General features: G+C 37.4%; 1 protein-coding gene across 1 annotated transcript in view; it reads right to left on the bottom strand.

The window, feature by feature from the left end:
• Positions 1 to 71,274: 71,274 nt before the first annotated feature.
• The window catches only part of AREG (amphiregulin), a 9,347-nt gene continuing 8,532 nt past the window's right edge, over positions 71,275 to 72,089 (bottom strand). The window contains exon 6 of the mRNA XM_059066332.2: positions 71,275 to 71,528. The gene's annotated coding sequence lies outside the window, so the exon portion shown is untranslated. The remainder of the gene's footprint in view (positions 71,529 to 72,089) is intronic.

The following is a 72,089-nucleotide window of genomic DNA, read 5'->3' as shown; positions in this document are numbered from 1 at the left end:
ATGCCTAGTCCCTTTTGCCCTCGGGAGGTGCGCAGGCATCCAGTGCTGGAGTCTAGGATGGCTGTGCTAGCTTCTTGTGTTGAGGAGACACATAGAGGCTTGGGGGACCAAGAAGGTGCCGTCTAAGGTGCTCTCTGACTGAACACGCCGCAGTGCCATTTCCTCGCTGCTACTCCCAGCCGGTTGGAGCAGGACACCTTGAGAAGTAGGTGAAATGGTCCCTCCTAGAGGTTCCAATGTGAACTGGGCATAAGCTTCTGCTTTTTTCAAACTACCCCTTCTTGTACATGAAGTTTCTATCACCTCACTACTCACTCTCATGTCGGGGTGAAGCCCAGGGCACTGCAGGCAGCATCTTCATCCCTGTTATTATACTCAGTTTCATAGAGTGAAATATTGAGCTAAGGCCCTCAGTCTCTGGAGTTGGTCTGACTTGGTTTGACACGTGACTCATCCATTTACCAGCTGTGTGACCTTGGGCAAAGCTATTTCTACACCTTAGTTTACACATCATAAACTTCTGAATCTTATTGATACTGAAAGAAGAGTTATTTTCTCGGAACTGCCTCACAACTAGGGGCATTCTGAGGTCACTAAACAAAGTCAGTCATAAGCAGCACTTTGAGCCTATGATAACCTCCTCTCTATATAAAGACTTCTACAAACTAGGAAAACTGAACTCAATGATATTAGAGATGATGAAACAGCAGCTGTCCCATGAAGAAATTATTGAAAGGAATATAGACAAAAATATTTGGAAAATGTATTATTAGATGTGTATCAGGTAGTTAATGAACAGGAATATCATGTTCTCTTTCTAAATAATAGTCACTTTCGTAAATAAATGTACATTTGTAATTTTGTATTCTTTTTCTTAAGGAGGCCTCCAAAGTTTCATCCCCCTCTACAAATCTGAATTTTGTCACTGAAATGCCCTTAATGTTTTATAAAAATAAAAAACCCATGTAAGAATTTTATGCAAAATACATGCAGTTTTTTCCTACAAGTTCAGGGAGTCCATCTGTTCTCTTAAAGCTCATCCACTGACCTCCCATTAAGACCTCTGATTTTAAGGAAGAATCAGCTAAGTTTGGTATTGTATACAAAACAGTTGTAAAGGAATACGATACAATTGCTGTTCTGAATTTCCTCACAGGCACCTCAGCTTTACTTCCCTTCTTCCCTCCTTATTTCCCCCAGGTTCTCATAAGCCTATGGCTTTTCTGCAGCCCAAGGTAGTAGGTAAAACTTTGGAAGGCTGATGGCCTGGCACAGGTGAAGAGAGGTTTAAGTGTTCTTACCTGTGAGCTCTCTCTAAAACAAACATTCCTCAGGAGAAAATTCACACTTATGAGGGGTAAAGAGAGAGGAGAATTTTTTTTCTGTTGCCAACTATTTCAAATAAGTCATTGGCTTCCCACATGCTCCCATAGCAACTTGTGTTTATACCTACCTCACCACACCATGCTAATGTGATCTGATGATTTGTCTTTCTCCCAGACTATGAGGTTTTAGTAAATAGAGATTATATTATTTATCATTGTGATTCAAGTTTGGGAATATAGTAAGTCATTAATAAATGATTATTGAGTGAATGAATGAAGAGAATGAAAATAACTAGGTTTTGTTAGCTACTTTTTATACCTGTTGAATAGAACCCATAGAACCAAAATTTCTTTCCCAAACATAATAACCACAAAGCATCCTACAGTTATGTTACTAAGAACTTTTATTCCCTTTTTAGCCTAAACACATATAGCTAGTAGCTATATGTATATATAGCTACTATACATATATAGCTAAACACATATATAAACACATATAGCTAGTAGCGAAATCTGAGGTGATATCTGTGAATAGGAAAAATCTTTGAGGTTGCAACGGAAAGATTTGTGCTACATATGGATTTCTTTCTACATTCTTTTCAATATTGCTGGTTCGTGGCCTCTGGGTGCATTGAGAATTTTAACAATTAAAACATATCTGGTTCCACCCGGAGATGGCGCACTGGATGACATACAGCAGAATGCACATGTTATTTTTGTAACAAAAATATCAAATGGAAATTAAAACTCTGCTTCTAAAGCAAGATCATCCTGGGCTGCTGCTCGGTTGACTTTCATAGCCAGATTAAATACTGCCCTTAGGACTGAATGTTGTGCTTCTCCTTGCCTTGCCACCGTAAGAGCTTGCAGCGCTAGAGCTACTTTAAGGGTTAGAAATTTCTACAATGAATTTAGTAGATGAGTCGAGATGAGTTCCCAGAAAGAGCCCTAGATGTGGAGGTGATCAGAGTCCAGGTCTTTATCAGATGATATCTTTTCACACTTTGTCCTCACTGGAACGTTTGAAGTTAGTGAATGCCAGTTCAGAGTGATTTAAAAGCCCTGGTTCTTGAGTTCATTGGTTCTCTTTTATAAGATTGCTTTGAATTCACATAAGAAGTGTGTGTGTGTGTGTGTGTGTGTGTGTGTGTGTGTGTGTGTGTGTGTGTTGCCTAACGGTTAAAGGCCTTTACTTTGGAGCTACAGTTGCACAAGTTATTTAATCTCTTTGGACTTCAGTGTCTTCCAGGGTAAAATGGAAATAATAATAGAAACTCACTACCTCATAGATGTGTTGTAAGGATCAAATGAGTTAATGTATACAGAGCACTTGGAACATTGTCTGGTATGTAAGTGCTATAGAAGGGTTAGCTATTTTTAGTATATTGCATCAATATAGCATTCCACTCTTCATACATGATACATATTGTTGGGTTGTATTATTATACTGGGCAATGAAGGGAAAATGTCTAAGTGGAAAGGGCACTGTCTGACTTATTCCCTGAAATATTTTAAGTTTTGTAATGAAGTGAAGGAAATTTTGAAGCAGAAACTCCTCTGTGGAGTTTCAGGGACTGGTGAGCACATATGCTGTTGATCTGCCCAATCATCTGGTGTCGACTGAAAGTGCATGAGCAAACTCGGGGATAGCTATTAAGGGCAGTATATGCAACTCCAGTATAAGCAACAAAAGGTAAATTTTCCTAAGTATTCCGTAGTTCTAGGGGTTCACCAGTAAGAACAGTACTCCAGTCTTTAGCTGGGACCCTGAAGGTATAACGTCAGGGTTTCAGTCAATGAAACAAATGGTGTAATTTAAATAGTCTCCTTGCAGAACTGCTCACACCAAGCTCACCAAGTCCACTTACCTTTCCCTGAGTTCATCTTACTGGACTCATCCACACAGTTGACTTGAAACCCTCTCGCCTCTTGACTTCCATAATGCCATGCTCTCCCGGGTTTCTTTTTACTTCCCTAGTCCACTAATCTCAGTGCCCTTTGCTGACTGCCTTCCTCCTCGTCTCTAGATGCCATAACTCCTTGGGGCTTTGTCCTAGGTTCTCTTCTCTCTCCCTATTCTTCTCCCCTAATGATTCAATGTGTTTTTATGGTTTTAAACACTATCTAGAGAATAATAAATGTCATAGTTATATGTTGAGCTTAGACCTTTACTCTGACCACAAGAATCATTGTATTCTACTTCCTAACTGACATTTCCGGTTCCATGTTTCTAACATAACATGTGCAGAAATAAACTTTTGATCTTTCCCCCATTTATTCCTTCTCCTGTCATTCTCATCTTAATAAAGGGCAACAGAAGCCTGGAAATTTACCTTGATTATCTCTTCTCTGTTAGATTCTATTTTCAAAATCTCTCTAGAATACACATTTCTCTCCATTCCACTGACACCAGCATAACTCAAGGCACCTTACCTGTTATCTAGAAGACCCCTTATTTTATCTTAAATTACCTCCTTACTTTGTGTCTTTCCTCTGTCTAACACCTTCTCCACATAGGAACTTGAAAAATCTTTCTAAACCTGCACCAAAGCACAGATAAAGAGCCAAATGTAGGGATGTTATGAGAATAACGCCAAGTGACAAAAGGGCAGAGCTTTTCACACACAGCTCTCTCTCCTTTCTGGTTTCCACAGGCCTGCTGCCCCATTACTATATACTTTAGTGCAAAATGGTGGCCGCACTCATAAATATGTTTTATTGACTTTCAGAGTGTTATTATTTTCACTTTTCTCAGTGGTACCAGCCTTTGTGTTTCGCTCCACTCCAATCCCAGTCAACATGCTTAGAAAGTTTGTTCTCAACATTAACTACCTGTCTGACACTGAGGTCTCTTAGTTCCCCGGCATTTTCCACTCAGAGATCTCAAAACCCACTTCATGTCAGTCACCTGCTCACATCCTCATAATGCTGACTTCAACATCATTCAACACTGCTCCACCCGTAAGTTTCAACATGAGGTTCCTCTCTCTGATCGCAGTCTTCTTCTCACTCCTCTGCCAGTTCCTGAGAACGACGGTACCACTCTTGAGCCTCATCAAGTCTCTAAATCATCAGCCTCCTCCTCATCTGCAATTTCATCGCTCCCTTTCTGGAAACAACTGGCCTTATGAAGCCAAGATTTCATTTCAAGAAGAAAGCCACTTCTCATCCCTCTGACATAGCCCAAACATACCTGGAAAAATCTTAAAGCAGTAGGGTAGGGTCCAAAACAAAATCATGCAGTCATCTCAGTTGTCCCTGTGAAGCTGAGCATTTCTTTCTTTCATCCGTTTTTGATGTTCTATTGAAGTAATCATAATAGGTGTTTTAAACATTTTTCATTAGTTAAAATTTTATTACTTAAAATAACTTAAAATTTATGGCTTAAAATTTCATCCCATCACACTCTGAATAGAGTGGCTTTTCAACATTTTTGCTGAAATAAATCAAAATAAGTCATGCTAGAAAACTTACTTTCTCTTTATACATATTCAACTTCTTTCTCTCCTCACCCCACCTCACACACACATAACAGGATAAAAAGTAAATATACAGTTTGGAATTCTTTAGAAGGGTCAATGACATACAGTCCAAATTTTTATTTTCCTTTAGATTACTATCTGCAAAGACATGCTTTTTTAGTTCTCTTATTACAAGTAATCACATTTGATATATTAGGCCTTTATCTCCATCTTTACAAAGAAAAGGTTGACATATTTAATTAACATATTTCTGAAGCTAGCCAGCAAGAAAGCTGTCAAAGCCAAAACTGCTTTTCTGATCAGACTGATGCCTAATGCACACAAAATCCAGTAAAAACACCAGCCTTCTAAGTTATAATAATTTGTCAGATCTAATTTCTATAGAACTTTCAACACAGCTTTAAATAATTTGGATAAATTTCCTTCCTGTTGTGACATTAGGATATTTTTTTAATGTTTAAATTTTGTGTACAGTGTCTTCACCACCAAGACAATAATATATAATTAAACATTGACACAATAAATTCTACAGAAAAACCATAGCTGAAATTCATTTCATAATTACCTTACATTAGAACTAAGTACCTTACATAGTATCAATTCCCTTAATCCTATGACAAGCCAATTAGAAGTGCACTATTATTATCTCCATTTTACAGCTGAAAAACTTAGGTTAGGTTAGTTAACCAAGTTTACACAGCTTGAGCTCACATTTAACCATGAAATTTTTCTTTTGTTTTATACTGCAGGTTCTTATTAGTCATCAATTTTATATTCATCAGTGTATACATGTCAATCCCAATCGCCCAATTCATCACACCACCACCACCACCACCCCACCGCAGTTTTCCCCACTTGGTGCCCAGACATTTGTTCTCTACATCTGTGTCTCTATTTCTGCCCTGCAAACCGGTTCATCTGTACCATTTTTCTAGGTTCCACATACATGTGTTAATATATGATATTTGCTTTTCTCTTTCTTACTTACTTCACTCTGTATGACAGTCTCTAGTTCCATCCATATCTCAAAAAATGACTCAATTTCGTTCCTTTTTAGGGCTGAGTAATATTCCATTGTCTATATGTACCACATCTTCTTTATCCATTCGTCTGTCAATGGGCATTTAGGTTGCTTCCATGACTGGCTATTGTAAATTGTGCTGCAATGAACATTGGGATGCATGTGTCTTAACCATGAAATTTTATATCTAATCTTGTTCAGCATCATAATATTAAATATATCATAGGATCCTACACATACATCAGTATGAAATCCTAATATTGAAAAGCAAGCATATAGTAACAGCATCAACTTAATATCCATTGGTCAAACTCAGCTGATTGTTCAAAAATGGGACTGGTAAATAGGATTTAAATATCTGTATTCACAAAGCCAATCTAAATAATTGAACACATACATAGGTCAACAATTATGTCAGTCTAAACAACGATTGACATTTGTATCTGCTCAGTTTATCAGAAACTTTTGGTTTCTAACTGAGACTGAGCTGTTAGCTATTAATATTTTTGCTTGGTTATTAAGATTATATATTTTAACATGTGTATTTATATCTAGTACCTTGTCCATGGAACTAGTAATTTAGTTTAAAATTTTGAATTCATATAGTGCAAATGGATTTTAGTTACCAAAGTTGTAGTAGGATTTCCACTGCAATTCTTTTCTCTTTACTGCTCATGATTTGGTGTGCTGAGCTTGAAGACTGAAACTTTCAGTTCAAGGCCTAACTTTACTATTTACAACTACTAGTTGTTTGACCTTAGGCAAACAACTGAAGTTCTGTGAGTTTCACTTTTCTCATTTGCAAAGTGAAGATAACAATATCTTCCCTGCCAACTGCACAAGACAGGTAGGAGGGTCAGGTGAGATAACATGTATGAAAGTGCTTCTGATACTGTGCAGTACAATTTGAAGTGTTAGTCACCTACCATCTGATTGCTCATACAAAGGCAATAAATTTCTCCCCAAGAAACAATGGTATAAAATTTAGGACTGTGTTAACTTTCTTTAAATAAGGTAACAATAAAACAAAACCCCTCTACATATTAAAAAGAACAGTAATTTCTACTTCTGATTTTAATTATACCACTTTGGAGGCATGAATTTGCTTTTACCAATTGTCTTGGCAGACTAGAATTAGTTCAGTACTAAAAGGAAGTTCAGGGCACATGATTGAAGCTTTCTTTCAGAGATTCTTTTATCTACAGCATAGATATAAAAGAGACATAAGGAAAATATATTTCTCGGTCCATAAAAGAATACGTTCTTCTGCCCATTTTTGGATTGGGTTGTTTGCTTTTTTGTTATTGAGCTGCATGAGTTGCTTATAAATTTTGGATATTAATCCTTTGAAAGTTGCTTCATTTGCAAATATTTTCTCCCATTCTGAGGGTTGTCTTTTGGTCTTGTTTATGGTATCCTTTGCTGTGCAAAAGATTTTAAGTTTCATTAGGTCCCATTTGTTTATTTTTGTTTTTATTTCCATTTCTCTAGGAGGTGGGTCAAAACGGATCTTGCTGTGGCCATCATCAAAAACTCTAGAAACAATAAATGCTGGAGAGGGTGTGGAGAAAAGAGAACACTCTTGCACTGCTGGTGGGAATGTAAATTGATACAGCCACTATGGAGAACAGTATGGAGGTTCCTTAAAAAACTACAAATAGAACTACCATACAACCCAGCAATCCCACTACTGGGCATATACCCTGAGAAAACCATAATTCAAAACGAGTCATGTACCACAATCTTCATTGCAGCTCTATTTACAATAGCCAGGACATGGAAGCAACCTAAGTGTCCATCAACAGATGAATGGATAAAGAAGATGTGGCACATATATACAATGGAATATTACTCAGCCATAAAAAGAAATGAAACTGAGTTATTTGTAATGAGGTAGATAGACCTGGAGTCTGTCATACAGAGTGAAGTAAGTCAGAAGGAGAAAAACAAATACCGTATGCTAACATATATATATGGAATCTAAGAAAAAAAAAATCATGAAGAGATTAGTGGTAGGACGGGAATAAAACACAGACCTACTAGAGCATGGACCTGAGGATATGGGGAGGGGGAAGGGTAGGCTGTGATGAAGTGAGAGAGTGGCATGGACATATATACACTACCATATGTAAAATAGATAGCTAGTGGGAAGCAGCTGCATAGCACAGGGAGATCAGCTCTGTGCTTTGTGACCACCTAGAGGGGTGGGATAGGGAGGGTGGGAGGGAGGGAGACACAAGAGGGAAGAGATATGGGAACATATGTATATGTATAACTGATTCACTTTGCTGTAAAGCAGAAACTAACACACCATTGTAAAACAGTTATACTCCAATAAAGATGTTGAAAAAAAAGAATATGTTCTTTTGTTATTGCTAATGCTATGTAAACTTAAGCCATCTACATATTTAGATGTCTTCTTGGCAAGTTTTTATTTTTGAAAGGAAGTCTTACTGGAATTCACATATTCTTGTTAAGCCATGTGAGTTGTTTCACCTTCTGAGTTCAGCTACTTCCAGGAACAAGACATGGGGTGTCATATTCTCATTCTTTTGAAACTCATCACAGTAAAGAAGTCAGTTGTTGTGGTAAATAAAAAACATGAGTAAAGTAGCAATGAATGACACACATAAAATATAGCTTCTGTATCACTTACTTTTTACCAGAGAACTTAGTATTCTCCTTGTCACAATAACCTTCCTAGCAATAAAACTGGGAATTATAGCCAAAAAAACAGACTGATGTTACTCCATGAATATGTGGAATAAAAGTGAACACAGGGCTTCCCTGGTGGCGCAGTGGTTGAGAGTCCGCCTGCCGATGCAGGGGACGCGGGTTCGTGCCCCGGTCCGGGAGGATCCCACGTGCCGCGGAGCGGCTGGGCCCGTGGGCCGTGGCCGCTGGGCCTGCGCGTCCGGAGCCTGTGCTCCGCGGCGGGAGAGGCCACAGCAGTGAGAGGCCCGCGTTACCGGAAAAAAAAAAAAAAAAAAAAAAAAAAAAGTGAACACAGACTTAAGAAATAAGATAGTTGGACAAATGTCAACATATCTTATTTAGTAGCTTTTGTATTTGTGGTAATAAAAAAAAGAAATGTTTCTATTCTGGGTGAGAATTATCACATGATTTTGTTTAAAGGTTAAGGAAGAAAGAGATCTGTATTCAAGAAAGTGGGCTAGACACTGTCGCAGATTCAGTAGTGTTTATAATAGCCTCAGGTTTTATGAACTTAAAATCTAATAAGTAGATCAATGCCATCAATACCCAGAACAGTAAAAACAAACTGAAAGTGTTAAGAGCCAGAAGAGGCTAAAACAACATGATATGGAAATTCATGTCACGAGAAAGTGCTTTGAAATTGTAAAATGCTACACAGATGGACACTATCATAATAGGTCAGAATATGGAGAAACTGAGGGAAGATTTTGATGATTTGTTCCTGTAAACATTCCCCTTCCCCCATATTTACCTTGCTTAATAAAATAGGATAGGAATCAATTACCTAATACAGTGTCTTGCAAACTTTATATGCTCAGTAAATATTTGTTGAATAAATGAATGCTTAACAATCTTTTTCTCAATGATATTTAAAGGAATACTTGGTAAGAATTATTCTAGTTGGAAACAGAAAAACACTACTTAAATTATTCTTAATTAATAATTAGAATAATAATGCTATTTTAGAATCTGTTTTAATCAAATGTATTTCATGACATTTTTTTCAGATGAAAGAGCCCATTCATAGATTACTTGTGTGAAATTTGGGTGCTTATATGCTTTTTTATATAAAAGTATAAAATGTATTGATTTGGGAACCAGAACTTCCACAGGAGAATCCTTGTTCTGACACTCACTGACTTTAGGAAAGTTACTGTCTTCAACCTGAGGTTTCTGATTTGTAGAATCATAGACTAGAACAGATGAGGTTTAGAGCTCTTCCAGCTTTAACATATTCATGCCTCAACACAGGAGATATTATGGAAGACATTTAAACTGTATAAAATACACATAAGTTACAGTGGGTTATCACCAAGTTCTAAAATGATATTACTATATTTTTGGATAGATAAATTGTGCTTAACTCTATAAGAGTGGGAAAACTTTAAAAACATATTAAGATGTCATAATGCAGGTAAAAGAACTAGCTCTGCACCTGCCCCCTCCCCTCACCACACATACACTTGGGGAATATTTGGGAAGTAATAAGTTCTACATAGTTAAGGCTAACTTAGTGGCACCATTATAAGTGAAATGGAGTGATTCTGGATAGCCAAAGAAGAAATGTTCAGTTATTCAAGGATAAACCCATCTTACCATTCTGCTTAGACTTTGTTTCATGAGGGACAAAAGCAGCTTGGTCCATCACTTGCTGAAACAGTACATACCAGCAATTTTATTAATAATAAATTTAAGGGAATTAATGACACATCAAATGTGTTACACACTAATCATACGACTATAATCAAAATGGTCTTTTGAGCAATATGTTCGTGAAGGTGATTGAATAAACCTTTCTAAAGACAGGAAGTCTCAATGATCTCAAAGCAGTTAAGATAGCAAGACAATGTACTATTTATGAAGCATCTGCATGTGTGTGACTCTGTGCTAGGCTGTTGAATACATTTACCCATATTAAACCTGGTCAGAAACTAGGCAGCCTTGCTCTCATTTTAAAAATAAATAGTTTCAGAAAAGCAAGCTGCTTACCATTGAAGAGCTCACTGGATTTGAATTCAAGTTTCTGAAACCTCAAAGTTCAATGCTCTAACAATCACTCTACAACGTCCAACATTGTGGAAAGTGTCACAAGACTCTCAGAATGTCTGGTCCTTAGGTAACCTATGCTGTATGTTTTATATTATAGGATTCTATACAAAATGAGAACTTTAAAAGTCTTGTAGTGTTAACAAAGAATGGATTCCCCAATATGGACTGAAATCGTTTCAGGGTGACTTATTTGTAAGTAAATTCATGAAGCACTGCTCCATTTTGTTTTGTTTTGTTTTGTCGGTTCCAAAGAACTTCTAGCAGTGGAGAGGGTGGTTGCATCAGCATTGCTTTCATCTGTAAACTGGTACAAGTAACACGTAATAAGGCCTCCTTTCTTCTGCCTTTTTGGTTATACTTCTCACTGCCAAAAGATGGCAGTGTGATAGAGACTGACAGCCTTTCTGAGTGAGCTGACCAGCAGGCTGAGTCGTTGGCTGTGGTCCTAAAGGGCCGACCTAACCCTGCAAAAATCTCAGGCTTCCGAAGGATATCTGAAGTGGAAACTCTGCGCTCCCCAGGAGAAATGCACCTGCCTGTTGGGTTTGTTACCTGCCTTTGTTCAGGAGACAAGAGCTCCAGAAAGTGTATGTTCTATTCCAGTGAACAAACAAATTTGAGCCACAAATGAAAAAAGATATTATTTAAATGCCAGAAATAAAAATATTTCTGAATTCAAATTCCAAATGTCAATGCTATGCTCAGTCCATCTGATGATCCCTCATGGAGAACTACTGCCTCCCCTCACTGATAGGCCAAAGTATGTCTCCTAAAAACTAGTTTCTTCTATGGGAAGTTAAAATGGATATACTTGTCTTCCTCATTAGCTTTAAAAAAAAAATTATTTACAGCAAAGCCATCACTAGTAAGGCTGAGCTTTGGCATGGGTGTAGAGGAAGTGAGGCTGTCCTTGGTACCTTCTTCCTACCCTTAGATCTTCCTTCTCCTCTTGGGGCTGCTGTTGTCAGGGGCATAGACCGAATCAGGTGCTGGCTGTCCACCAGTGTGCCCTCCTCTGAAGGCTGCCTCAGGCTCTAACTCATTCTTTTCTGCCCTCCAATAAGACTGTTCTTCAAGAGCTGTCTCCTTGTTGGAAAGACTCTAATCAATGATTTTCAAATGACTATTAAAGCACACTGTATTGCTGGTCATTTATTCGTTATCCATCACTCACAAATGGAGCCCCTGCAATGAATCAGTCACTACTACATATGGGGGTTACCTACACAGAGGCCATGACTTCACGGTCAAAGCTGGAGAGACAGAAAATTAACAGTTAACAATAATCATGCTTCAGTTCGATAAATTCTGAGGCAGAGTAAAGAAGGCAGTTTACTATGGCAATGCATAGCAGGTTTTGGACTGTAACAGTATCCTTTTCATCTTTGTATCTTTAGTTCATAGTGTAATGCCTGGCCCACGGTAGACATACAACAGATACTTCGGCCTAAGCTTTTATTGATGAGACATTGAGACAAGCTGATGGGGATGATATTTTCGGATCTCTCACTGTTCCCATCATATCACCACGTTGGAAAAGAGAAATCTCTGCCTACCATGAACTGCCTCTGCCTATGACAGTAAAACTGAAACAGAAATTGTGCTTTTACTTTGTTTTTAAAAATTCTTTTTACTTTATTTTTTTTATCAAAGTATAGTTGACTTACAATGTTGTGTTAGCTTCAAGTGTACAGCAAAGTGATTCAGTTATACATACATATATATCTTTTTTTAGATACGTCTCCCTTATAGGTTATTACAAAATATTGAGTATAGTTCCCTGTGCTATACAGTAGATCCTTGTTGGTTATCTATTTTATATACAGTAGTATGTATATGTTAATCCCAAACTCCTAATTTATCCCTCCCCCCCACTTCTCCTTTGGTAACCACTTTTGATTCTTCTTAACATTGGTTTTGAATTGGAGAAGGAAGAAAGACTTGTTAGACAATGAGACAGTAAAATGGAGATTGGAGTAAGTTCCTAAAGCTCAGCTCTGCTCTTACTACAAAAAAGCCACTGGGGCATGGGAGGTGCCATATAGCATTGGGCACTGCCCCTAGCAATGAAGAGACCTCATTTGTTTGACTTGGCTAATAAATGTGACTCAGGCATGCACATCAGCAAAAGTTCATTTCCTTAAAAATTGGTTATGCTTTTGTCTGATGTATTCCCCGCAGAGGTTTTAATTTACCTCCAAGGCATCTCCTAAGTAGTGTAAACACTTTTCCTAAGTGTTTAAGAGAATGTTCTGTCTTTATGGATAAATGAATCAATATTGTGATGATTTACTTTACATATTTTTAACTGCTTTACGGTAACCAGGCCAAAACACTGTCAGTTTCCTGGGTGATCTATAAATGACCTGTGATACAGTTCACAGCACCTTTCTTGACTTCTCTAGAGCTGATTTCTCCTAAGGATAAAATAAGTATATCAGCAAGATTCTCTCTCCTCCTTACTGTTTTAATTGAGGCACATCAGGTACATCAGGAAACAGCTCACTGCAAGCAAAGAGGAAAATCACCCAAGGGATGGATCCTTCACTGTTGTGACTTCACGCCTGGAAACTGAGGATGAGCCAGTTGATCCAGCACAGTGGGGTGTGTGTCTGTTGAAGTTCCCAGGGAACAATGGCTTTCACTGTGCAGGCTGCCATGTGGGAAACAGATTTATGTTTTCCTTTGTGTCATTTTGGGGGATAAAATATGGTTGCTCTTTTCTTTGTCCCAATGCCACAGAGGCAGCAGGGAACTCTAGCTTCCTGGTCCCAAATACAAGCCTGTTATTTCCAGAAACTATGATATCCAATGACCTGTTTGAGGTTCTGTTATTGTGATAGTGGCCTTTTTACCTCCAAGGGCAGGAGGAGCAGGTTTTCTTGTAGAAGAAGAGGTAGATTTCAGGAAGTTCCCAGACAGTCCTTTGCCACCTCTCCTTGGGAGGGAGGAGAAACGATATAAGGCAAAGGCGGATGGGATGACACCTTCACAAGCAGGGTACCCACCCTGGGGATGTGAAAGATCAATGTGAGTTCGAAGGCTATGCAAACTTGTCTGCCCCAGTCAGAGGCACATACATAATAAAACCTTCCACCTTTAACTTACCATTTTACATAGAATTTTCTCATAACCTAGTCTTTTAACACCATGGAAATTTTGAGACAAAAAAAGAAGAATTTTTATTAAATTTAATTTGCACGTGTATTAAATTGCCAAGGTTAGCCAGACATGGGAAGAACAGCTACCTCTCTTTTAACTTCTGATTTCAAATCTTCTGTTCTATCAATTCAATAAATGTACTCATCTTTGTCAGATGATGAGACCCAACTTCTGACCTGTTTATGAAATTGAGAGAATTTGGTAAATAACAATAGAAGATAAATTTGATTTACAACATAAGGGTATGGGGGATATTTGGTCAAACAATTAATTTTTAAGGGTTTCTAGACATTACCTCGTAAGCTTGTCACTATGTATTAGTAGGCACAGTTTTAATGAAAAAATAAAAGACACCCAGACATAACTGGTAGTAAAACAATTGATGTATCTCTTAGATTTTATGTAACTGTGAGTACTGCAAAAACATAACATGAAAAGCATACGTCTTTTTCAAATTCAAGTCCAATCTATTTATGCTTATAGATGTAATGGAGCTTACTAGCTATTGAGGATAAGTGGAAAGATAATGGGTTATATAGTTCTCATTGTCTAATCAAAGGAAGCTGATCGACCTCAACATGAGAAATTTTGTTTGCCTTGGCATTAAATCTCTAATGACGTATATTTCCCATTTATGATCATGGCTTCCCAGCCATAAACACACATAGCCCCTAGATTCTCCTTTTTTTACATGGGGGGGTTACAAAAGAAGCATAAATCCCTGTTAAAGTTGCAACTAGTCCAGTTTAAGAGTGCCCAGAATATTATTAAATTATAGAGGAAAATATAGACACAACGACTGACATGGTACAGAATATTAAATATTATGGCAGTGGTAGGGAGGACTCAGTGGTTCCACTTCCCACATTTCTCAGTCTCATAAGTTAATAATGTGTGATTCTATCCATGCTTTAAAAAATCTACATTCTCTTTACCTTCTGTGGCTGGAAGTGAAGGACTTCAAGGGAGAGATATTGCATGACGGGCACAGCCTGGTTCTCTGAGTCATTGTTTGAAGGAGAGCTGTGCAGGAGAGTTGCCCAGCCCCACTGGGCTATCACATGAGCAAGAGACCAACTAGGCTATGTTAAGCAATTGAGATTAAAGCTTTGAAATTGGAACTGATTTTGTCACCCGATATTAGAAAACCTATTCTAGCACTCTTTCTAAAGTAATAAATTTTCCTTCTAGTGCTAGTCTTACAACAATTTGACATTTTGGAGAATTTAAATGGTGAACCATACTGCTACATAGTCAATCTTGTCATTATATTAACAGGAAAACTGTAAAACATTAGATTTTGAAATTTTAATGGGTTTAGTTGATATGTGTTGGCAGTATGCACTAAGTCTTTCAGGGTGGCTTTGACCAAGGCTCTTCAATTAACTTAGGTTAAACTAGAATCCCCATTGTGAAATTACATGGTTTTACTGCATATGAAAATTTTTAATGAGAATCTTTAGTTTCATAGTAAAAGGAGAAAAGAAAGTTGTTCATCCATGAGGATAATCTCTTAACACAAAATTAGATATGGCCAAAGAGAATAAAGAATAAATAACCATAAAGGACACTGGTTAAGAAAACTCTTTCTATAGAACAGTATCAAGATCAAATCAAGGAATATTCCTCACCCTAAAATAAAATCTTCATAAAGTCTGTCCTGTAGGATTTCAGAACTGCTATGGACCAGTGATTGAAGGAGGTCACCCCACAGTCCTCCTTTCTGAATGAGAATGCTTATTGCAGTTGTTGTGTCCTTGTTGTATAACAAGTGTGGATGTGCTTCTGCTGGAGGAGGGACAGATAACTTCACAGTTTTCTCAACCTATGAGGAGTCATATTTGTAACTCATGGAAGGACCAACCTGCAGGAATTATCCAGAGATCCTGAGCTTAAGCTCAGTGTGGTAACTGCTAAGACTTTGGTTTTCTCCCCTGGAAGCAGTTAAGTGTATTTGGAAACTAGAAGAGCAGACTGTGACAGAGCCTGCTAGTGTTCAGCAAGTATTTCATGGGTCTTCTCTACTTCCCGGCTTTTATTACAGTTGAGTTGGGGTTAGGTGGCTAATTCTGGTCAGTGAACTATGCATGCAAATGAAGTGTGTCACTTTTGGTTGAAGGTAGTTAAGATTAGGGCAATCTTCTGTAGTGGCAAATGAAGAAGCCAAAATGATGGAGTTGAAAGACGGGAGCTCCTGGGCAAGTAAAAGATAGTGCAATAAAATTGCCTGACCTACATGGAACTGTGGCATAACATGAAATAAACTTTTGTTGTGTTACTTCACTGAGATTTAATGTGTGACTCTTAAAAGCTTTATGATCTTTAATGATCTGACTAATAAATCGAATATTATAATCACTACTGACGTCCTAACACACAGAATATGTTAATTTTATTTTACAGGAAGCCCCTATAGAAATCAACATTTATTTCATCATATATTGTTTGAGCCAGCTGTCATGACAGATACAAAAAAATTAGGACACTTCTCTTCTCTCCTCTCTGAAATTTCACAGTCCAGTTTTCTCACCTGCTTTCCTAAAAGACAACGCATGACTAAATTTCAGTTCAGGATTTTGAGATAGCTTCCAGGAAAGCTCTTAAGGACTCTGAGTAAGAAAATACCAGGCACTCCACCTTTTCTGAATAAAGACAGAATCTTGAGATCATCAATGAGTTCAGCTTACCCAAACAAAAAGTTTAGTTTGCATATCACCTCCTGTGTCTTAACTACTCATGTCTAGGTTAAGGGTCTCCCTATGTGCTCTGATAGCAGCCTATGTACTCTCTCTCTCATAACACTTTACATACAATATTGTGATTGTCACTATTTCTCAGTAAACTCTAAATTCTATGAAGGCCAAAATATTGTCTATATAGTTTACTATTACAACTCCAGTACTCTTGCTATTATTTACTGTTTCTTAGAGTATAATTCTCATGTATTATTTTTCTCTTTTTCTCTAATTTATTGACAATCCTTTCTATTGATATATATTCATAGAGAAGATGATGAGTTTAGTTTTGAACACCTTGAATGGAAATGAAGTGAAGATGTATAGTAAGTAATTGGGTAGATGGTTCTGGACCTTAGGAGAGAAATCTGGGATGGAGACATAGAGCAGCATAGAAGTGCTAAAGCCATGAATGTGCATGAGATCAGCTAGAAAGAGAGGGTAGATTAAAAAGGTAAGACATCTGGAAATGGAATGCCAGGAGGAGAGAGGAGGAAAAATATTGATGAAATTCTTAGAGACAGCACTCAGAGAAATGAAAGGAAAGCTACAAGAGTGAGGAACAATGGAAAAAAGGAGAAATTTTCAAAAGGAGGGAGACTCAAATGTTGCATAGAGTCAAGCAAGATAAGAACAGAAAAACTTCCATTAATTTTAGAAATAAAGGCATTATTAAAGACATTCACCAGAGTGGTTTCAGCATGGTGGTAGGTCTGGAAGCCAGGCTTCCGTAGATTAAGAGATAAATGAGTGACAAGAAAATAAAGAAGAGTTCCAGAAATTTGAGAGTGAAGAAAAGTAGAGAGAGCTAACTCTTCTTACACATCCTTTAAAACTCAATCAGATAGCACCTCCTCCCCAAATCTTTCTCAGATAATGTCACCACTTTTTGGTTTCTATCACATACACAACACATTTGGTCCCACGCATACCTCCATATTATCATTGATTACACACTCTATTATAATTGACTGATTATTTGTCTTTTCCAATAAATCAATGGTCTTAAACTTCTTGGGATTTCTGATATTTTTAAGAATCTTCTGACATCTAAAAACCACTTTTGCTAAGAAGTTCACACATGCACATACACACAAATTTGTGCATTAAATTTCAGCAGGCTAAATGGAACCCTAAAAGCTCATTCAGGTTCAGAAGTTCCCACGTTAAAAAGCCCTGCATACACTTTAAACATTTTATAATAGAGACTGCGTATTATTTGTTTTTTATCCTCTGTTACTGATGCAGTGCCTATTGAATAATAGGTACTCAAAAAAGGCTTGATGAATGAACGAATGGATGGATTGATGCATTAATTGCAAGTAGAAGTATGGAAGTGTGAGCATCTAACACTGTCTGGGAGAAACAGGAATCCTTTGGTGCACCGATTTGAAGAAAGAGGTTGCTGGGATGAAAAAGTGAGGAGGGACACTTCTTACAGAAGGAACATCAGATAAAAAGATTCACCAGATTGTGTAGAGAACAGGTAATTTAATTTGAATGGAGTACATGAAGCATCAAGGGATTATCAAAAGACGAGGTAGGGCTTCCCTGGTGGTGCAGTGGTTGAGAGTCCACCTGCCGATGCAGGGGACACGGGTTCGTGCCCCGGTCCGGGAAGATCCGACATGCTGCGGAGCAGCTGGGCCCGTGAGCCATGGCCGCTGAGCCTGCGCGTCCGGAACCTGTGCTCCGCAACGGGAGAGGCCACAGCAGTGAGAGGCCCGCGAGGTAAATAGCTGGCGGTTATTCTCTCACAGTTTTAAGTGGGTCTGAATAGAGGCTATTTTTAAAGATAGCACAACTTTCTTTGAAACTCTTTTCTAGAAAAATCTCAGCCTTTATTATCTAGATATCTGCCCTTAAATCACACCAAAATCCTTTCAGTTAATTTAGTTAACCATTTCAAATAAAGATATTTCCAAAGGTGCAATTTTGGAAAAATTGAATTAGAAAATAGACCAATAAAGTAAAAAATTTACCTCTAGTTAAGCATATTACTCTCTGTATATTTTTTCTCACACATCACTATATTCTCAACCTCTACCAGCAGTTCCAAAATCTATCCAAAAATAGAGTCAAATAATTATAGAAATTTAATATAGGAAATTGGAAGTGCTGGATCAGACTTAGATTAAAATATAAAAATTTCAACATTTTCCACCTATATCATTCCATGGAAAGTAGAATTTATTGAACAGGAGTATTCATTGTTTGTATACACAAATACCATCACCAAATTATTGGCCTTTCTTGGGGATTTTTTTAAAAATCTGAAAATAATGTTGAGCTAAAAGAACTCTGATTTAAAGGATTTAAAATACACGTGTTTGGAATTCCTACCAATAAGAAATCATCATTGACTCTCAGGTGCCCTTCTTGGTCTATTTTTCAAAAACCCCAAAACTCATTTGGAATTCCCAGAGCTGCAGTATAATTAAATATCTATTAGACTAAGCCAATATTATAATAATCTCCTTTAATTATTCACAATGCTTAATGCACTTCTCTGTTTTTTATCCATCTGTTCCTTATTATTATCCTAAGAGGTAGTTATCACACCCATTTTATAGATGAAGAGTTACAGAGACATCTGTCTTATGTTCTATTCAAAATAACACAGCTAGTAAAAGGCAAAATGGCACCTTCTAGATTTGTGTGGTCAACTCAACTTCAATTCCAATACCTTTTCTAAGGAAGAAATTTGCCTTTTGCTATTGGTAATATCACCATTTGGCATTTGAGATAAGTTCAGTGGCTGAAATGGATTACTGTTGCATCATTATTCATCATAAGACTCTAAAATAAATTGATTAGTATTTGATAGATACAGAGAATGCACATTGACAGTAAACTCTAAATCCTAGGATGGACTGAAACAATGTTAAGTTTTATAACTATAACATTGTATCTCTGAAATTTTACTAGAAACTCTCTTGCAAAAGTCCCAGGCTGAGTGTGGGCAGTGGGTGGAATTATTAACTAGAATTCTTTGGTTTGCTTTGCTCAATTCAGTTGGTCAAAACATGGTTCAGAGGAAGGGAAGGATGTGGGTAGAATCTAGGTGGGCCAGTTCATTTACTTTAACCTTGCACAGTTGTATCAACAATGGAAACAGAAAAGATTATACCCTCCTAAAATAAAGTGAATGTTTCAGGGGAAATCAAAGCTATTGCATCATCACAATTAAGAAATCAACATAAAGTTCATGGTCCTTTTGTGGGTGGATCATCTCAGTAGCATCATCTTCTCAAAGAACAGTACATTACTCTCATTAACCGAAAGGTCATTATCAACACTGTTAGTCACCAGTATATAGTACAGTTTATCTGAAACAAATATTTAAATGATCAGTGGTAAGAATCAATTGACTGTACATGAGTCGGGGATAGAGTGAGACTCCAAAGTTTTCCTGAATTAATGTCATTTTAAAAGTTTCTCTTTCTAGAGCTTACTCAGCACCATAAAAGGCTAGTAAATACAAAAAGGTTGTTTAAGTGAGTCAGAAAGGGTTTGAACCTTTGTGTTCTCATTTATTAAGTGATTCCAGCAAGTTATTTAACCTCTCTGGGGTCTCAGTCTCTTCATCTGAACATGGGCTGACAATAAGTACCTACCTCAAGAAAGTTTGGTTAGATCCAAGTGAGAGAGAGTAGCTAAAACTCTTGCTGTAATGCTGCCATATAGTAAGTACTTAATGGATGTAAACTGGTATTATTATTGTCATTATTATTAATTTATTTTTATTATCCCACTGAGAAAGTTTGAGCTGGAAGGACCAAAGGAGATTTAATATTTTGATAAGTATTGCTCCCTCCCCAATGAATGGGGGAGTCTTATGCAGGGGAAATATTTGAAGTGTGGTAGGGAGAACATAACAATATTGTCACATCTTTTGTTTTAAGGTTTCATGGTATACCTTTGTTTGATTTGAAATTAATCCCCAGACTTACATATCCACATTAACTTTAATTGCTAAAGTATTCCAAAAGCCTAGTGTCATTATTTTATGTAGATAAAATCCTGCCTGTAATCATTACCACATTCTTATCCTCCTCTGTGCTGTGTCCTAACCAGCTGAGCTAAGCAACCAAGACAAAAGCTTGTTGTTCATAACTCCATCCACAGTTTATCCCATGGAATTTCACAATAGATTCTAATGAAACTTCATAGGTAAAAATATTATGGTTGTGATATTTGGTATAATCCATCTTAGAACACATTTAGAAGGTACTGCCCATGTACATTGACTGAATCCATCAAAAAGCACTGAATCTTATGTTTTAAAGTTTTATTATTAATGTATTAACCAGATTAACTCTGTAGCAGTGTAACACAGCTATTCTACATATCTGAGTTACCAATATCACCAGTAGCACAAGCCAAATTAATTATTATGGAAAGAGTGCCAGAGTTGGAATTGTTAGCTACTTGGGTTTAGAAGGCCTGATTTGTATTATTCACACTGCTTTACACATTCTTTAATAAGAAATTGTGAGCATAAACTAGGGCTGTACACATAGGACATCAGAAATATTAACAGGGAATTTGTAATATTATTTCATTCATCATGTGTTTCCAAGTAATTTACATTAATTTAAACAGATTCCAGAGAATGGTTTCTTTACAAAGGCATCTTTTCACACTTTATTTACTACATTACATTTAAGGCCTCGGGAAACAATTTTTGATTGGCACAAATGTTTATGATTACAGATGGTGTGATCTCCTAGAGATGATGCTGTGTAATGTTGAGGTTAGGGCTAAGATGGATTTGTCTTGCCAGAAAATGATGGTAATGTGCGAGAGAGGCTGAAGATGATTCTAGATATTATGTTTCATGAATAATAAGGCTTCTCTTTGCAAATTTATAGTAATAGGATTAGAAAAAGTATTGTCATAAGAAATGTCTTTCTTGTTCTCTGAAATAAGAGACCTTGAGAAGATTATGTTACAGTGTACTTCTTCAGCTAGCACTCTGCTAGCTTGAAAGACTCTCAAAGGGATATGTGATGCAATTTTCAAAGATCAAACAATCATGTCCCTGCTCAGGGGTTTTTACCTCTTTCTGCTGCTTGGCTATCAAGAAAACAAATTTGTTTTTTAAATCTTCTTATATAGAACAATTGGTGGAGAGCAGTAAAGTGTAAATGGTAAAATGAGAGCCTGAATCTATGTCTCTTTCATGAATGTAAGTAACGTGCTTGCTGTGCAGAGAAGGGTTCGGGTCTTTGGTTCACCTTCACCTTGGATTTTCTCTTTGAGATAGAATTAGTAGCTAGATGGATATGGTTCCATTCCAACAAGCTACATAAGGGTATTTTGCCTTGATCACTACATGACGTGAGTGCTAATGTCATTTATCTGCTCTTGTGCTTTAAAATACTTCCCCATTTATATAAATCCAAGATCTTGCTTTGTGAAATTTTATTCATCCAGCCAAATTCTAAACTTAATGAATTTGCTCTTCAGGTTTAACTATAATTAAATAGAATTCCTTGAACAAGATGTTGTTTGGTTTTCTTTGTTTATTCTTATCATAATTTGTAATTATGGTAGGAACTAAAACATTTTTAAATCTAAAATGTTCACCCAAAATTCTGTTACGAACTAAACTATTTTTCTTTATATTTCATTCAAATCCTTGTCCACATATAGTCACTGTGTATGTATAATTTGGCAAATATTTTTTTCTACATTTAAAAATAAATCAGAAGCATTTTATAAATTGCAGCTATGTATTCATAGTCATAGTTTATAATAGTTTAACAATGGTTCACTAGGTAAAAGCTACCATAATTTCATATTATACAGTAGCCATAGTCCTAATGCAAATATATCATAAGAAAAAAGACCTGTGGTTTATGCCTCATAGGTGCTTAGTTGTGTTGAGATGAAATATTGGTGTTGTGAAAAGTCCTATTTGTACATTATTTGGGACAAGTTAGAAGTTGGTGGTTGAGGATATGGGTACAACATATCCAGATCTTGTTCTACCAAAACCCCTTCCTTTTATTTTCATAGAAGTAAATGCTATAAGGATGTTCAGTAACAACCACATTTCCTGGTATATTCTATCTTTAGACTCTACACAGACTTTGAAACAACTATGAGAACTTAACAGTCTGGGCAAGACTATATTCAGGCCTTCAGGTGGGTCCTCATAAAACCTCAACAACGCATCCATTAGGAAAAGTAATTCAACAGATTTAAGGAGATACTGTATGTTATAATAATGATTGTTCAACATTTGTTAGAAATACAAGTGTTTTAATAATTAAGGTTGGTAATATACATGGGTGGGGGAGGCTGTGTGGAAAGTAGTACCTGGCAATACCAAGGGCCCTAGAAGATGCTCAGGAATCAGAGATAGTTAACTTTAAAACAGCATAGTTAGAGAAAAAAAGGGAATTGGGCATCATTTTTGAAACCAATCCTGACAATGTATTGAGGAGTATAAGAAGGCCCTTGAGCTCTTCTAGTAATCATTTCAGATGGGTTTTACCACCAGCAGTAATAATAGTGAAATTTAGGAAGGGACCATAAGTCCAGAGATGTTATCTTGCTGATGAACCCACATAATTTGCTTTGGAGTCAGGCACTTAAAAGGGCATAGGATGTTGATAGATGACCTCCACACAAAGGTCAGGGTAACACTAGGTCTATAACCAAGTTAGAATCCCATAAAATGTGTAATGTTTATGTAATGGCTAATTTTTTATGTCAACTTGATTGGGCTAAGAGATACCCAGAGAGCTGGCAAATATTATTTTTGAGTGTGTCTAGGAGGCTGGTGCCACTTAGCATTTAAGTCAGTAGACTGAGTAAAGATCTTTACCATCGTGGATAGGCATCATATAATCTGTTGAGGGTCTAAATAAAACAAAAAGATGGAAGAAGAGCAAATTTGCTCTCTCTGCTTGAACTGAAACAACCAAACAACCATCTTCTCCTGCCTTTGGTGCTCCCAGTTCTCAAGCTTTCAGACTCAGGTCAGAACTTACACCATTGGACCCCTAATTATCAGGCCTTCAGATTCAGACTGAATTACATCACTGGCTTACCTGGTTCTCCACTTTGCAGATGGAAGATTATGGGACTTCTCAGCTTCCATACCTGGGTGAACCAATTCCTATTTTATATACATATATAGGAATTTTATATATATATATATATATAATATATATATATACTAATATATATAGTTTATAATTAGTTCTATTTCTATAGAGAAACCTGATAAATATAGTTTGATCACACTGGTTAAAATTTCTATCAAAAAGAAATTGATGGAATATAGGAAAGAGATACTCCTAACATATGCTGGGTCATGTGCCTAATCTGAGCATACAGATATGGAGGAAGTACCTGAGAACAAAATCTAGTTGTAACAATGGTCTGGTATACTAGACTAACTAAAAGGAAACACTAAATGATTCTGTAGGAGTAGCATGTATCTTTTGCAACCCCACCCAAACTAGGAAGAACAGAACTTATAAGAAATCAGAGGGCTCTGAGGACAAATGACAAGGAGTGACCAAGGACTGTATTTTATTTTAGCAATAAGTGATGATTTTGATGACTCACAGTACAAATAGTTTTCCCAACGAAGTATCAAATATCTACTTTGAAAACTGTGAATCTCCAAGGTCATTCAGAGGACAGGCTAGTCTTTAGAAGACTTTATGAGACAGGTATGTGTTCTAACAGAAATATCTCACCTTTAATACATAATACTTCAATCAAATATGGTGAATGGAGAGCAAATAAAAAGAATAATCCCTTCAATAAATGAGTGAAGGATAAAGCAGAGAATCTGTTTTTATCTGAATGAGGACTGGGGCCTAAGAATCTAAAGGAACAATAGGTATACCTCATGAGATCTTCAAGGAAATGCCTATGGGTGGTTGGGAAAATCTATGGACGCCTCGTACTCCTATAAATACTGAAATTGCACAAGATCTCTGCAGAATGGTTCTTCAGCTGTTTGATGGAATTTCTAGCATACAAAGAGTGTGGCTCACAAAATTAATTTCAGGCAACTGAAGCATAGAAATCACCTGGTTTAAGAGGTAGCCCAATTCCCCCAGCATATGAGAGGTGAAATTAAAATTAAAGTTTCTGGAATTCTGTGGTGTTTCTAAAAATCTATGTGCCAAGGCTTATGCCAGGTAGCAGACAGATTGGGTCCTCAACTATATTTGCATTTCCAAGGTAGCCACTGAGTATAGACACTCCAGGCACTATTAAAACTTTATAGGAGGAAGGACAGGATCAAGATGGTAGAGTAGGAAGATGCTGAGCTTACATCCTCCCATGAACCCACCAAACTACAACTACATATAGTACCATTCTCTGAGAATGACCTGAAGACTAGCAGAACAACTCTTGTACAGTTAAGGATATAAAGAAAAAGACACATTGCGATAGATAGGAGGGGTTGAGACACAATATAGTCAGGACCCACATCCCTGGCATGGTGACCCACATATGGGAGGAGATATCACAAGCACAGAGGTTGTCCCTAGGAAGCAAAAGGTTTTAGCCCCACATCAGGCATCTAAGCCCTGGGGACAGGCAATCGTTAGAAGAGCTTTCATAACATCAGTCTTTGTAAACCAGCGGTGCTTATGTCTGGGAGAGCCAAAGGGCTATAGGAAGCCCAGACTCAGCTCTTAAAGAATTCATGTACAAACTCATTCACTCTGAGACATCATAGAGGCAATAGTTTGAAAAGCACCTAGCCAGCTCTAGCCAGCCTGCTATGACAGCTCTCAAACATACTCACTCAAGCTCCAGCCATCTCACCAAGGTAACCATGGCCTATTGCACTCCAGGACCTCCCTGACCCATGCCTTCTCTAGCCCTTGGCACACATAGTCTATAAAAGTGACGCTCCTACACAAGGCCATGGCTTCAAAACCAGGAAAGGTAACTGTTTTGCCTAATTCATAGAAACAAACATGGAAAGTCAAACAAAATCAGGAGACAGAGGAATATGTTCCAAATGGCAGAACAAGATAAAACCCCAGAAAAAAACCCTAATGAAATGGAAATAAGTAATTTACCTGATAAAGAGATCAAATTAATGTCTCACTAAACTCAGGAGAAGAATGAGAACCACATAAAAAGCAAGTATGAAGGTTAAAAGACAAAAGTTGTAAAATCAACTTTAACTACAATAAGTAGTTAATGGATACACAAAATTAAAAGAAGTAAAATATGATATCAAAAACATAAAATGTGATGGGGGAGTAAAAAATCTTATGTGTTTTTAGAGTGCATTTGAACTTAAGTGACTATCAGCTTAATACACATTTCTGTATATATAGATTGATATATATGAACCCCATGGTAACCACAAACCAAAAACCTATAATAGATACACAAAAAATAAAGAGAAAGGAACCAAAACATAACACTAAAGAAAATAATCAAACCACAAGGGAAAAGACTAAAAGAAAGGAACAGAGAAGAAGTACAAAAAAAGCCAGAAAACAATTCACAGAATGGCAATAAGTGCATACCTTTCAATAATCACTTTAAATGTCAATAAGCTAAATGCTCTAATCAACATCCTAGGGGGGCTGAATGGAAAAATAAAACAAGACCCATCTACATGCTGCCTATAAGAGATTCACTTCATATATAAACACACACACAGACTGAAAGTAAAAGGATGAAAAATGATATTCCATGAAAAATGACTTGAAAATAAAGCTGGGGTAGCAATACTCATATCAGACAAAATTGACTTTAAGGCAAAGGCTGAAATGAAAGGCAAAGAATGGCATTACATAATCACAAAGGGGTTAATCCCAGAAAAGGATATAATATTTGTAAATGTTTATGCACCCAATATAAAAGCACCAAAATATATGAAGTAAATATTAACAGACAAAAGGGATAAACTAATGGTAAGAGTAGGAAACTTTAAATAACACCTCACTTATATCAATATATAGATCATCCAGACAGAAAATCAGTAAGGAAACATTGGTCTTTAAAGACACAGTAGACCAGATTGACTGAAGAGAAATCTATAGAACATTCCATCAAAAAACTGCAGAATATTAATTCTTTTCAAGTGCATATGAAAGTTTTTCCTAGATAGATAGCATGCTAGGCCACAAAACTAGTCTCAATAAGTTTTAAAATATTAAAGTGATATCAAACATCTTTTCTGACCACAATGATAAGAAACTAGAACTCAATTACAGGAAGAAAACTGGATAATACACAAACACATGGAAACTAAACAACATGATACCAAACAACCAATTGGTCAAAGAAAAAATCAAAGAGAAAATCAAAAGACACCTTGAGATAAATGAAAATGGAAATGCAACTTTCCAAAATCTATTGGATGCAGCAGAAGCAGTTCTAAGAGAGAATAAATAGTATAGTAATACAGACTTACCTCACGAACAAGAAAAATTTCAAATAAACAATCTTAACTTTACATCTAAATGAACTAGGAAAAGAATAACATACAAAGCCAAACGTTAGTAGAAGGAAGGAAATAATAAAGATCGAGCAGAAATAAATACAATTGAGACCAAAAAAATGGAAAAAAATCAGTAAAATTAAGAGCTAATTCTTTGGAAAGATATAAAAAATTGATAAACCTTTAGCCAGACTCATCAAGAAAAAGTTTCCAAATAAACAAAATCAGAAATGAAGGAGGAGTAGTTACAAATAATACTACAGAAGTACAAAGAGACTTCTAGGAGACTTTAAGAGAAGTCTAAGAGACTTCTATGAACAAGTGTATGCCAACAAATTGTACAACCTAGAAGCAATAGGTAATCTTCCAAGATTAGAAACATAATATTCCAAGACTGAATCAGGAAGAAATAGAAAATCTGAACGGACAAGTTATTGGTAATGAAATTGAATCAGTAATCAAAAAACTTCCATTAAACAAAAATCCAGGACCAGATGAATTCACAGGTGAATTCTATCACACATTTAAAGAAGAGTTAATACATAACCTTCTCAAACTATTCCCAAAATATTGAAGATGAAAGGAATGCTTTCTAAATCATTTTATGAAACCAGCATTATTACCCTGATACCCAAACCAGACAGAGACACTACAAAAAAAATTACAGGCCAATATTTCTTACGAGCACAGGTGCAAAACTCCTCAATCAAATATTAGCAAACCAAATTCAACAATACGTTAAACGGATGATATATCGTGATCAAATGAGACTTATTCCAGGGATGCTAGAATGGTTCAGTATCCACAGATTAACCAACATGATCCACCACATTAACAAAACAAAGAATAAAAATCACATGATCATATCAATAAACGCAGGAAAAGCATTTGATCAAATTCAGCATCCATTTATGTTAAAACTCTCAATTACGTGGGAAGAGAGTGTTCATATTTCAGCATAATAAAGGTCATGTTTGAAAAACCTACAGTCAACAGCTTTTCAATGGTGAAAAGCTGAAAGCATTTCTTCTAAGATCAGGAACAAGACAGGATGCCCATTCTTGCCACTTTTATTCAACATAATATTGCAACTCCTAAAATGTATTTTGTATGTTTTTGATTCTTTGATATTTATTTTAAGTGGCTTTATAGCTAGCAACATGGTCAACTTTTAAACATTAGCAATATGTATTTAAGAAGAATAATTTCTAGGTTTAGAGTTCTCTTTATTTCCATCAGATTGAGTTTGGTATTGAGGAAGGGACCCCATAAAGATTGGAAGAGAATTGTCCTAACAGACTGCTCACTTCTTACTCCAGGTGGACTAGACATGACTTGGGTATGTTATAGATTAATATTTGTTCCCCATTTGTCTAGTTTCCAGGAGAAAGAATTTGCCTAAACACAGGTGACCAGTTGTCCCACGCTTTGTTCCTCCCCAAGAAGGTGGACTGAGTTATCTGGTTCGTGAATGACAGCTCTAACACTAGGTCACATTGTAGAATACTGTTCAGCTTTATCAGTGTCTTAGCTAGCTTTATCTGTGGCAACAGATAAACAATGCCAATACATCAGTGGAAAACAACCACAAATATTTGTTTCTTGCTCATGTTACATAGGAGCTGCAGGCCAGCTGACCTTTGCTCAGCTCTGCTGTGTTTGGCAGAACCTGGCTGTAGCTTGACTCAGCCTGGCCTGGTGTCATATGTCTTTTCAGTATAGAGATTCAGGCACTTGTATTATCCCTTATCTGAGGCATGCTATTCTAATACATGAGGGCAAACCTCTCAAATCCAACTTGAAGCTTCTACTAAAAAATGGCACATATCACATCTGATTACATCCCATTAGCCAAAGAATACCCCAGGACCCAGCCCAAAGTCAATAAGAGAGGGACATAAACTCTTCCCAAATGATGCAACAAAAACTTACATGACAATGAGTGGGAACATACAACACTGTCATAGGGAAGAAGAAAATAATTGGGAAATTATACTTCCATTTTCCACAATTACCTATGAAGGAAATATTTTTCTTTCCATCTTCCTAAATACTAAGTGTATCAGCTAAAATAATGGAGAACACAAGGGTCATTTATGGGATCTTCTAAAAACCAAAAAAAAACCCCAAAACCCCAAACCAAACTAACTCTCATTAATATTTCTCAGTTCTTCTATTTTTTGTGAATGTTATAGGTGTAAAATGGTAAAAATAGAGTTATCATATGATCCAGCAATCCCAATCCTGGGCATATATCTAGAAAAAAGCAAAAACTCCAATTTGAAAAGATACATACACCCAATGTTCATAGCAGCACTATTTACAATAGCCAGGATATGGAAGCAACCTGAATGTCTATTGACAGATGAATGGAAAAAGAAGATGCAGTATATATATATATATATATATATATATATATATATATATATTTGCTCAGCCATAAAAAAGAATGAAATAATGTCACTTGCAACAACATGAATGGACCTAGATATTATCATACTAAGTGAAGTAAACCAAACAGAGAAAGAAAAATATCATGATATCACTTACATGTGGAGTTTAAAAAATGATACAAATGAACTTATTTACAAAACAGAAATAGACTTACAGATATAGAAAACAAACTTATGGTTACCAAAGTGGAAAGGGAGGGATAAATTGGGAATTTGGGATTAACAGATGTATACTACTATATATAAAAGTGATAAGCAACAAAGACCTACTATATTGCACAGGAAAACTATATTTATTATCTTGTAATAACCTATAATGGAAAAGAATCTGAAAAAGAATATATGTATATATATATATATATATATATATATATATAAAACTGGATTACTTTGCTGTACACCTGAAACATTGTATATCAACATACTTCAATAAAAAAATAAATAAAATTAAAAAAATAAAAAACAATTCTCATCAACATTTCTCAGATCTTCTATTTTTTGTGTGTCATAGATGTAAAAAGGCATAATATTTTTATTTAAATGTTTCTGATTGCTAGTGAGGCCAGATATATTTTCGTGTGTTTATTAGCTACTTGATTCTCCCTTCTTCTGAGGTGTCTGTTCATATTTTTTACCTATTTCTTAGGTTTTTTTCTTTTGCTTATTGATTTTTATGTTCTTTATATATTCTGAATATTAACGCTTTGATGATTAAATATGTTTCAAATGATATTTCAGACTAAGGTTTTACTTTTCCCTTTTTAAAAAATGATGATGTCTTTTCCACCTAGAGGGATGGGATAGGGCTGGTGGGAGGGAGACACAAGAGGGAGGGGGTATGAGGATATATGTATACATATAGCTGATTCACTTTGTTATACAGCAGAAACTAACACACCATTGTAAAGCAATTATACTCCAATAAAGATGTTTTAAAAAATAATAAGATGTGAAACTACCTTTGAGTATCTGTAAAGGAGGTGGGTGTAACTGGTTTAAACCCCTTCCACACACTGAGTATATAAGGTTGGGAGCTAGATAAAAAGAGAGAGTTTTTAAGAGAGTATTGATGTGTTATGAGTCACTCCCTGCCCTGTGGAAGGAGGGAAAGATCTTTTCCCTCAACTAAATCCTAACAGAATGGACTTATGTCATACTTATAAATCCAAAGTGGAGGGAAAGAGCAGGGTGTTGAAACAAAGGATATGTGAGTATTCATCATAGGCATGATGTGGTGAGGTGCAAGACTGAGATGGGATTACTTAGATCCTGCTCAAGAGAACCACCTAGTAAAACAGGGAGTCTTAACAAAAAGAATCAGGAAGTATAGGCACTGGATGCTTAGGAGTTAAGAGTGAGTCATAGGCAATGAGCTGGAAAGAGATGCCTTTGCAAGCTCAAGGGAATTGCAGTTATAGATACATAGTAACATGGAGCTGCTCTTCAAGGCACCTCATGAGAAAAACGTGCCAGCTTTAAACACCTCTCATGTCCAGAGAGCACCAATGCTAGACTCACCATACCAACCAAGAGGTCAGACGTCTGGCAGCAGAGGAGCATTGTTGCTATGAGAGCAAAGAGAGAAGCAGCTGACTGCACTTCTTTTTACAATGCATGTGGCAATAAGCTTAAGTTGAGGGAGGGAAAATGTTTTAATTTTAGATGTAATTTGATTATAAATGAGACTGGATCTGTTACTCACTGAACTAAAACTATTTTTCTTATTGGAAATGTATATAAGAATTTTTACTATGTGAGAACAGTAAGAAAAGTCATTGACTCTTCCTTGGTTTTCATCCAAGGGTCAGGGGAACAGCTATTCTAGATACTTTCAGGATATCTACTTCCCAAATTCCTAGATTTCATTTTAAGCAAACATGAATGCCAAGACTTCCGTATTTATAAGATTGGAAATACCTATTTATGAACCAAAATTGGTATTTTCCTTCCCAATTATAAATGTCATAAATTATTTTATTTCATCTTAACAACCAACTTATAAAATGGACTTTACAAAGTTGGAAATTGATGCTCAGAGTGATTAAGAAACTTTCCTAAGCTCACAGTTAATAAGTGAATGAGCCACAATTATAACCCTGGTCAAACAGCTTGACTACATCACAAACAGGGCATTTTCTATGCCAAGTTGCCAATTTTTATACCAGATGTTACCTTATTTTGATTTAGGTGCCCAGTAGGATGGTTCCTCAACACCTAGAACTTTCTATACTGTATTGCAATTGCTTGTTTAATTCTTTGCCTCCAATTAGGGTCTGGGAATGCTAAGATGGCATCTACCTTTTCATTGTTGTCTATCTAGCTTGTAGCACAAATAAAAGGGATTCAATATACATTTTTCAAAAGAATGAATAAGGAAAAAAGCTGATATAAATTATGTGTTGTGTTATCAGCATTACACTTAACCATGGAATTAAATCTTCCGTTTGGATGGCCCTGAGACAGCTACTGGACAGTGCCATTTATGCCTCTTAAAGGTTGCAAGTTTCATTTCGAAATTTGATGTTGAGATCAGGGCAAGTGGTTCAGTTCATACAAAAAAAGTATTTGTTGGGCTTCCCTGGTGGCACAGTGGTTGAGAGTCCGCCTGCCGATGCAGGGGACACGGGTTCGTGCCCCGGTCTGGGAAGATCCCACATGCTGTGGAGTGGCTGGGCCCGTGAGCCATGGCCGCTGAGCTTGCACGTCCGGAGCCTGTGCTCCGCAACGGGAGAGGCCACGACAGTAAGAGGCCGGCATACCACACACACACACACACAAAAAAAGTATTTGTTGAGCACAAACGATGTCTTAGGTACTTTTCTAGTTTCTAGTAGTACAAAAATAGACATTTTCTATGTCATCTAGAAACTTACAGTCTAAAGACAAATGTAGATGTACCCAAAGTTAATTTTCAATATGGCAACTATAAGGAAAGAAGTATGTACTGGTTAACTTATCATGGTCACTTAACCCAGGGAAAGCTACCTGGTTGAGAGGGTAGCTGAGATGACTTGAAGCGTGAAAAGAAATGAATCAAATGAATGAAAATAGAGGAAGGGTGGCACTTCAGATATAGGAAACTGCATGCATAGGTGAATGGAGGTGCAACAGTGTAGCATTTCTGAGGAAATACAGGCTATTTGATTTTATTAGGCATGACATGAAGTGGGACTAGAAAGGTAAAAGTCCCTAAATGAAACAAGTAAATGAATCATTTCCCATTGTTCATTGTAGGTACTCTTGTGCATGCCATGACTAACAATGAAATAATAAACATAAAGAGGGCTATTCTTCCAGGGTTAGCAGGAAGAGAAAGAGATGGACCTCAGTCAGCACCCCTGGAGGAGTCTTTCTACCCACCATCTAAGGTCTTGATGCATTACAATGAATGGTCTCACACTTTCCCCAAAGTATCATCTCATCCAATGAAAAGGACCACAAATAGGATAGAAAATGTTGTGGACAAGAAGTGGAAGTGAGCAGAGGCATCGTTTGGGAGATGCAAGGGCAGGCAGTGATAAGATTATGTAATTAGAAGCCTTGAGATAGCTTTAGTCATGTTGGCAAGGACAGAAATCTAGGTAGGGGACTTTCACCAGAGCAGAACCATCAACTAAGGTCTGAAGTGAGATTAAATAGGGAGGGTAGACACATGATGGGAGTGGTTTAAGATGAGAAGCAGAATAGGTGGAAAAAGTGGTGGTCGGACTAGGTCAGTCAGTGTCCTATTTGGAAAGTTGAGAAAACAGGGTAACAGCATTAGGCTACTAAAAACTGCTCAGTGACAACTTTCTGCACTCATTCTTCCCTCCTATTTATGACATGTAGAAAGGTCAAGGACCTACGGCTGAAGGAGTAGACAAAAGCAGTGGCATCGTTGGTTCTAATAGTCCTCATCTGATTAGAGGGTATCCTTGCTTCTTCCTAATGCTTTGGATCTCCAGGGTCCAGATGAGCTGAATACCCTAAGGTTCCTGCTCCTTGCCAACTGACACATCTCTTAGGACTGAGACTGAGATCCCTGTTAGTCCCCATACTGTTTGTACCGTCCCAAAGAGGCCACTCCAGAAAGCTGTAGGGTAACAAGGAGAGCAGGTTAACAAATCTGAATGTAAATATATTTAATTTGTGAGTTTGTTTGTTTGTTTATTTATTTATTTATTTATTTATGTATATTGTGCTTTTATGTATTTAGCAGGCACTGATCGAGTGGAGGGAGAGGCTACTGGTAATGTAGTACAAAAGCTACCAATCCAGGCTTTGAAGTCAAACATCACTCAGTTTAAATCCCAGATCTGCCACTTCCTAGCTGTGTGACTTGGAGGAGGTTGTGTCTCAGGGTCTCCATTTCCTCATCCCTCAGCTGGAGCTATAAATGTTCACCACCAAATGTTATATGGTTTAGATAAGATGCTGCATGTGCAGAGCCTAGCACTGGGCTTTCAACAGAGTAAGTGCTCAGGACCCCATGGCGTTAAGAAAAATTATGATAATAAGGAGGAGGAGGAAAAAGAGAAGATGAGGCAACATGCTTCATGCCTTCCCACAAGATAGTGTGGGGGCTGATATAAAGAGGGGAATGGAAGACAGGCTCAAGTGTTGGAAAGGAGGAGGAGAGAGGCTGTCAGCTGTGCTATAGCCAAATTTCAGGCTTTGAAATGGATCACAAGTATCTCATATGGAGGAATAATATTTACATTTCTTTCCATTTTCATTCATTACGCTGGATGATAAATGGGCTTCTTTTCAGTCTCCCATTGACACTAGAATCTCTAGCGAGCGTGTGTATGCTTTGTGTCCAAGTTCACTGTAGCTGTGTGACCCCTACTTATTTAGCCCTAGGAAGTCTTTAATGCAGAGAGTCCTTTAAGGCTCTCCAGTTTGGATGGGGCAGTTAAGTATAGTCTGCTCTCCCCACGGAGTACGGATGCCCCTGATGTTATTTTCTTCACCAAAACAGGGTTATAGTGGGTCATCTCTTCCTTTTGCCTTTTTGCTGCTTTTGAATTATCACAAGAGAGATATTCTCACCACTTTTTTTTCTAGAGGATAAAAGTAAGATTCACATAAGAATCTTAGACCTTGTGATTTTGAGACTCCTTGCCTTATTTATATCAATGATTATATTAGGGTGAAACATAATATAAACCAATAATGCTTTTAGGGGTGTACAACTATTATGTGAAGGGCAGTCATGAGCCACTCCCCTACATACAAAAAGCATGTTAGATTTATGGGTGATGAATAGGATCAAACCCACAACCCATTTTGCTGTAAGAAAATTATTCACTTGTTTTGCATGTGCTGGTGGCAGACTTCGTCAGGTTTTGACTAATCATATGTAGGTAATGCTGGGATGGAACAGAGGTCTGGGTTAATAGTTCTTCTAGCATTTAGAAACTCCTATCAGGAAGCATATGTGACAATATTTATTATTTTAATAAAAATGTGAAATTGGTCCCCAAATGGATTTGATCACCAGATATATCAGATTTTCATGCTACTTGGTCTCTGAGTGAAGCTACTGATTGTGTGACTTCTAGATCCTGGTGCAATTCCACAGAGACCCAAAGCTGAAGAGAAGGGTTGAAGCAAAGCTCAGAGATGAAGGCAGCCATTCTTCTGGGCATGAGGAAAGAATACAATCTAGTACATTCGTTCCTTTGTTATCAAGCAGTTTTGAAATTAGTCACTGGCCACATGTGACTGTGGAACGCTTGGAATGTGGCTAGTCAGAGTTGACATGTCCAGGAAGTATGAAATACACACCACAGGGAGCTTCAAGATGGCGGAAGAGTAAGACACGGAGATCACCTTCCTCCCCACAGATACATCAGAAATACGTCTACACGTGGAACTGCTCCTAAAGAACACTCACTGAACGCTGGCAGAAGACCTCAGACCTCCCAAAAGGCAAGAAACTCCCCACGTACCTGGGTAAGGCAAAAGAAAAAACAGAGCCAAAAGAATAGGGATGGGACCTGCCCCAGTGGGAGGGAGCTGTGAGGGAGGAAAGGTTTCCACACACTAGAAGCCCCTTCACGGGCGGAAACTGCGGGTGGCGGAGGGGGGAGCTTCGGAGCCGCGGAGGAGAGCGCAGTAACAGGGGTGCAGAGGGCAAAGCGGAGAGATTCCCGCACAGAGATTCGGTGCCGACCAGCACTCACCTGCCCAAGAGGCTTGTCTGCTCACCCGCCGGGACGGGCAGGGGCTGGGAGCTGAGGCTCAGGCTTCGGTCAGAGCCGGAGAGGACTGGGGTTGGCGGCTTGAACACAGCCTGAAGGGGGCTAGTGCACCACGGCTAGACGGGAGGGAGTCCGGGAAAAAGTCTGGAGCTGCCGAAGAGGTACGAGACTTTTTCTTGCCTCTTTGTTTCCTGGTGTGCGAGGAGAGCAGATTAAGCGTGCCACTTAAAGGAGCTCCAGAGACGGGCGCGAGCCGCGGCTATCAGCGCGAACCCCAGAGACGGGCATGAGACACTAAGGCTGCTGCTGCCGCCACCATGAAGCCTGTGTGCGACACAGGTCACTCTCCACACCTCCCCTCGCGGGAGCCTGTGCAGCCCGCCACTGCCAGGGTCCCGGGATCCGGGAACAACTTCCCCGGGAGAACGCACGGCGCGCCTCACGTTGGTGCAACGTCACAGCGGCCTCTGCCACCGCAGGCTCGCCTCGCATCCGTACTCCTCCCTCCCCCCACGCCCTGAGTGAGCCAGAGCCCTCGAATCAGCGGCTCCTTTAACCCCATCCTGTCTGAGCGAAGAAAAGACGCCCTCAGGCGACCTACACGCAGAGGCGGGTCCAAATCCAAAACTGAGCCCCCGGGAGCTGTGTGAACAAAGAATAGAAAGGGAAATCTCTCCCAGCAGCCTCAGGAGCAGCAGATTAAATCTCCATAATCAACTGGATGTACACTGCATCTGTGGAATAACAGAATAGACAACGAATCATCACAAATTGAAGAGGTGGACTTTGGGAGCAATGATATATGTATATATTTTTTCACTTTTTCTCTTTTTTCTCAGTGTGTATGTGTATGATTCTATGTGTGATTTTTGTCTATATAGCTCTGCTTTTACCATTTGTCTTAGGGTTCTGTCTGTCCGTTTTTTTGTTTGTTTTTATTACTTTAAAAAATGGTCTTTTCTTAATTATTATTTATTTTTATTTTAATAACTTTATTTTATTTTATCTTCTTTCTTTCTTTCTTCTTCTCTCTTTAATTCTGAGCTATGTGGAGGACAGGCTTTTGGTGCCACAGCCAGGTGTCAGGGCTGTGCCACTGAGGTGGGAGAGCCAAGTTCAGGACACTGGTCCAAAAAAGACCTCCCAGCTCCACCTAATATCAAATGGTGAAAATCTCCCAGAGATCTCCATCTCAACACCAAGACCCAGATCCACTCAACGACCAGCAAGTTACAGTGCAGGACACCCTATGCCAAACAACTAGCAAGACAGGAACACAGCCCCATCCATTAGCACAGAGGCTGCCTAAAATCATAATAAGGCCACAGACACAGCAAAAAACACCACCAGATGTGGACCTCCCCACCAGAAAGACAAGATCCAGCCTCATCCACAAGAACACAGGCAAGAGTCCCCTCCACCAGGATGCCTACACAACCCACTGAACCAACGTTAGCCACTGGGGACAGACACCAAAAACAACAGAAACTACGAACCTGCAGCCTGTGAAAAGGAGATCCCAAACACAGTAAGCTAAGCAAAATGAGAAGATAGAGAACCACACAGCAGATGAAAGAGCTAGGCAAAAACCACCAGACCTAACAAATGAAGAGGAAAGAGGCAGTCTACCTGGAAAAGAATTCAGAATATTGATAGTAAAAATGATCCAAAATCTTGGAAACAGAATAGACAAATTGCAAGAAACAGTTAACAAGGACCTAGAAGAAATAAAGAGGAAGCAAGCAATGATGAGCAACACAATAAATGAAATTAAAAATACTCTAGATGGGATCAATAGCAGAATAACTGAGGCAGAAGAACGGATAAGTGACCTGGAAGATAAAATAGTGGAAATAACTACTGCAGAGCAGAATAAAGAAAAAAGAATGAAAAGAACTGAGGACAGTCTCAGAGACCTCTGGGACAATATTAAATGCACCAACATTCTAATTATAGGGGTCCCAGAAGAAGAAGAATAAAGAAAGGGACTGAGAAAATATTTGAAGAGATTATAGTTGAAAACTTCCTGAATATGGGAAAGGAAATAGTTAATCAAGTCCAGGAAGCACAGAGAGTCCCATACAGGATAAATCCGAAGAGAAACATGCCAAGACACATATTAATCAAACTATCAAAAATTAAAAACAAATAACAAATATTAAAAGCAGCAAGGGAAAAATAACACATAAGGGAATCCCCATAAGGTTAACAGCTGATCTTTCAGAAGAAACTCTGCAAGTCAGAAGGGTGTGGCAGGACATATTTAAAGTGAGGAAAGAGAAAAACCTACAACTAAGATTACTCTACCCAGCAAGGATCTCATTCAGATTTGACAGAGAAATTAAAAGCTTTACAGACAATCAAAAGCTAAGAGAATTCAGCACCACCAAACCAGCTTTACAACAAATGCTAAAGGAACTTATCTAGGCAGGAGACACAAGAGAAGTAAAAGACCTACAATAATAAACCCAAAACAGTTAATAAAATGGTAATAGGAGCATGCATATTGATAATTACTTTAAATGTAAATGGATTAAATGCTCCAACCAAAAGACAGAGACTGGCTGAATGGATACAAAAACAAGACCTGTATGTATGCTGTGTACAAGAGACCCATTTCAGACCTAGGGACACATACAGACTGAAAGTGAGGGGATGGAAAAAGATATTCCATGCAAATGGAAATCAAAAGAAAGCTGGAGTAGCAATTCTCATATCATACAAAATAGACTTTAAAACAAAGATTATTACAAGAGACAAAGAAGGACACTACATAATTATCAAGTGATCAATCCAAGAAGAAGATATAACAATTATAAATATTTATGCACCCAACATAGGAGCACCTCAATACATAAGGCAAATACTAACAGCCATAAAAGGGGAAATTGACAGTAACACATTCATAGTAGGAGGCTTTAACACCCCACTTTCACCAACAGACAGATCATCCAAAATGAAAATAAATAAGGCAACACAAGCTTTAAATGATAAATAAGATGGACTTAATTGATATTTATAGGACATTCCATCCAAAAACAACAGAATACATATTCTACTCAAGTGCTCATGGAACGTTCTCCAGGTTAGAGCATATCTTGGGTCACAAATCAAGACTTGGTAAATTTAAGAAAATTGAAATCATATCAGGTATCTTTTCTGACCACAATCCTATGAGACTAGATATCAATTACAGGAAAAAATCTGTAAGAAATACAAACACATGGAGGCTAAACAACACACTATTTAATAACCCAGAAATCACTGAAGGAATCAAAGAGGAAATTAAAAAATACCTAGAAACAAATGACAATGAAAACACAATGACCCAAAACCTATGGGATGCAGCAAAAGCAGTTCTAAGAGGGAAGTTTATAGCAATACAATCCCACCTTAAGAAACAAAAAACGTCTCAAATAAACAACCTAACCTTACATCTAAAGCAATCAGAGAAAGAACAAAAAAACCTCAAAGGTAGCAGAAGGAAAGAAATCATAAAGACCAGATCAGAGATAAATGAAAAAGAAATAAAGGAAAAAATAGCAAAGTTCAATAAAACTAAAAGCTGGTTCTTTGCAAAGATAAAGAAAATTGATAAACCATTAGCCAGACTCATCAAGAAAAAAAGGGAGAAGACTCAAATCAATAGAATTAGAAATGAAAAAGGAGAAGTAACAACTGACACTGCAGAAACACAAAGGATCATGAGAGATTACTACAAGCAATTCTATGCCAATAAAAGGGACAACCTGGAGGAAATGGACACATTCTTCTAAATGCACTACCTTCCGAGACTGAACCAGGAAGAAATAGAAAATATGAACAGACCAATCATAAGCACTGAAATTGAAACTGCGATTAAAAATCTTCCAACAAACAAAAGCCCAGGACCAGATGGCTTCACAGGTGAATTCTATCAAACATTTAGAGAAGAGCTAACACCTAACCTTCTCAAACTCTTCCAAAATATAGCAGAGGGAAGAACACTCCCAAACACATTCTACGAGGCTACCATCACTCTGATACCAAAACCAGAGAAAGATGTCACAGAGAAAGAAAACTACAGGCCAATATCACTGATGCACATAGATGCAAAAATCCTCAACAAAATACTAGCCAGCAGAATCTGACAGCACATTAAAAGGATCATACACTATGATCAAGTGGAGTTTATCCCAGGAATGCAAGGATTCTTCAATATATGGTAATCAGTCAGTGTGATACACCATATTAACAAATTGAAGGAGAAAAACCATATGATCATCTCAATAGATCCAGAGAAAGCTTTCAACAAAATTCAACACCCATTTATGATAAAAACCCTGCAGAAAGTAGGCATAGAGGGAACTTTCCTCAACATAATAAAAGCCATATATGAAAAACCCACAGCCAACATTGTCCTCAATAGTGAAAAACTGAAACCATTTCCTCTAACATCAGGAACAAGACAAGATTGCCCAATCTCACCACTATTATTCAACATAGTTTTGGAAGTTTTAGCCACAGCAATCAGAGAAGAAAAAGAAATAAAAGGAATCAAAATTGGAAAAGAAGAAGTAAGCTGTCACTGTTTGCAGATGACATGATACTATACATAGAGAATCCTAAAGATGCTACCAGAAAACTACTAGAGCTAATCAATAAATTTGGTAAAGGATACAAAATTAATGAACAGAAATCTCTTGCATTCCTATACACTAATAATGAGAAATCTGAAAGCGAAATTAAGAAAACACTTCCATTTACCATTGCAACAAAAAGAATAAAATATCTAGGAATAAACCTACCTAAGGAGACAAAAGACCTGTATGCAGAAAATTATAAGACACTGATGAAAGAAATTAAAGATATACAAATAGATGGAGAGATATACAATATTCTTGGATTGGAAGAATCAACATTGAGAAAATGACTATACTACCCAAAGCAATCTACAGATTCAATGCGATCCCTATCAAACTACACAGAACTAGAACAAAAAATTTCACAATTTGTATGGAAACACAAAAGACCCTGAATAGCCAAAGCAATCTTGAGAAAGATAAATGGAGCTGGATGAAGCAGGCTCCTTGACTTCAGACTATATTACAAAGCTACATTAATCAAGACAGTATGGTACTGGCACAAAAACAGAAATATAGATCAATGGAACAGGATAGACAGCCCAGAGATAAACCCACACACATATGGTCACCTTATCTTTGATAAAGGAGGCAAGAATATACAGTGGAGAAAACACAGCCTCTTGAATAAGTGGTGCTTGGAAAACTGAACAGCTACTTGTAAAAGAATGAAAGTAGAACACTCCCTAATACCATACACAAAAATAAACTCAAAATGGATTAAAGACCTAAATGTAAGGCCAGACACCATCAAACTCTTAGAGGAAAACAAAGGCAGAACACTCTATGACATAAATCACAGCAAGATCCTTTTTGATCACCTCCTAGAGAAATGGAAATATAAGCAAAAATAAACAAATGAGACCTAATGAAACTTGAAAGCTTTTGCGCAGCAAAGGAAACCATAAACAAGACGAAAAGACAACCCTCAGAATGGGAGAAAATATTTGCAAATTAAGCAACTGACAAAGGATTAATCTCCAAAACATACAAGCAACTCATGCAGCTCAATATCAAAAAGACCAAACAACCCAATCCAAAAATGGGCAGAAGACCTAAATAGACATTTCTCCAAAGAAGATATACAGATTGCCAACAAACACATGAAAGAATGCTCAACATCATTAATCATTAGAGAAATGCAAATCAAAACTACAATGAGATATCATCTCACACCATTTAGAATGGCCATCATCAAAAAATCTACAAACAATAAATGCTGGAGAGGGTGTGGAGAAAAGGGAACCCTCTTGCACTGTTGGTGGGAATGTAAATTGATACAGCCACTAGGGAGAACAGTATGGAGGTTCTGTAAAAAACTAAAAATAGAACTACCATATGACCCAGCAATCCCACTAATGGGCATATACCCTGAGAAAACCATAATTCAAAAAGAGTCATGTACCACAATGTTCATTATAGCTCTATTTACAATAGCCAGGACATGGAAGCAACCTAAGTGTCCATCAACAGAAGAATGGATAAATAAGATGTGGCACATATATATATGATGGAATAGTACTCAGCCATAAAAAGGAACGAAACTGAGTTATTTGTAGTGAGGTGATGGACCTAGAAACTGTCATGCAGAGTGAAGTAAGTCAGAAAGAGAAAAACAAATACCGTATGGTAACACATATATATGGAATCTAAAAAAAAAAAAAAGAAAAGAAAAGAAAATGATCAGAAGAACCTAAGGGCAAGACGGGAATAAAGATGCACACCTACTAGAGAATGGACTTGAGGACACAGGGAGGGGGAAGAATAAACTGGGACAAAGTGAGTGAGTGGCATGGACATATGTACATTACCAAATGTAAAATAGATAGCTAGTGGGAAGCAGCCGCATAGCACAGGGAGATCAGCTCCGTGCTTTGTGACCACCTAGAGGGGTGGGATAGGGAAGGTGGGAGGGAGGGAGATGCAAGAGGGAAGAGATATGAGAATATATGTATATGTATAACTGATTCACTTTGTTATAAAGCAAACTAACACACCAATGTAAAGCAATTATATTCCAATAAAGATGTTAGAAAAAAAAGATTGGAAAGACTCAGTATGAAAAAAGAATGTAAAATACTCATGAATAATTTGATATTGATTGTATGTTAAATGCTAATTTAGATATTGGGTTAAATAAACTTCATTATCCAAAGTAATTTTATGTGTTTTCTTTATACTTTTTATAGTGTGACTATAAAATTTAAATTCAAAGTTATGTATGTAGCTCTCATTATGTTTTGACTTGACAATACTACTCTAAAACCTTGCCTCAATGTAGATAAATTATTATTCTCCTGAAGTCATCTAATTTCATGTTTGTGTCCTTTCTTGAAGTGTTTATCAACATTATGGCTTTCTGGTTAATATCAATCAGCTTCTCTTTAAAGCCAGGTAAACAACGTAGCTGGAAAATGTCTAATGCATTTTCTTGCCTAAACACATGAGATGTTGCATCTGTATTTCTCTTAAACCACAAATGATGAACAATCCACAAACACTTCATCTGGTTTATGTAGTCGTCAGCTGAATGTTCTTCATGTGGGTGTAAGAGTAACTGACAAAGGAAATTCTATAGAAATTTTCCAGTTGCTTTTTAAGATGCCATCAATTATAAATTTGTATCAGATACCAAAATGTACCATTTGAATTACACAGGAAATGACCATTGATAGGTACAGAAACTATAAATTCAGAGAACAAAATATACAGTGGTTTAGTTAATTGTATGCTGAACAAGAACACAAATATTCATTCCTAGTAACATGAAAGAAATGTGACAGAGACACGAAATTAGCAAATGTTGTTGGAAAAATGGCGCTGATAGACTTGTTTGATGCAGGGCTGCCACAAAACTTTAATTTGAAAAAAACACAGTATCTGAGAAGCACAATAGCACATACTGCCATAAAACTAGTTTTCCTTGTATATATAATATGATATATAAATAATCTCTTATATGATAAATAAATGTATATTATACAAAAGGAGATTTATTTTGAAGAATTGGCTGACACATTGAAGGAGGCTGAGATGCCTTCCATAATCGAAGGCACAAAGGGTGTGTAACAGGGATACCTAAGAGAGCCTGGAGGGCCATGATCAGGGAAGACGTCTCTGAGAAAGTGACATTTCAGCCGAGGCTTCAAGAATCAGTGAGGCCTGGACAGGAGATGGAAAATGGGAAGTGATAGGCCTATGGGAGGTAACTAAGAATGGAGAGACTCTGGTACCTTTGAAGAGCTGTAAGAAGGCCAGTTGGCTGGAGCACAGTGAGAAGAAGATGAGGCTAACAAGACAAAGTAGCTGGAGACCAGTCACACAGGGTCTGATATTGCATTACTATCCTTTCTGGTGAGACAAGTAATAAAATGCAGACCCATGCTCAACAACACTAACCACAGCAGTAGCAATGGAAATAGCACTGCTGAGGGTTTACTCTGTGTTGTGCCCTGTTCTGGGAGTTTTAAACTTAATATTGTACTTAATCTTCACAACAACCTATTAGGTGGTTATTTACTATGTTCCATTATATTGATAGGATACGGGTATTAGCAAGTTGACATGGCTAATAAGTGACAAAGCCAGGATTGGAAAGCAGGGTTTTCTAATTCTAGATTCTGTATTTTTACCAGAGTTCTACCCTGAATATTGTCTTATACAATATTTAAGTGAACTCCCTTCCATATGAATTAGCTGTAATTGTTGTTTCAAAGTGTTTTTTCAAGGCAAGCATTGTTTTCATTTTCTCCTTAGGCAAGGCTTATCAAAAGATACCTCCCTCCCTTCCTCACATGATTCTGTCTAGCAAACCCAAACGAGAATTCCCTTGCTTCTTGATTGGTAGAGATTTTTTGCATGGCATTTGGGACAGATGAGTAGGGAGATTTAGGATCTATAGACTATGCATTCCTTGTGCTGGTTCCACTAAAATACCTAATAGTCTAGGTGAGAACAATTTATTCTTCCTGAGCTGGTTAAAGTTGAAAAATAACATTTTGATAAATTTCCTCAATACATTGAAGACTCTAATGGAACCCACTCTGGAATCTAGTGATATGCTCCAAAAGATAGTTTTAGAGTCCAAAACTATTTTGTTTTTGTGATCTCAGCAGATTAATTAACCTCCCTGAATCTCTGCTTCTCATCTGTGAAATAGGGATAATACAGATAATAAATAAAGATAATAATAGTACCTACCTCGCCTGAGTGTTGTAAGGATTAAAGGAGATAATATATATTCCAAGCTCAGTAATTGGTAGCCAGCTATTATCAATCCATCTTTTGGAGACATTGAATACCGTATGGGTTCAAATCTTGGGGCAGTCACAAAAATAGTCAACCTGAAGTATAATGCTTTGAATTATATAGCCAAATGAGACATAAAATGCCAAATAGTAAAACTGCATAACACATCTAAAATAACAAAACCCTTGAAAGAAAAAACAAATTAAAAAATCCCAAGGTCATTTCTCTAAAAATGTTTTATTTTTCTTTATAAGCTCAGCATTTAGTTCAATGCTAGGAAACACAAGTCCCTCAATAAATGTTTGTGTAATGAATGGGCAAATAATAAAGGAAGGAAGGAAGGAAAGAAGGAAGGAAGGAAGGAAGGAAGGAAGGAATAAATGGATGACTACAGCTTCATTTGTTGAGGTGTGCAAACGTAAATTCAGTGACTACAGCTTCATTTGTTGAGGTGTGCAAACGTAAATTCAGTGACTGTCAGATGCACGTGTGACTCCAAACTGAGTCTAGCAAAGAGAGAGCAATGTGAACCTACTTACTTGGAAGATAGCCAGAAAGTAAGGTTAAAAAATAGAAATGCCATCAGGATCAGCAAGAAAAAATGATGAAGCCTTCCTAGTCCTATCCTTCCTGGCTATAGAGATATGCTTTAAGAAAATCATTGTTTAATTTTAGTTTTATGGACATAGTTGTAACCTAAATGATCTTGCAGAAGGGACAGCTTTGCATTCAAAGGCACCGATGCTTACAATGCACACCCTCAGATTCAGTTTCAAAGTTTATGCTCAGAAATAAACATTTCCAAGACATAGGGTATTTGTCTGTCCTTCAATTCATATATGCCACTCAGTCAGTCATAGGTAGTTTTCCAGTATAAACTCCTGCTGTCCAAGCTAAGAGTTTTAAATATTGCATTGTTTCCCCAGAAAATATCATGTATCTAATTTTTGAGACAAAACAAATCAGAGGCAAATGCTTGGTTATTTAGGGAATCAAATCAAAATGTATTGCAGATGAATTAATTAATGCAAACAGAGATTGACAAAGGTGGCAGAGTGTGTATGTTATATGTTGTCAGCAGAATTTTAATTAATGTTCAAGAAAAGTCACATTAAGTCAAGAGTGCTATTTACAGAATTTTCTTCTTATGAATATATATATATATATATATATATATATATATATATATATAAATAAAGCATTGTGTACTCGAGATCTGATATGTCTGTATAAACGGAGGGAATCCAGCAATTGGCCATTAAGGGCAGAATTTAGTTTATTACACCTGCAGAGGGCTGGGAACAAGGTTAGACTGTTTAGGAGAATTGTCTTTCCATGGCTCAATAATTTTCCATTCTGTCTTTGTCAAGAAAGTTATGGAAAGCATTCATTAAAAAGTTGGCTTAGGGGCTTCCCTGGTGGTGCAGTGGTTAAGAATCCGCCTGCCAATGCAGGGGACACGGGTTCGAGCCCTGGTCCGGGAAGATCCCACATGCCATGGAGCAGCTAAGACCGTGTGCCACAACTACTGAGCCTGCGCTCTAGAGCCCTCAAGCCACAACTACTGAAGCCTGCGTGCCACAACTACTGAAGCCCGTGCGCCTAGAGCCCGTGCTCCGCAACAAGAGAAGCCACCGCAATGAGAAGCCCGCACACCACAACGAAGAGTAGCCCTCGCCCGCTGCAACTGGAGAAAGCCCGTGTGCAGCAACGAAGACCCAATGCAGCCAATAATAGAATTTAAAAAAAAAAAAGTTGGCTTACTGCAACACAGTAAGATTGAACTGTAGAGATTAAACTTGGATACATTTATTAACAGTGAACACAAGCTGGATGTGGGCCCTTTGCACATAATCCTTTGTTGACTTAGGTACAGTAGTCAGCATTTATCCACATGTATGTTAACAATGAATGTTTTTGTTTATATTAGTGAAGAATGTAAAGACCAGGGAAAACAGGTAAAAAATAGTGTATTAAGCACAAAAGGAAAAGAAGAATTACGGTGATTAATAACTCATTTCAAAGAATACTTTTGACAATACACACAATTTACCAGTGTACCTGTGGGCATTTATCTTTATAATTCTACAATGTTCATCACCTTGACACTTCTGTCCTACATAAGAAGCATGAACACTGAAGTAGCTATTATGGGGAAGAGAATACTACTATGAAACAATAACAGCAATAAAAGACCAGTCTGCCCGACATCAATTTCTCCTTCATTCTACATTTGCTGGAACTCATGGATATTTTCTCCTCTAGCTACATATATATATATATATATATATATATATATATATATATATATATATATATATATATACACACATACATACTTGATGTTAAGTAGATTATATATTCTTCCTGGGCAAACAGTGTTGCTTCTATTCCTTTTGCACAAAATTTTTCTTCTCTATTCTTTCAACACTTCCTACTTCATTTATTTTATAAAAATCAACATGAAATATTTGTGGATGAATGCATAAATAAATGAGTAAATGAATGAATGCACAAACATGTTTTTAAACTGCTAGACTATAACCTCCTTGAAGGTAGGAAAGTTGTCTCAACTTTGCCTATTGTATCATGACAAGAGTGGCCAAAACCCCAAAAAACAAAAAATTTCCTGAAACAAAAAAACAATCTCAGAAGATATACAGGGATTACCCCCTCCCAAGCCCCAAACTACTGATCCTAGACTAGATGTCAGAGTCCTTCTCAGTCTCAAGCCACTTAAGACCCTTCTCAATGAATTACAAATGGCCCCTGTATCTGAGCCATCTCTGGCACTTAGTAGGTGCCCAGTGAGTGTTTGCCAAATTGTGGATGTCATTTAAGATTTTCTATTAAAACAGAGACATAAATGCAGAGACAAAGTGAGGGGAATGCAGGGATGTCATATTGGGGTTTTAACAAGAAAAATAAAAGTTTTTATTAAAGACAGTTTTATTGCTTTAAGTGGAAATACTGTAAGGATCTTTATTTCTTGTGTTATTTCCTCGTTTCCAAAGGTATGAAGAGTGATGTGCATTTTTTTAACACGTATCCAGGCTAACAATTACTGAACACTCTGACCGTAGATAACGCTTTTATCTACCCAGATTGTTTGCCACGACTCCACACACTGCCATCAGAGACCCACTGGCCTGGAGCAGTAAGCAGGACCAGGAAGGGGAAGCCATTTCCAGATATTGTACTTCTCAGGGATTTAAAGGCAAAACAGACCTTCTAGGTGAAAATAAGTACCTGCAACTAAATATCGCATAAGCATAGAGCAATATTCTCTGGGCTCTGCATTAGAAATACCTCTTTGTTCCATATTTGTGGCTAATGCCACCCAAATGGTAAACTCTGTTAAACCTAACATTCTGATTGTGGGCAGTGCCAAAGATTTAACTGGGAATGCTGTTATGTTTCCATCCTATGTCCTTGATTTTTCAAACAATTAGTGTGTCTCTTACAATCAGAGTCTCTGACAATTAAGGCTATTCAGAACCATGGAAATTGGGGGTTCTAGCTTCAGAAAAGGAAGACAAAACCTTCTTCCAGTGGGCACTAGTCTTTATTTTTAACTTCATAGCTCATAAACATTGATATTAATTAGCTTTTTTTTTTTTTTTTTTTTGCGATACGCGGGCCTCTCACTGTTGTGGCCTCTCCCGTTGCGGAGCACAAGCTCCGGACGCGCAGGCTCAGCGGCCACGGCTCACGGGCCCAGCCGCTCCGCGGCATGTGGGATCTTCCCGGACCAGGGCACGAACCCGTGTCCCCTGCATCGGCAGGCGGATTCTCAACCACTGCGCCACCAGGGAAGCCCGTAATTAGCATTCTTTTACTGCACCTTGCATTGAATTGTAATTATTTGAGTCTGTTTCTACTGGTAGACCCTCTATAATAAGAAAGTATCTTATGCATTTTTCCATTCCCAGCATTCAGGATTATGCCTGGAACTCCTGGGAGATCTTTGAACCTTCCCTGAAATTGAATCTGTGCATATCTTTGAATTCTCCAAGCTTTAGTTTTCCATGGATTAGGAGCTCAGTGTTCACATGTGAGATAAAGTTACACATAAGCAGAGGAGTTCTCAGTACAACAGGTTACAATTACAGGCAGGTATGGGTAGGAAATAAAAATGTTTTGTTTTGTTTTGATTTGCTTTTCAGATACCCTTACAAGATAAAGAAATTAGCTGGATTCATTTGAATATTTCTCTCAGTTACTTTTTAGAGAGTCAGAGAGTTCATATGCCTTTCAGATTCTGCATACAAGAGGATGATGCTTTCCACTTGCTTGGGAGAAATACAAGCTTCTTTCACTGCTGCTGACTTAGAATCATACACATACAGACTGGAAAGAAATCTAGTCCCCACTGTCTAAAGGTTTAGTGACTCCAGAGGAAGATAAACATTTAAAGTAGCAACGGGATGTGTTTACCATTGTTGAACACCTCATACCATTGAAGAAATCTCTGCTCAGTCTCTGTTTCTTTTCAGGCATTTCCTACATTTTTGTTGTTGGGTTTTGATAGATCATAGAAAAGTTTTATCTTTTTCTGGTTGCCTGACACCTGAGGCTGGGGCAGAGCCTGCCATTCATCTTCATCTAGATCCTTATCCCCTCACTTTGTCTGTTATTTGTGCTGGGTCACAATTGACTTCAAAGGTGACTTTGAATAAAAAATAAATACAGGGCTGGGCTTCCCTGGTGGCGCAGTGGTTGGGAGTCCGCCTGCCGATGCAGGGGTCGCGGGTTCGTGCCCCGGTCCGGGAAGATCCCACATGCCGCGGAGCGGCTGGGCCCGTGAGCCATGGCCACTGAGCCTGCGCGTCCGGAGCCTGTGCTCCACGACGGAGAGGCCACAACAATGAGAGGCCCACGTACTGCAAAAAAAAAAAAAAAAAAAAAAAAAAATACAGGGCTTCCCTGGTGGCGCAGTGGTTGAGAATCCGCCTGCCAATGTGCCAATGCAGGGGACGCGGGTTCGTGCCCCAGTCTGGGAAGATCCCACATGCCGTGGAGCTGCTGGGCCCGTGAGCCATGGCCGCTGAGCCTGCGCGTGCGGAGCCTGTGCTCTGCAACAGGAGAGGCCACAACAGTGAGAGGCCCGCGTACCACAAAAATAAATAAATAAATACAGCTTGCTGGGAAAGCACGAGATAATTGGATGCCTTATGTTGTAAAAAGAAATTTCCTCAAATTTTTCCTACAAATAAAATTCTCTGTGCATTTTTACACAGAATCTGACTTTGAGTCATTCTGTAATATCAATAAAGTATCCTTTTCTGTCATCTCTAAGGAAATAAATTTTCCCAACTCAGAGCAAGAGCATTCCTTTAATTTTAAATGATGTATCTGCTCTTGTCTTACTTTTTTTTTTTTTTTGCACTAGGCGGGCCTCTCACTGTTGTGGCTTCTCCCGTTGCGGAGCACAGGCTCCGGACGCGCAGGCTCAGCGGCCACGGCTCACGGGCCCAGCCGCTCCGCAGCATGTGGGATCTTCCTGGACCGGGGCACGAACCCGTGTCCCCTGCATCGGCAGGCGGATTCTCAACCACTGCGCCACCAGGGAAGCCCTCTTGTCTTACTTTTAACTACCACTGAACATATAGAGTAATGTTAAAAATAGAGACAATCCTTGTATGCCTATGAAAAAGTCAATGACTTTTAATAGACATTGAGTCCAGTTATTAATTGGGGGAAAATATGGGAACAAAAGGAACAATCATCTCCTTTTTGTGTTCTGGAATGTGTGAAATGGAGCATTATCCTGATTATATGCTCTCATGTGGCCAGTCTCATGCAGATGCTATTGGTGTAAAAGTGAAGTGCAGATTTTTTATCCAGCTAGTTCTAGTATTTAACAGATAATCTCAACCACAAAGAGAATATATTTATTTTTGTCTGTAGCTGTATCCTACAGATTGTCTACACTATTTGGGGGTAATTACAAGATCTCCATTTCAATGAGATGTGCTTGCTTACAGCTGGGATTATGGGCTTCTTTGCAAATATACATATGCTGGGGTAGCTCCAATCCAATCTCTAACAGCATATGTAATTAGGTGAACTGGTGATGCGTCCAGCAAAATATATCGCTTTATTTGACCAGAAGTCAACAAATTTCACCTTCTCCCTTTCTATTCTGACAGTTATGACAGCTGGTCTCTACATAAGTTGTTCAAGATCAGAGTTTGCTGATTTCTTATGTACCAAGTAAGGCACTATATTATCCAGAATGAGATTGCCACATTCCTATGCGTAAGGAGATTATACTGTTTGGCAAAGGATCACATTTACTTTGCAAACAATACCTTGATCTCAACAGAACATGGTCTCCTTTCTCGGGTGATCTCGGATTTCTAAAAAGCATTGGAATGCACCACTGCCTCATGGGATTAGATCTGTGAACATAGTTTATACTCTGAGGCAGATGCTGGGAAATACAGTTCCTTCTCACTCCCCACGCTTCAGCTACCACTTTACAAAATAGAAGTGAAAAGTTACACGTGTGGAAGGTATGATGAGTGACAGTTATAACCTGGCCAATCTGCCTTGGCAAAGAGTGCCTGGGAGAACACAGTCTGCTCTTTGGGGAGGGAGGTGGTACCAAGTTACTCCTGTCTGAGGCAGCTCAGTGCTATGGCCTCTACCTGCGTGTATGTGATACAGATGTGCTAGCAAAGTCATCCTGAACGACTAGTGCCTTGTTTCTGCCTCTAGACAAGGAGCATAGACACTAGATAAGAATGAAGGAGAGAAGAACAAAGCGTGAGGCAGCAATAGAACACGGCATTGTTTTCCTTACTGTGAGCATTTAAAAAGAAGTAAACAACTAAAGACCAGCAGTGACAGACACTGCACAAGCAGTACTTCTCCTTCTCACCCAACCTGTCTGGGAGCCCGGCCTAAGGGTGTGGTGGCTTCAACACACCTCTCCACCTGACACACGGCTCTCACTGCCAACAGCATTCCACATCTCATCCAGTCAGTCTGAAAAGCCAACATGCCTTCCCGCAGATCACTGAGGGAGATAAAGCCAGAGTAATAACGTTTTTGACTTGAAAGGACTTCAAATGATCTTGCCAGTCATTTTTATAGCTGAATAAACTAGCACAGAAATGTTAGGTGATGTGCCCAAGATCACACAGGGAGTAGCAGAGCCACAATCAGAATCCAGGGCTTTCTCACTTCAGAGCTGATGTTTGTAATCATTAGATTGTAGTCAGTTGAAATCTTTATCATCCCTCAATGTCGAACTGGAGAAGCTGCACCTGTCATTCCTTGGACCTCAAATGGATATCATTCCTGCCTACTCTGAACCATCATAATATTCTGCATTTTCTTATCATGCTCTGTCTTGTATTAAAATCACCTGTCTTCTTATTCTGTTTTATTCCTCCTCCTGGAATATATATTTCTTGAGCTAAAATTGGGTCTTCCTTTTCTCTGTTGCTGCCTTGTACTTGGTATGTGTTTAATAAAAATGGATTGAATGGAATTGAATTGACCTGAGATTTGAGTTCATTGTTCTGCAGTAGTTGTCACTTGCACATGCATGAGAAGCAACTCAGGAGCTTATTAAAATGGAGATTCCTGGAATTCTGATTCAAGAGCTCTTGAGAGGGTCCCAGGAACCTTCATTTTCAATAAGCCAACAAGTGATTCTGAAGCATAGATCTATCTGTGCTTTCTTTCCAAGTCTCTCTTGTAACAAATATAATTTTGAGATATTTGGCCAAGATTAGAAGTGTCACTGAGTCCCCGGAACATGACAAAGATTACAGGTCTACACAATGTTGGATCCTATAGTCTTAATTTCACTAACAGAGATCTCTAATTTAAGCCTTCTCAAATGGGCTGTGGGGTAAGGAATTTAATGTTCTGTCAAGTGCCATTCTCACCAAACTCCCCTGCCCCTCAAGCTGAGACAAAATTCTCTAGCAATGTAGAAGGAGGGACAAATAACGTCTTTCTGTCCATGAAGTCAATGTGGAACTCATACCTTCCAAGAGTACACAGGCATTTTAGAAAGAATAAAGAGCTTAAACAGAGACTCATTACAACACCTACACTCTGCAACATGATATGTCCAGTTAGTTAATGTTTGTAAAGTGCTTTGATCTCATAAAGCAGTGAGATAATCCCTCGCCTTGTTTACTGAGTGCTTCTCTTCCCAAGGGCTCAAAGTGATTTATAGGGAACAAGTCCAATTCTTTGCTTGCCAGTCCAGAGGGGCACTCAGAATAATTGGGGGGTGGGTGCCTTGGAGCGAAACTGAAGGAGGACACTGTGGGTATTGTGATGGTCCGTGTTCAGGAAGATTACAGACCCCTGCCAAGTTCCAGGAGGTAAAGCTGATCTTCTGTGCTCACTATCACCTGTGTAGGTTGCCATCAGAACATTTATCATGCTGTAGTGTACAGTCAACATCTGTTTATGATTCTGCCTCCCCACTAGACTATGAGTTACTTGGACAGAGAAATTGTGTCTTGCAGCTTTGCATGACCTGGCTACTGCCCAACTCTCCAAGTTTAGCTCACACAGCTTTCCCTCTCCCTCACCACCTCCAGCCAAACCAGTCTTTCTATTTCTCAGACACATCAAGCTTCTTTCATCTGTTGGGCCTTTAGCACCGAAGTTGCTTACCACCATGGCTGCCTTCTCAACATCCAAATTTCAACTCAGCTGTCACCTCCTTCAGATGACCCTGACCATTCTTAGCTAAATGTGTTACTTCCTAATCAGTCTCAGTCATATTACTCTGTTTTATAACTGTTTGATTTTCTTCATAGCACCTATATTTTCTGACATCATCTATTTTTTTTATTTCGTATTATTTATTTTTTGTCATTCCGATGTCATTTTGGGGGGAAGTGGTGGCTATCTTCATTTCTTTGCTTTCTTATTTGTTTCTATTTTATTTCTTCTACAATAGTCTGTAAACGTCTAGAAAATGGGGACTATCTACGTCATTCATCACTGCAACTCTAGTACCTAGAAGATTTTAGGTGGTTTGTAAAAAAAGTTGATGTAAATATTGGTTGCAGGGAGGGAGACGCAAGAGGGAAGAGATATGGGAACATATGTATATGTATAACTGATTCACTTTGTTATAAAGCAGAAATTAACACACCATTGTAAAGCAATTATACTCCACTAAAGATGTTAATATATATATATATATATATATATATATATATATATATATATAGGTTGTTTCAGTGTTTTATACGGCACTTAATAAATACTTTTTAAATAAACGAATACATGAACAAGTGTTAGACTAAATGTTATGCTTCAGCATAAATTTCTTACTTCACCAAATTGCTGGTCAATCCTTTTGTTCACAAAGTATGACAGGTTTGGATTTACTATACCTCTGGTATATAAAGTGATAATCTTTGATTTTCAGCTCTCTTTCATCCTATGATACATCCAGCCCTCAAACCTGTTGATTTTTCTATTGCATTGTTTCATACACCTTTCTTTTCCTTTTCCGCTTCCATTGCTCCTCCCTAGTCCATAACAGTAAAATTTCACATCTACCTATTTCAATATTGTCTTTAACAACAGCCTCCAGACAGCCCACCCTGATGGGTGCTGCACCTTATTGGCAGATTTTGCTGTGTCTCATCCTGTCACTACCCCCCTCCAAAAACTCCAATTATTTATCCTCAAACACTTTGGCACCTCTGTTTGCCAGCTGTGAGGCCATGGGCAAGTTACTTAACATAGCTTCCTCTTCTGTAAAAATGAGTCTGATTAATACTACCTAACTCATGTCTTGTCATGAAGATTAAAGGAGTGAATTAATTCATATAAAGCTGGTCACAGTTGTAGGGAATCACCAAATGGTAGCTCTTTTCTGATTAATGACAATGGTTATAGTAGTAAAGCTGAAACACTTTAGCTAGAGTTTTCCACTCTGCTCCAGGACTATCCTTCTATCTTAATTTTTCAACACCTTGACCCCACTATTAGCTTTTGTTTCCATCTTTACTTTCCTAAATCCCAAACATGATTCACTTTTTTTCATCCAAGAGACTATTATTTGTTCTTGTTGCAAATTTGATGAGGACGATCTTATTGATGATGCTGATTGTTCCCACTCTCCATTTTCTGTCACTCCTCTGAAATTCTTCAGTTCTCTCTCCTGCCTTCTTAACATATCATACTAACTTGTGAAACCTGTCCCATCACTGTATTTCCTTAACTCTTGTTTTTAATTTGTTTTTTAATTGTAACTGGATGGCTGATACATGGGAGACATTTGAATCCCAAGGAACCCAGCACAATGTACAGCATCCTTTTGTTCTTGTGTAATTCCTTGTATTAGCCAACTGTTCACACTGAAAATACTGACATGAAAGGAAAAGGAAAGATAGGCCCAGCCATAGTTCTTTGTCTCAGTCCCTCCTTACTCAACTGTGAGCTGAAGTTAAAGTATTGGCAGAATGTGTACACATCAAGAAGTGAAATAAAAACAGTTGAGTTAGTTTTGCCCAGTGTTTCCCCTATTCCAGAAACAAAGAATTACATATGCATGTGTAAAGGAAGAATTGTGTAATTTCAGTGATTCTGCAAACAATGAAGTGCTATTATATTTGCTTTCAAAAATCGACATTGCACAATATAAACATGAGTGGTAAAATTCAAGCTAATAATATACAATTTTAAAGTTTGTTTTACTCAGACATTTAAAAACACCATGATAGGTCAGAAGAAAGTCTGCAGAAGAAATGAAAAAGCTTTGTATATCAGTTCATTTAATGGCACAACTTTCCTGCTTTTTGAACAAGCAACCCCACATTTTCACTTTGCACTGGACTCCACAATGTATGTAGCTGATGAATATTAATATTAATGCAATTTCACTTGGGGCTTGAGAATATTTAGATTATATATGCATTTTATACTCTGATTCTTATGAAGTTAACTTACATGACTGTACAAGGGTTTAGGGTAAAGCCTTGAAACATATTTGCATCTACATCTTCCTGGTTCCAGCAGAAAGGGGATTTGAAATATGGTTCTTGTTTAGTTTTTTGTTGTTGTTTAGAAAAAACAGAAACCTAATTGTTGTTTTGTTTTTCTCTTCCTTGCTGTCATGTTTATGTTCAAAAGGTTATCACATTGATCCCAACCTTACTGCAGCAAACCTATCACCACTCTACCAACAAAGCTCATCAAGTCAGGACTATAAGTTCCCCTCAAATTAAATGATGCCTGAACCATAGCAAAGCCTGCTAGAGCTGAATGGCTCTTGGCCCAGAGTGGCCTTCACTGTACAAACATATGTAAATATATCCAAATATAGAAATCCAAGCTTTCAGAACCTCTGTCCCACTTTTTTCCCCCTCTTTGACATCCTTCTTTTGCAGCTGTTTATAAGTGGCATGTCTCTTATCTATGGGTGCCAGGCCCTGCTTCTTGTGCCCATCCCAGCAGCCTGGCCCCTTTGATGCTTTGTAGTCTATGACTTCAAGACTGTGAACTTGGTGCACTCTCCCAAAGCCACACCTTCCCCTGGCAAGGCCGAGTATTCAGGGCCATGAGCAAAACTGGAGTTGAGGCGGGTTAGACGAGGTCATGGTGCCTTGTTTTAACAACTTGTCAACAACTTGAGGAGACTTATAGAACATTTTAGTTGGCAAGGCAAAGAGATCAACCTAAGCTGTCAAGTTGCCCAGATTTGAGGGAGTCTTTTTTTTTACATAAATTTATTTATTTATTTCTGGCTGTGGGGTGTCTTCGTTGCTGTGCGCAGGCTTTCTCTAGTTGCGGCGAGCAGGGGCTACTCTTCTTTGCGGTGTGCAGGCTTCTCATTACGGTGGCTTCTCTTGTTGCAGAACACAGGCTCTAGACGCACGGGCTTCAGTAGTTGTGGTGCACAGGCTTAGTTGCTCCATGCCATGTGGGATCTTCCCAGACCAGGGTAAAACCCATGTCCCCTGCATTGGCAGCCAGATTCTTAACCACTGTACCACCAGGGAAATCCCCAATCTTTGCTTTTACATAGGAAGCTTTACCCAGGGATGGCAGTTCTACCCTGAAGAGCTTTTGTTGTGTTTGGAAAGGTAATCTAATTCATCATCTGGGCCTTCCCAGAACAAGTTCAAACAGTACCTTTCCCTGAAATGTCTTGCTAGATCTCTGAGCTTTTTCCTCTCACCTGTCTCCTGCAGCTCTTCCTCCCATTGGAGGTGTGTGATTGTCTTAAAGATCTCAAAGTGGTCACAACTGGATGAACTCCCAAAAGAAGTCCTCTTGGAGCAGTATTCCTTGGAAAAGGTGATTTATTTTTTTTCTAATGGAGAAGAAGACACACTTTCAGTAAGGATAGTTTTAATTCATTTTTAAAATTTCCTGCTGCAAGTATTCTCTATTTTTTCTTTAAAGGAAATATATAATGAGTTCGAAGGAGCCAAAATTAAACAGAGACTTATATGCTATATGGGATGGGTTTTTGTCCCTGGAAAATGAAAATACATCTCAAAATTCATAATTATGCCTCTTCTTTCAAATATTTTTGATAACACTTATTAATTTTATTCTTTCTCTTCCCAAATGAAGGCAATATACTGGTTTATCACAGTAAGTTTCTGACCAGGGTTAAAAATTTGTCACTTTGGCCATCTAAACTGTATATATCTTTCACTCAATTATATTAAGTTATTGGCACTTTGATCTTTGTATTTTCCATTCATTTTATGAGATACTGATAAAAATGTAAAATGATATGAGTAATTTTAACATTTTTTAAGTTGCAGAAGAGTTTATTCAAATGAGGACCTCCTTCGAAGGCCATTCAACACAGAAATGGAAGCAGAGATTCCTGATCAACATGGAAGCAGAGGACATAGAACCTTATGGAATAGCCCCCAGAAGATAATTCTGAGGCACATGCAACTTTTATGTTTGAATAACACTACAACAAAATGTTTAAATAATGACACAAATGAATATTGTCATACTAACAACAGGGCCAATAAACCCCAAACTGAATTCTTGGCTGAGAGAAAGTCTGCTACACCATGACTTGAAATGTGTGCAAATTGATGAATAAATGTTCAAAGAAGTTTATTAAAATCTAGTTTAAGGATGTAAGTTTATAATGCATGAAAGTAGAGGTTGAAATTAAATGCATGCAAGCTTAGGACTGCCTTTATAAAATGGAAAATTAAGCTCTTTATTGCTTTTGTATAATTTTACTCTCAGTAAAATTATTATAATCAGTACATGTTTTTTAAAATGAGTTGAATAAGATTACTTTTATGCATTTTTATAGGGCTGATATATAATTTATTCTTGACATATTGTATTAATGGAGAATAGGTTTCATCTATTGTCACTTTATTTAAGGTGAGACTAGAAAACAAAAAAATGGAGGCTAATTTCGCCAGCCTTTTGTATGGTAGAGGATGAATGACCACAACAGTGACATCTTGAATTATACTTCAACCTGTAGTCCCGCTATGCTTCAAGGGAAGCCTGCAAGCTTGAAGTAATGGTAAAGAAAAAAGAGGGCATGGTACTTCATGATCTGGTAGAAATGTATATTATTTAGAGCACAACGTTTTCATTAGCTTTGAGTGGGGTCAAACAAATCTTTGCAGTATGTAAGTCAAACCCTTTGGAAGAAAGTACTATCAAGAATAAGAGTTTGGGGGAACCACATTGTATATTTAAGTGATCTGACGACCATGGCCACACAAGCCTGTTCATGTGCAGTTGTACCTTACTTTCTGGCAGCTGATAATCTAGAAAAATTGTAAAATTGTCAAGGTATTAACCTCTCAAATGGACCATTGACTATGACAAGACAGCTAAAGAACTCATTTTAGTTTAAGACAAAAACTTATTCTTGACCAGAAGGAAAAGTCTATATATAAATAATAAACAGAACTTCAGAAAACATGACACTTGTTCTTTTTTTTTATTGGAAATTGAGCAAAATAATGCTGTTTTGTATGTCCAGAAGGTTTTGATTGGATGTTGGACATTTTAATACTATGTTGTTGAGTGTCTGGACTTTGTTGTCTTCCTTTAATTTTTTTTTTTTTTAGTATAGAGGTACATTAGTTCAGATCAATTTGATGCTTTTTTATACTGGTTCTTAAGCTTTATTTGGTTTTTCAGAGTAACCTCTAGTCTAGTGATAAGACACGACTCTACCAAAGTCTCTATTGACACTCTCATGTGTTCAGTGAGGTTTTTCCACAATAGATGGTATGAAGTTGAACATCTTTTAATCCTGTTGGAGCCCTGGGAATTTTCCATTCACAAATATCCAATAGCTGTTCTTTGCATGGCCTTGTGGAATTTTACCCTAATTATGCAAAGTTTAATATTTAATCAAAAGTTTGAGACCTCTGTGCAGATTTCTGCACCTCTTTCTTTGCATATGTTTTATCTCTATTGTATTCTGCCCCATAAATTTCAGCTGCCTCAGCCACCTTGTACTCAAATCTGTGTTTTCTCAGCTTAGTGAGATTTCCATCCTCTGCTTAGGATTCCTCTCCCTATACTGGGACACATTAAGTACCTCCAGGCAGAAATTCAGGATAATAGTAAAGCCCACCTAGTTTGCTCTCCTTTTCTCAAGGTTCACAGTCCTGCACTGTCTGTTGTCCATAGTCTGAAGAGTTGTTTGATTTTTTATTTCTTGTTTTTTAGTTGTTAACAGCACGAGGGAAAGTTCAGCCTTAGTTACTAAATCATAACTGAAAGTTAAATTTTTGCTATAGATCAGGAGCAAATAGATAAATTTTGCCATGGAAAATCCTGCCATTCCAAAACACAAAACCTATCATATCCAAGTAATAATGTTTCATGTTTATTTTTCCATAATCCTATTGCTTATGGAGAATTTATTCCATAAAAACTAATAGTCACTTAGTCTTATAAAATAGAGATTATAAACACTCTAAAAGAGTCTGTGAGTTGTGGAAAATTGTGTTGTGTTTAATTACAACCTATTTTATTGGCTTCCACCTTGTCAATGTTTCTATACCCACATATATGTATACACACATATATGTATATATACATATTTTTACAACAATAATGATAAAAATGACAACATATTGCTCAGCCTAAATGCTCACTTTATTCATCAGATTTTCTCTTTAATTGTTTGGGTTGCTTCCAAGAATGTAATCCATGCAAAAACATCAAGATTTGCCATCACTGAGGATTTTCACAGGAATGTGATGGCAAATCGAGCACTCATTTCACTATATTTCTCTCACAGTACAGCTGCAGCAAAATTTTATTGTAATATATTTCTCATTGTAAAGAAGTCATTTGTTCCCTCTATACGGGTTAAGAAGTGTTCATTTGTTCATTTACTCATATGTTAAAAATAAAGTGTACTGTGTTGCCATGAGTTCTAGGCACAACACCAACTCCATAGAAAAAAGAATTCTAACTTACTTAGCTTTAGGAATTGCCTTTTGGAAAGAAGCAGAGGAACTTGATCAACTAAGTGGGAAGACTAAAATAAATAAAATAAAATTCCTAAAATTTTTATAAGCCTCCTTTGTGAATAATAATCAAACTAGGCTTATGCCCAAGGAACCATTTCAGTACTAGAAGAGAGGTCACCAACAGCTTTTCTAAGAGCCTTGTTTTCAGATGAGACCAAGGTAGCTCATGAAAAGCCAAAGAGTCTGTTTACCAGACCAAAGTCCCTGACTTGGAGTTCCGTGTTCTTTCCAGCATTCCTTTCAGTTCATAGTATTTTTAAGGATAGCTTATCTTCTCTCAGTGGACGGGCCTGAACTTTCATAAATGAGGGAAAACGGCATGCAGAAAGGGGAAATGCAAAGTAAACAGCAGGTCCAGGCTTGAACAGGAAAGGACACAAGCTCCCTAAAGACCCTTCTCACCACATTGACCCTTTCAGTGAGCACACGTGCCGCTATGCCTGTGGTTGTCAACATGGTCAGCTGCTTGAACTCCGTGAAGTCCTTTGGGGACTGGAGTGACAGATCAGCTGACTGGGATTGACTTAGGTGGCACTCTGTTTTCCTCACCCATGATTTGTCTCTAATGAAATCCTGAGCAATTCAGATCCTCTCTGCTAACTTTTCATTGAAGGCTACTGAATGGGTCACATCTCCAGCCCTTGTTTCTAGCACTGAGGCTATTGGCTCTAAAAGCCTCCATGGAATGAGTCATGTGCTTGAAATGATCCTGGGGGAACCCAACAGGCAAGCTGCCAAGTCACTTGCAGGTGGTCTTTGACTAAGAGAAGTACCTGAAAATTAATGCCTCACTGATTTCAGGCCATTCTTGGAATCCCAGAATATTTTAATTAATTACCTGTTTTAATTAATTAATTAATTAAATGGTTAATAGCTAAGCGCTTGGGTTATTAAGGGATCTATGTTCACATGGATGGTATGGTAGAGCCCTTAGGAGCCAGTGTCCTGGCATAAGGCCTTTCCGATTGTGTCCTCCTCTTTTAAGGGTAAGGATCACAGTGGTATACAGTGTCTTATTCTACAGCACACATTAATATTTCTGAAATAAAATGAGTATATATTCCCACTAATTGGTATGTGAATGAATGTTCATGCTATATTCACGTGTGTTTATGATGCTAAACTCATATAATATAAAATACCTTTTAAGTAGTACCATATCTGTATAAGCAATATGCTTATTCTTAAGTTCATTTTGGATGTATATTCAATTATTCTCTTAACAGAGAAGTATGATTTCCATCAAATCTTCAGCCTGCAAAATGAGAATCTTGCAAGAAAAAAAAAAAAGGAGTTCAGGAATTCTCCCTACCTGAAAAGAATATGCACCAAATGAATTGGAAAGGAGAAGCAAGAATGTAACTCACAGATTCATACAGAACCTCAAAGGGCCTTTGTTTGTGGCCTAAGTAAGGTTTCAAGTCGACCCTCCTGATCATTGGTTGCTTGCCCATCCCTGTTAGTTTTCACAACAAGGTACTTTGCACATTTTCAATAGTACAGGGAAGAGCTTCTTCATGGCTCCCGAGTCCAGCGCCATCCTTATCCTGCCCATCTTTCTGCATTTATTTCCTCCTCCACTTCATTCCTTTCTTGGTAATCTTAACCCGCTAAACTCATTTATTTTTTTTTCCTAGTCTTGGAAATTTCCTCCAACTTTCTCCGCATAAATGAAGAAACCTACTTCTTATGCTTCCACCAAGCATCCTTATATTCTACAGAAGGGTTAAGATTAGGATTAAAGGAGTTTTTATGTGCTTACAAACCTCTAGAATTGGAGCTGAGTTTTTGAGAATACCAAACAACTTTTTTTTTTTTTTTGCAGTACGCGGGCCTCTCACTGCTGTGGCCTCTCCCGTTGCGGAGCACAGGCTCCGGACGTGCAGGCTCAGCAGCCATGGCTCACAGAACCAGCCGCTCCGCGGCATGTGGGATCTTCCCGGACCGGGGCACGAACCCGTGTCCCCTGCATCTGCAGGCAGACTCTCAACCACTGCGCCACCAGGGAAGCCCACCAAACAACTTTTGAGTGCATTAGAGAGTTAAAAAAAAATCAAGGCACATAGGACTGTTAAAACATTTAAATCCAGAGTTTCTTAATCCTGGCCCATGGACTCTTGCATGGTTAAGAATGAATTTGAAGAAGTGTGTGTGTCCCTTATAATTGGAAACAACAAAAAAGTATGAATGGGTGGGGAAAGCTTTCATTTATTTTGACAAGATTTTGTGATCCCAAAGAGTCCCACAGTTAGCCCTATAGTAAAAAATTCAGCAAACCAGAATGGCTGGGAATTCGGGATTTCAAACATTCTCTCCTGCTCCCTTCAGTCTCTAAACAACTGAGAATTGAAAAAGGTAGCCAAACTGAGCCCAGAGAATTAATGGTAAACCTAGACTGAACAAGGATAGTAGGATCTGAGCCTCAAATGGGGTTTCCTACTTCCTCCTTTCTGAATTAAAGACAAGTAGGACTAAAGATGTGGACTCGCCTGACCTACCCACCAAGTTACAGGCAGAGAAACTGAATGAAGTTCAGCCTGCTTGCTCACAGTTATCCAGGGAGAAGGAAGAGAGTAAAAGTCGGCAGGTCCAAGAGCCTTGCCTTTGCAAGTCAATGACAACCCTTCTGATAACCAAGGGCCAATGGATTTTTACCTATTACGAATTCACCTTATGTGAGGTAAGTAAGTCATTCGCCTTATGTGAGGGAGAATCAAGTAAGAAGGAAAAGGAGAAAGTGGAAATATTATAATACCAGGAGGAAGTCACTTTGCCTCTGTGCAAATGTGGTATGAGAGTTAGGGTTCCCGGCTAACAGGAAATGAGATGTACATCACTCACAATCTACTTTTCGTTGAGCCCTGTGGAAGTAAATTTAGTAACCTCAGAAATACAGCTTGGGCATTAACCAGAAGGAAAGGCTGATAATGTCTGTCCTCTACCCCTTCCAATATTGTGCCTAATAGAGCTCAGCATGGAGGTTATGAGAGCAAGACCAGAGCATGACACCTACATCCCATTCTTAAATCCATCATTTGTGTGGCCTTGAGCGAGTTATTAAAACTCTGTGCCTTAGTTTCCTCACGTGTGATATGGGCACTTAATATTTAATAGGATTGTTGTAAGGAATAAATGAATTTATACATGCAAAGTGCTTAAACCTCATTTAGCCATGGTAAACACTCAATTAAAGCTAGTTGTTACTTGCTAAAGCTTTGCAGTTTGTCCAGTAAGAAAGTCCTTCAGACATTGTTTTCCTATCAATACAATTTTATGTGTCATAAATTTTATTCAGAAAGTCTTATCCATACTGTGTCCATTCATCCCACTTTCAAAATTATCCACAAAATGTCCAAGGATTGCCAAAATAATGGGATGCTCTACAGCATTAAAAGTTATATTATAGAATAATATTTAATGATATAGGAGAGATATTTTAAATGAAATAGAAGTTTTAAAACGGTGTGAAAAGTACAACAATTTTTTTCTTAAATAACAGATATATGTTGATAAAGTATTTGGAAGAACGCGACTTAACGTTGAAAGAGACCATAATCGTCACTTAGCCTAACCTCTCCATACTACATAGATTTCACTGCTGCTACCTATTCTCTCTTGCCGCAGACTCAGACATATTCTCGGCTTACATGTTTTCATTCAGAAATGCAGGGGCATCAAAGTCTACTGTTAGATTGCTCTTGGATATTTCTTACTTGCATTAAACAAAATCAACCCTTAAAGGATTGAAACAATAGAAACGTTTTATTTTCTCTACTGTACCAGGGTAATTATATTTTCGAATGGATAAGCTTTAAATGCTTAACGAGAGTTTCAATTCCCCCCCCACCCACCAGTTCACTCTCCTCCAGGCTAAGCCTTTTGTGTTCTTCCAAATTTCTTACCTCTCTCAGTTGGCAGTGCCACCACCCTAGTTCAATCTACTTTTATCTCTTACTTGACCCATTGAAAGTCTTGAGTCACCTCAACAATTGATCTGCTTCCTCCCTGGCCTCCTCTAGTTCATTCTCCAAACAATGTAGTTTGTTAATCCGATCATGAGACTTTCCACTTTTAAGTCAAACTCCCCACTGCACTCACACAAGAATCTAAACGTCAATGCCCTGTGGAAGATTTGGCCCACTGCCCCTCCCTCATTCTGTCCTCATCATAGCTCCTCAAAGGGGCCAAACACCTTCCCACATTCTTACTAGGTGCCCCTACACTTCTCTTCTCACACTGGTTCCTTCATGGGCCTACATGTCTCAGGAATATGTTTACTCTGGGTAACAGGGTATATTTCTTTTTAATTTGATCAAGTACTATTATAATGGTAGTCCCAGGCTAAACTCCAACCAGTAATGTTTAAGGATCTCTATGTCCACAAGCTTCTGCCAACATTATACATCTTTCTATTTTTGCAAATTTGATGGGCATAAAGTGATATCCAGTTCTGTTTTGCTTTTTTGCTTTCTATTTCTGCCATTTCCAATAAATTTGAACATTTCTTTATATGCAGGACCATGTTGTATATATAGACGTGTGTTATGTACTTACAAAAGTGTCCAGCCAAGAATGTGAGTGGGAGCTGAGTTCCAGCCAATGCTCTGTGAGCTCTGGCATGGGACTATAGCTATCTAGAGGAAGGGCTGACTTCCATTAATTCTGATCAAAGCAGTATCTGGGTTAGCACTAGTCCAGATAACACATTTATTAGTCACTTAGGTTTCAAATTCTAGGATTTCATTGCCATATCCTTTCCCCTCTTTAAGCCAAAAGTCCTGTATTTTCTCATTGATTTTTAGTCATTCCTTGCATATTATAATCCCTTTTTGGCTTCAGACATTTCACATATCTTCTGCATTATGTCAAGTGTCTGTCAGATTTGTCCATGACATTCTTTTTTTAACCAAATTTCTCAATTTTGACATAATCAAAAATAGTCTATTTTTCTCTTCATGTATTTTAATCATGAGGTTTTGCTTAAATCCTTCCCCAACCTTAATTCACAAGGGTATTTTCCTGCATTATTTTATATTAACTTTATAGTGTTACATTTTTCATTTAGATATTAAATCTTTGTGGGAGTCACCTTTGACTGTGCTGTAATCTTATTTTATTTTTCTTCACATTCAGAGATCCTTTTCTCAACAATATTTTCTAAGCAGTCAATTTTTCCCTATTACTTTACAGTGCTACCTTTATCATGTAATAAAATATCTCTGAGCTCTCTGTGATGTTCCACTGGTCTACTTGTCCATACTTATCCTAGAGCCACACTGTTTTACTACTGTAATTAGTAAATGTTTTTATATATAAGGCTCCTTTTTTCCTTTTTTTTTCAATATGGAAGATTTTCATGAATGTATTTTCCCATGCAAATTTTAGAATATGATATATGAAGTTCCTCAGAATATCTAGTTGGAATTTTGATTAGCATTTTGTTGAATTTAAAGATTATTTGGGAAGGGAATTAACTTATTTACAGTCTGACATCTAAAAGAAAGAAATGCCTAAACATGACAGATTTCTTTGTTTTCTTTTAACTGGTATCTAAATTTTTCTTAAATGAAATCTTATGGACTCATTGTTAATACACATATATCTTATAGTTTGCTAGCAAATGTGAATGCCGTTTTATCTTTTAAGATTGAGACAATTTGTCATTGAAAACTACTATTAATTTTGGAATTTTATTTTATATCTAGTAATCACATGAAATTATCTTATAAATTCTAATACTTGGCATACTGATTATATTGGTTATTCTTGGTAGACTATCACATTATCTGCAAATAAGAACAGATTTACTTCTTTATTATAAATTCTGATATCTCTTATGTTTGTTCCTTTTCTTTCAACTTCAGTTAGAATTTTTGTACCACATTAAACAGTAGTAGTGATAATGGGCATCCCTGCCTCATTCCTAATCTTAAAGGAAAAGCATCTACAGATTTGCTACAAAGTATAAATTCTTCTGTATGTTCTAGTATATAGCTTTTATCAAGCTCAGGAAGTGCCCTATTCCTGGTTTTTAAATTATTTTAAATTATAAGTAAATTTTGCACTTAAATGTTTTCTCTGCCTTTAATAAGAAAATGCTTTTGAACTCTATTTTGTATAACAGAAAATTCTAATTTTTTTACTCTATTTTATATAACAATGATATATTTTCTTATGTTGAACAATCCTTACATTCCTGGTAGAAATCTCTACTTTCATGATGTAATTTTAAAAATATACTTGTAAATTTTCACATCTATGCTTATAAGTAAAATATGCCTTTTTTTTTCTTATATGCCCTTGTACAGATTGGAACTGTCATCATACAATAAGCTGAGCATATTTTACTCTCTCTTTATATTCTGAACATATAAAGCCATATGGGTTGGTTTTCTTTTGGGGGGCTTGAGGGCATGAACTCTGATCACTCTTTCCATTTTTTTATTGCATATTGGTTTAAGTTTTCTGGTTTTTTCCTATTAGACATTTTGTATATTTTTTGGTATTTTTGTAGAAATTTACCGATTACATCTGGGATTTTTATATGTTAGTGCCATATTGTAAACATGAGGATAGAACCTATCCTAATGAGGAAAAGGACCAAGACCAAGATATTTTCTATTATTATTATACCATTGTATAAAGCAAACTTAGAGTATCCTACCTCTATACATCATTTATTAGACATAATAACATCTCTTTAAGCCAGTAAAATTTATTTATGGATATGAATCCTAATACTCTTTTTTTTCTTTTTTAAAATTTGTTGCAAGAAGGAGGAGGCATGGGGATATATGTATATATATATAGCTGAATCCCTTTTTATAAAGCAGAAACTAACACACCATTGTAAAGCAATTATACTCCAATAAAGTTAAAAAAAAAAAAGAGTATATGTCTCCCAGTTAGACAACAGTATGAAGGGCATGGCCCCATTTGTATAAAATTGCATGTGTTCATATAGAGATGTCTGGAAAGGTATTAACAAAATAGTTTTTCCTGGGTCATAGCATTTGAGCTATTTTTACTTTGTACTTAAAAAAATATATCTGCAATAAACATGTATAATTTTTAAAAATTGTTGTTCCTGTAGTTATTTCTTCTTTTTCTTTCTGCCTTTCATTTTTTATATCCTCTCTTTATTTTGATCAGTTTTAACAGAGGTCTATCCTATTAATTTTTCCAAAGAGTAAGATTTGGGCTTTGTTTTTTAATTATATTTATCGTTTGTTTCTCCCCTTATTTAAATATTTTTATTCTTATGTTCCTTGGGTTTATTCTATTGATCTTTATCTAAATTTTGAGTTAAATGAGTAACTTGTTTCCCTTTTAAGATTTTATTTTCTTATAAATATATTTAAATCTACAAATTGTCTATTAAGTACTATTTTAGCTGTGCCTCACAAATTTTGACAAATAAAACATTTTCTCTCAGTTCTAAGTATTTTGAAATCTTCTTTAGGATAATATTTAACTCAGGGGCTTTTATATTATGTTAGTGTCCAGGCATATACCAGTTTTTTTTTCTAAATCCTTTAAAAAATATTCTAATTGTACTGCTTTGTGATCTAAGCTGCCAACCGCCTCACCACCAGCACACGCACACATATATATCTGAAGCTGTTTATGACACACTTGGTCTCCCTAGAGAGACCTGGAAGAAGGTTGGATTGCACTGTGCAAAGCACCGCTATGCTTATAGTAAATGCTCAATAAATATTTATTACATTAATGATTAAATGAATATAATATATATGTATATATATACTATGTATATATAGTATAGTATATATATGTGATTTGAGAGATTGGAAGATTGGAGGTTAAGGTGAATATATTCACACAAAGTATTGCTAAGGAATTAGGTTGATTTCTAAGCCACAGAAGAAAACACGTGTCATTACTTTAGTCATACCTCATAAAGGTCAAATCCATCTAACAAAGTGAATTATTAATTACTGAGAGGATAACTATCTAGTTTGACACTTTCTGAATCTTTTACTTGCCATTTCCTTCTGTTATTAACCTTATAGATACTTCTTAGGATTTATGAGATGTTACATTTCAGTAACCTATGCTTGCCTGGTACCTAGTTGGAGTTTAATAATTATTTGTAATTATTTATTGAATGAACTGAAAATTAGCCAAGAAGTAAGAGTTACGTTGTTCAGCAGTAAGCCGCTTTAGCCACTTTGTGCACCACCCATACCCCCTAAGTTGTTTCTGTTTCTAAGCACATTGACCGTACCTACAGCCCACCTGTATTTCATTTCCTGAGGACTTTCTCTGGCTACTGGAGTTCACTTTGCCTACACATAAGGCAGGCTGGAATTTCCAGGCAACTATATCAAGCTACACCCCAGGAGTAGCTCTTAACCAATTATTTGAAAATTTATGAATAAAATTTATAGACAAATATTTTAGCTTTCTTACATTTTGGGTGGGCTAACTCTGAGATATACATTCTGTACTGTGAGGGAAATTGTATAGTTTGGGTAGTTTGGGGAAGACAGAATAGGTAGATAAAAAGGGTCAACTTATCTGAGTCTTGAAGAAATAAACCAGCTACCTTACGAGTGGTGGTTTTAAGCCATGTTAAATTGGTATGCAGATAGCATCCTCCAAACCAAAAAGAAACACCTTGACTACAGGAAAAGTAGGAGAGAGGAGTCTGAGTGAAGCAGCTCTGGAGCCACAGAGCCTAATTCTCTCATTTACTAGCTGTATGACAAGTTACTTAAACTTGCTAGGCCTTACTTTTCTTACTTATAAAATATATTTACCTCCTAAGGAAGTTATGAGGATTAGATGAGTTTCTATGTATAAAATAGCGATTAAAATATCTGAGTACTCAATAAATTGAAGATTATTATTTTTATTATGAAGGTAATAGGGGTTTTTTCCCCATCTCCACTGTAATTGTTTTACTGAACTTTTGTTTTAAGGACTAAGAAAGTAAATGGGATAGCAGGCAAGTGCCTAGAACCTTCACAGTGACCAGTGACTATGGTAGTCTGGGTCCTCCCTCCAAGGGTTTGGTGACAACAGGGAAGATTTGTCAATTCAAATATATTTTTCTGCAAACTCATTATAGCTTCCTTTAGTAATCTTGAGCACTTATGTGGCTTCAGTTACCATATATATTTTGACAACTCCCAATCTATAATTCTTTCCATCACTGCATTTCAGACTTGTATATCTAACTGCTTAGTAGATGTCTCCTGATATCTCAAAGTAACAGACCCAAAGCTGAATATATTATCACACTTGTAGAACTGTTTTTTTCCTCTCATCTACTCAGTCTCAGATGTGAGGTGAGGGACAGGGTTGATTCAGTTGACTGACTGGGCTGGTACTTATTTCCTCATAAATCCATTAAAAATGAGAAAGGATGATTTTACAAAGTAGAGAAGACACATTCTTCATTCAAGGATAAATAAAAAGACATGCTTCCCTCCTAGAATATTCAATAAGCTAGTTCAAGAGATTCCCTACTTAAAATTATGTCACCATCTCCCTAGCCACCGAAGCCAGGAACCTGAGGGCCACCCCAGATTTCTTCTCTTCTCTCACTGTCTTATTACCCTCAGCCTTGTTTTCAATAATAAATCACCTTGTTTTTGTTTTTTAATCTATAAAAACATCTCCAAATACATGCTGAGTCTCTTTCCCTGCCTTAAATTCCCAACTTCAAGTGTTTTTCTTTTCACACTTGGAATATTTCAACTGCTTCCAAGCTAATCTTCCTACCTCTGGCTTTGGCTCACGTCCCCTCACCATATGGTTGCCTGATGACCTACTTGGAACACAAATTTGATCAAGTTTCTACCCTTGACCAGCTGGCTTGAATGATTCCTCATTTAACTTACAGTACAAGTTAAATGCCCTGTGTGACCCTGTCCTTACCACTCCAGCTTCTGTTACAGCCTCTATTGACTTTACCCCTCTCTGTTTGAGTAATACTGAACTATTTTATGTATGTTCCTTTTTAGCACATACATTTTGATGACTTTTTAATTTTGCTTGTGCCTATAATGGTTTTCTCTATATAACTCCTACTCTTCATTCAAGGATAATGTTAGGTGACACCTCTCCAGGAAGCCCTCCCTGACTCAGCCTGGGCTGGGTGAGTACTCCCCTAAATCCCATGGATTCCTGGTAACACACCTCATTCAGTTATTTACTGCACTGTACTGACAAGACATACTCTCTCACGCCAACTTGGTGGTAAATGTCTTGTATTCCTAGCACTCTATGTGAATCATCCACAATAAATATTCAGTAAATGAAGCTGAGGAAAATGTGTACTGTAGATGTGTAAGCAGAGGTGAATCACAGGTTCTCAACACTGGATGTAAATAAGAAACATCTAGGAATCTTTAAAAAACAATGCAGGTATCAATGACCCACACCTGTCCATTTAAGTAAGAAGCTCTGCGGGGGGTGGGGGGCTCGACACTGACATTTGAAACTGAAGTGATAAGGTATAGGTGAGGCTGGGAGCCAATTGGTTAGATGATCACTGGGCATGGATTTGGTGAATGGTATGCTAGAGACAGATGTAAGTATTGATGCTTGAGGTATCTTTCATTCATGAAATTCTATGAGATGATTTTTGGAATTATTCTTATTATTGGTTCATTTTCTCAAAATATTCCCTGCACAATATAACAGTTGTTTTCTTTTTCGTGCAGATAACTCAACTGACCGACCAGGAACCAGAATGGGTCATTCCACAACGTTAATGTTCTTGAAAGAACACTCATCACAAATACACATGTATTTGTTTAAAATGAGAAAAGAGTAAGAAAAGAGTAGCAAGTGGAGAAAAAGAAGAGTGGGTTTTAGATACTTTTACATTTATGTCATGATATTAGGGAAAGATGTCTCAAATCTAAATACTTCCTGGTTCTCTTGAAATGTCGTATTCAAACCTTGTCTCCCCCTTGTTTACGGTGATGATAATGATGGACAATATATTTTCCTTCTTTTATAATATCTGTGTTTACTGTAACAGAGAGGCCATGCCATGTGTTGATTTTAGAAGCTTTTATAATTAACAGGACTTGGAATAAATTCTACACAGAATAAGAAAGACCAGTTTGGGATATTAGTATTTGTGGGAGGAATAAGTGATTCTGGTTTATAATTTTCCCATTAAGAGTGCTTTGTAAGAAAAGCAGTAAGTTTTGAAAATGAACACAAAAACAGTAAAAAAAAAAAAAAAAAAAAAAAAAAAAGGGAAGGAACTCCTTTTAAAATGATCATTTAAATGTTAGGAGAAAAATACCCTAAAGTCTCACAATGTCAAAACTAATATTCAAACTCTCAATCTGTTTGATTAAAAAAGTTTATTGAGCTGTAAAATAAATACATTTCCATTAAATATTAAATAAATTATTTACAATTGAAAAAATATTTTTTATCTCCATGCATCTTTATATACAGAAATATAAGACTTAGGGTTAAAAAGTGACAATTGAAAGTTTAAAACCATCAGAATGGCAAGGTTCTGTTTTCTCTGGATCCACTGAAAAGAGGAACCAGTGCATCACTCAGGGTCGTGACTTGGCAGAGACTCGGATCTGATACTCTGTTAGAAAATAAAACAAAGTGTTAGAGATAAGCTCAATTCCAACATACCTTTAAGAAAATGTCAAAGAATAATCAGGAATCAGAATTTCTGTCAATTTTTTGTCTAGGATGTCTTGTGAAAAATGCTAAGAGCTTTTCAGAGACAAACTATCCCTTTGACTTGAATCTTTCTTTCACATCAGCTTTGGTTATATGCCTACTTAGGTAAAGACTGCATATGCTCAAACCTGTTTCATCAAATTCTGCTTAATAAAACTGCAGCATTAGTCATGAGAAATAGTTTTCCTAACCAATCTATACAGTGGATATAATTTAAAATGAAGATGAAGTGGCTCAGTGTATTTATGATATACAGTTAATTTAGGATAATTAGTACAAAGGGCACAATAATAGTAGATACCAGTTATAGGCAGCCACTATGTGCTAGCTCAGCATAAGTCCTTTTCCTAAAGTCATTCTGGACCTCCTTTGAGAAATTTCAATTGCACTAAATAACCAGAAATCAACCCTTATTCATGCTGGTAGTTTTAGCTTCAGATCATTAAGCCAATTCATTAAT

The sequence above is a fragment of the Kogia breviceps genome, chromosome 6, assembly GCF_026419965.1.
Source record: "Kogia breviceps isolate mKogBre1 chromosome 6, mKogBre1 haplotype 1, whole genome shotgun sequence".
In the NCBI taxonomy this organism is placed as follows: domain Eukaryota; kingdom Metazoa; phylum Chordata; class Mammalia; order Artiodactyla; family Physeteridae; genus Kogia; species Kogia breviceps.
Note: the sequence above shows the minus strand (reverse complement) of the source record. Positions and strands in the feature narration are given on the sequence as shown.